Source organism: Lissotriton helveticus, chromosome 12 (genome assembly GCF_964261635.1).
Source record: "Lissotriton helveticus chromosome 12, aLisHel1.1, whole genome shotgun sequence".
Lineage (NCBI taxonomy): Eukaryota > Metazoa > Chordata > Amphibia > Caudata > Salamandridae > Lissotriton > Lissotriton helveticus.
The window spans coordinates 198,849,474-198,921,562 of NC_136073.1; positions in this window are offsets into that span (position 1 = coordinate 198,849,474).

Genomic DNA, 72,089 nt, shown 5'->3' on the forward strand with positions numbered 1-72,089 from the left:
GGTGACGAGACGGAGCAGCCATACTTGCCGAAGCCCAGAGCAGAGCAGACCCCGCTGGCGCAGCCCCGCCTTCCTGACGCACTGAGAACGAGACGCGCTGCTTTCTTCTGCCGAGAAATCCAGCACCGGCGCTTCTGGGTAGCCCTCGCAGGCAGCCTAGAATATCGAGACCAGAGAAGAGAGATACATTCCCTCATTCATCCTAACTTCCAGGTACAGAACTGAATAACCCCTCACAGAGAATTCTTTAGTCAGTCACTTGGCAAAAACAAACTTAACTTAAACTGTAACTTTCTATTCCCGCCCACGTATTAGGCTTAGGTCAGGTACACGGGGTAGGCGTATCTAGAAACACCAGTTGAGTACGTTAGTCAAATGTATATGTGTATGTAATATATTTTATTCATTTTAAACCTTCATATGGCTTAGAAACCATATCAATGTTTTTACAGTATTATTTTATACTTCTGCTTCTAATGTATGCACTTTACTTAACTATAAGTATTGCAATAATATCGATCCATTTCTCTTGTACGAGAAAAGAGACTGATCAATAAATAACATCTTTTATTGAACACGCCCGTCTCTTCCTTTTCTCTACAATCTGATGAGACTAAGAATGCACGTACTGACTGAGTAAAATAAATTGCCTTTTGTTCACACGACTCTCGAGATACACTCTTGATTAGGGGAGAGCAAAGTTGTCATGTTCTATGGTTGTCAGAAACTAAATCCCTTCTTGTCTAATCAGGGAAGTTAATTCCTTCCTGAACATTCGAGAAAGTTTCTAGTGAACTCTGAGCTAGCTGGCAAACCCAAAACTTTAAGTCTAATATCGACAGTAGTAGACCTAGTTAACGTCTGGTCTAGGCCTATACTATTGAAGGTATTATTCCAATGCGCAGAGCCTATTGGGATAATAGGAACTACACTACACAATATCAGAACGTAAGGCCTTGAATGATTTCTTTTTGGATCCTTGATAACATAGAGTGTCTCGTACATTCAAATCAGAATCTAAATGAAGATTTAAATCTCCACATAATATTAACGATGGAGCCCAGTTGGCTAACTCTAAATTTAAAAAGTTCAATATGGATGGATCATCTGAATTTGGAGCATATACGGCACATACAGTCCAAACTTTGTTACTAACTCTAAATTCTGTAATTGCCCATCTACCATATTGATCTGCTTTACTCCGAATCGGAGCTCCCAAGCCACTTCTAGATAAGATTGCCACTCCTTTTGTCGTTGTCCCTTGAGATGTACACACCACTAAGTTCATACCCAGTTCTTTATATAAATGTCTATCATTCCACGTGATATGCGATTCTTGAATACAGAGAATATCAAGTTTCATAGACTGTATAATTTGTGCAGCAATCCCCCTTTTTTTTTTATTATTCAGCCCACAGATGTTCCATGAACAGATTCGTAATTTCGCCATTTAATTAAGGTTATTTTTTCCCCCCTGAAACGAAACCTAAATTGACACAAATGAATAACAAGTAAATCGATACAGGCCCACAATAAATCTTGTACCTCAGCATATCATACATGTTAAGAGAACAAATAATAATAAGAAGAAACTTCTTAAAGGTCAAATCAGGAATTTTTCTGCTTTTGTTTGCAACCCCGTTTTTTTGTCCCCCCAGCCTCCCCGAGCTCAACCCGAGCCCTCCCACCCCCTCCAACCCCCCCAAACGAACGGGGCAGAGGGACTCATTAGTCCCTCGCATTGATGATGTGATAGGCGCTAAATGGTTCCCGTCATACGGCCCTACTTCATAATTATTGTTCCATCCCAAAACATAATCAGTCCAGATCCAGTATCCAATATCCTAATACTAATCAGAAAAATAAATAAATAAATAAATAAATAAATAGATGGCCAACCGGGCAGATCAGTCAGTTACCGATCCTGGTTAAAGCAATAAGCGCAAGTACAAACAGAATGGTTCATATTTTCTACAACCCCTGTAACACAGAGAAGTACTTGCACTATATTGCACTCTCATTGAAAAAAAAAGAAAAAACATTGGAACGTTAAGCTAGAGAACCGCTGTAGTCCATACTTAGTCGGTTTTTTTAAAAATTTTTTTTTTTTTAGGAGAAACAGTACAGTTTCAAAATGAGGCTAGTAGCTCTTTAGCCGCTCCCTCTGAGGTTAGAAAGTAAGAGCGCTCTTTATGAATTATTTTGAGTTTGGCTGGGTTTAAAAGAAATGCCTGCGCTCCCTTAGCCTGAAATAGGGGGATAAGTTGACGAAGCTGCCAGCGTAGTTGGACTGTAACATGACAATAGTCAGGGCGCACAAAGAATTCCACGCCCTTGCCTTTGCATTTTCTATTAGGTCTGGCCAAATCATAGAGGGCTTCTCTAGCCAAGAAGTTGTTTAAGGAGATCAGGATAGCTCGTGGTTTAAGGACAGTGTCTTGTCGATTTCTTTGAAACGGGAATCTATGAGCCCTCTGTACTTCAGTCTCCCATCTCCAATGCTTTAGCTCTGGGAAGGCCTCTGAAAATAGTTCTATCACATATTGTCGTGGATTTGAATCCTCTTTACCCTCCGGCACGCCTATGATTCGAAGATTATTCCGGCGTGATCTATTTTCTAAATCAACAAGTTTTCAGTTGATTTCTTCCTTCAAGCCCTCCATTGATTTTAGTTGTGAGTTCTGCTGAACCATTGAGTCTTCTATTTGTGAGATCCTATTTTCTGCCTCTGTTACTCTCACAACTGTATCATTAGATACTTTCATCACCTTCCTTAAGTTATTTTGAAGTTTCTTTACTGCGCTCTGAGTGCGTAGGTTCTCATCTTTTGTCTCCTCCCTATGGTGCAGCATAACTTGATAGAGAACCTCCAATGTTATCTCTGGTGTTTCAGAAGTTAGTTTAGTCACTTCCGAAATAGTAGGCGCAGAAGGAGAGATTAGTCCATTATGCTTCTGCACGGTAGTATTTTCTTCTTCCCCCCATTCAGGTCTATTAGATGATTCTTCAGGATCCGAGTCTTCCATATTACTAAGATCATCTTGCCCAGGATCAGAGAACGATTTTTCACGGTCTTGCAGAGAGTAAAGAACCCCACCTCGCTCCAGGTCTTCCGTGCTATCTGAATCTAGAGCTTGAGTAAGATCAGTCATGGAATAGAAATTGCCAGCTGAATCTATAGATTCCGTATCGTCGCCTTGACTCACAGATGCTGGTGCTGGTGTTGATTGTTCCATTGATCCAAGGTTTTGTTCATCCATAGTGGTTATATCCTTGTCCAAACGAGCGGAGCGAGCAGTCACATGTAACTGTTTTTCATGAATTATATTTTGGTTGTCTGAGATTTTAGGATTGGTATTAGGGTCAGAAAGATTAGATGGAATAACCGTTTTTTTCATGAACATAACTGGTATTTTTGGTATGGCACCCAGCCTACATCCCCCAGAATTCACCAAATTCAGCTCTTCTATATTGGATGGGACAGAAGCTGTTAAAGGCGGTGCAGGCAGCAAAGTAGTAGAAGAGATATTTTCAGTCACATTCATAGTGTCAGTATCAGTTGGATGTGAAACATCCATATTTGACGAACAGGTTACTGGGTTAGTTGTACTCACAGTATTTGCAGAGGAAACTGCTGTTACCCCCGCCGGCTGAGTCATCTCCTGTGCAGCCGCGGTGACCGCTCTCGTTTTTGGCTTTTGCTGTTTTTGCACTGCTGTCTGGTTTTTCGGTGCCATTATTGCTTGTGATACAATGAGTGTAACCGGCTCCGCTGTGGAACAATTCCTCTGCTCCTATTGAACATGCAAACAGCGCTGACCACCTCGTACAGTCGGCTCCAGCTCCAAGCGTGTATTCCAGTGTCGACTCCGCTGCAGGGCTGGGGCAGTCGGATCAGGTGTGACCCTGAGAGAGGAAGGAGGGGTTGGGCGTAGCCACGCCGAGCAAAGCGAACGGAAGTAACTCTTCCAGAGATCTAGCCGCATAACAACCTCTGACTCTGAAAGACTTGAAATAACTTGCGCTTTTTGGAAGTTCTTATACTCTATCCGTCTCCAAAAGGTATGCTCCTAATACAAAAAAGAGATTGCGGTTCAAATCATATCAGCAGGTATCATAAGCGTTTATGAAGCAGAACCAGACGGGAGCTCCAGGTCAGCGCTTCTCACTCGGACTCTGCGTCCGCCATCTTGCCCCAACCTACTTTTATGTTTTCTTGATAAAGTTTTTTGGAAAGGATTTTTTAGGAGTTCCTCTCAGTATTGGCAATTGTTTTGTTCTATAGTTAATTGACTCAGCCTTACTGAGTCCGAGTCAAGGCCCTTTTTGTTTTCTTTACACTAAAAACCTTGGCATCGTACTCGATTCATCACTCACAATGAACTGACAGGTAAACGTGGTCACCTCCTGCTGCTTTAACACCCTCTGCATCCTCTGCAAGACCTTCAAATGGATCCCCCTGAGTCAAGGAAGACAGTCACCCACTCACTCATCACCAGCAGCCTGGACTATGGAAACACACTCTAAGCCGGCATCAACAAGTACCTACTCTGCAAACTCCAGACAATACAGAACCCCACCACCAGAATCGTTCTTGGCATCCCTCGGCACAAACACATCAGCCAACACCTAAGACTCTACTGGCTCCCCTTGGAGAAAAGAGTCACCGTCAAAATCCTCACTCACACCTACAAATGCCTACACAATAACGGACCCAAATACCTCAACTACAGAATCAACTTCCACGTACCCAAAATAAACCTCCGATCTTCCAACCTCGCACTAGCTGAAACCCTGCGCATCCACAGAGCCAAAGCAGGTGGAAGATCCTTCTCTCACATTGCAGCCAAGACCTGGAACGAGCTAGCGGCAGACATCAGAGGCGCCCTCTCCCTAAACACCTTCAGGAAGACCCTCAAGACCTGGCTCTTCAGCTAAACAGATCTGTGGACCACCGCCCCTCAGCGCCTTGAGACCCTCACGGGTGAGTAGGTGCTAACAATTCCCTGATTGGCTGACTTACCATGGTCGAATTTCATCCCTGTAACACTAAGGGGGCGATTATGATCTTGTTAGGAAGGTTTACGATCAGGGTCTAAAATATATATTATAGGGTATTCATAGTTACAAGCACATATAACTGAAGCACTCCAAGTGGTTATTCAAATAAGTGTTACGTAGTATAAATGTGGAACAGTGACACATTAACAGCAGAGGGAAAGGGTATTGAACAGAGTGAAAGAGTTAAAAAGATAAGAAGGAAAAAGCAGTAAGTAAAGTTTGCCTGCTATAGTTTAAACATAATTTAATTTATTTTCTATGGACTAACTGCTACTAAATAAGGACTTTTCTCCCAAAGCTAAATATTGTTGAGAGCAGAATTAATTATTTTTTAAAATGTACCAGATGGGATGACATTTCAAAAATTAAATGTAAGTTGCATAACGCTAGTAAAAAGTTATTACTGTTCTGTCACCCAGAGCTCAGTTTGTAGTGAATCATGGCGCGGTCACATGTTCGCTACAGGGGCTCAACAACAGGAAAAATCTGTGGGAAAAGGCATCCCATCACAAACCCAACTTCCCCAAAATGAAAACAAGCTCTGCTCAAAGGCCAGACCGGCGTCTCTGGTTTGCTCTTAGCAGTTGAGCTGCGTGCTCCCAGCGTTGAGCAATAGAGCAAGCGTTCCCTCCGCAAGAAGAACATTTAACCACACGGACGCCGTGTTGCTTCAAGAAACGACTTTTAATGTGACATAGCATCTAGCTTGTTTTTGTGGTGCATTACATTGCCTGCGGGGGCAGGGAGATATGTAAGGTGGAAGTCACAGAGCTGAGAGGGCTCCAGAGAGCCTGGTGGGGCTGGGCCTGGGGCTGGGGTTGAGTCAGTGCGAGTCACACTTCAGACTTGACCTTTCCTCATATTGATAATTTCCCTGCGCTACTGCCCTTTTCAGAAGTGCACGGAAACGGTTGCATATCAGCCTGTCAGTGACAACTGGCCCACTGGGGTAGTACTACATTAAGGCTGCAGGAGGGAGGTGCCTTAGTGCTGTTGCCACAACAGGGCACCAGACTGCATTTGATTTTGGTGTGTTCCAAGGGAAGGCAGAGTGCCCAATTAGCAACCTGTCATTTTGCTTTCTGTCCCATCCCGATGAGTGGCTGTCTCTGCCAGCTCTAGTAAGCCACCAGCATCCGAGATATTGACTACTTTGAAGTGATTGACATTGAAGCTCCTGATATTTCTGTAATCTAGGCAGTCTTATTAAAATTAAGTTTAAGGCTTATGATGGGTCCATGGGAAGCAGTGAATGTGGTTCGTGCAGAATAGTTTATACATTCTGGCTGTGCTCAGTACACTGGTAAACATTGATGCTGAACTAATCTTTGGAAGATGGATGAACGATTACACTTAGGGGCCGATTACGATCTCGCTAGGAAAGCCCTCCGTACGACTCGGATCCTGAAGGCTTTCCTAGCGAAATGCACTCCGCGAGTCCGAGCAACCGATTCAGATGCACCCGTATGGCGACGGACTCAGTTCGCTCAGACCCCCATTGAACTCTATGGGATCCTGTATACTGAACGCGTACACAGGTGCCCACAGCAAAAAGGGGTGAGTGGGGAAAGCGTACAACCTGTGGCGGGTACCCCAGGGAAGATTCAGTCGGAAACACAGGCTCCGAATGGGATCTGCTCATTCTAGAACCCATCTGGAGGCCTTCATAACAAGATCATAATCGCCCCCTTGGTGTTACAGGGATGAAATTCGACCATGGTAGTGGTCAGGCAGTTGCCTTTCGTGCAGTGCCTTATTTGAACTGGTGGTTTCCAGTGCTCGGCACCTGCACTTAATTTTCCGCACTTGCACTTAATTGCCGGAACGAGCACTTATGACAGCTGCCACATGGCGGCGCTGTTTGTGTAATTTAAAGATAAGCAGAAATAATTAAAAACAACTAATACCTACCACACAATCCATTCTTAATGCTTTGGCGGCCTTGAACAGTCTTAATTGTCACACTTGTAGCAGTGTGATGGTCAGTAGTGTGTAAGTAAAGTGGCAATATGTGGTGCGAACTGATGCGGCCTCCTGAGGAGGGCCCAGCACTTATCTTTATTTTACAAAGTGAGCACTGCTTTCATGCCTGCAGAAACTTGAAATTAATGGAGATCCATATGTGGTTTCCTCAGAACACCCATGCACCACCAGTGGAATGCCCCCAAATACCTTAGCATACTTTCCAGGTCTACAGGACATACTTGCAGCACCTAAGGTAAAATTAACTAAAGTTCAGTGGAAAGTACAATTAGCTTGCCCTTGCAGGCCCACAGTTTGTCCTCTTGTCAAAAAATTCCCTTATGCTTCCAAACTTTCTCTGTATCTAATCTTAATGCTTATTATAAGCACCTCAGGGTTAGATTGAACAATAATGCTTACACCAGAGACTTCTTTAAAACAGCCATCAAACAGGTGAGTCCTTGCCTGATGCCTAAAGCAATTCTCAACTTGGATCCTCATACATGTTGAGTATAAATTTCCCCATCATTGCTGTGACAGCAAAATAATTTGAATTGTGTCATACATGTTGAGTATAAGTTTCCCCATCATTGCTGTGACAGCAAAATAATTTGAATTGTTTTTAGAGTCAAATATTTAGCACAGTGGAAGTTGCAATGGTGGAGATTTCAGTAAAAAAGAAACAGGGTCATTCCCAGATAATGACTAGTCTTTTTTTTTTTGTCCTCATACGTCATTAGATGTACCCAGAATCTACTTTGCTCTTTCTGCGGCCCTCCATTCGGGTAACCGGCACTGTATAGATTCTGATCTGATCTTAATGGAAGCGCTTTCAACAAAAACCCTCTTGATTAGTCAGTTCAGTTTTTCTCACTTGGTAACCCTTGCAACTGATCCTAGGGATACGTTCTTCTGTGGAAAGGCTTAATCATTGGACAAATAGGTCTCTATTGTCTCAGTTTGTCTAGCCACCTCATACAAGGCAACGAAAAATATTTTTTCCTTTTCCAGTTAACCCTATTGAGATTTGATGTGTATTTAATTGCATTTACCCAATCTAAAAAAGTCGGTGTGGTACTTTTAACCTCATCACTGTGGCATGAATTCTGCCGCAGTGCTGAACATTCCGATCGCGGGCGTGGTCATGACGGCTCCTGGCCGTCAACAGCACACGCCCACTGTGACTCATGACGGCCGGGAGCCATCATGAGCATGGAAGAGGTTAAGCCAACATTTACAAATTTCTCTGCGAGCGAGTACAATTAAAAAAATGGACAATTTACTTACATCTCGAGGTAACAAATCATAATTCGAGAAGATACTAAAAAAACAAAATAATGCTCACCAGAATTTCGAAGCTGAACATAGCTGTCATACCTTCAATAACCGCACCCCAGAATGTGTATATCATTGGGCATCTTAAAAACATATGAATATCATCAGCTTTTTCCTGCTGACACTTCGGGCAGTCCCCTCGAAAATTTAGACAACCTAAGTGGGGACCAGTAAACTCTGTGGAGAGAAAAAAGATAATTTCTCTTTAAATTGTCAGCAGATACTATAGAATGTAGTAAGTCGCAAGATACTTGCCAAATTTCTTCTGGATTCTAGTCTGGCAAGCATTCTCCACAGAGCTCGGACGGTAAGGTGAAGTCTCCGTCAGCCATGTCCATCATCGTCCAGTATAAGTTGGTTATCTCTTTCTTGTTCCACTTTCTCTCATGTAGTGCCCTCTCCTGCTCATTTGAGACACCAACAACTGAACCGATTGCCTGACTCCAGCTTCTTATTTGAAGATATTTAAATTTTGATAATTAGCTTTCTGTGGTATTATTCAACTCATCCCATGGTAACAAGGAGCCCTCCGGCATTAACTGAGTCCAACGTTCTATCCCTACTGAATTCAATGGAATTGCCAATGCATGTTTGGTCCACTCTGGAGATCCTGGAGAATCCCATATAGGGTCCAGGGCACTATAGTAACCGATTTTTAAAAACATTCTGATTTTATACCAGATGGTCGCTATGCCTCTAAGCGACTTTAAGCGGACCATCTTGAAGAAGCGTGGATCACCGAACTTATACATAAAAGCTTGGTCGCCTCCTTCAATGTCCCATAACATTTCTTTAAACATTTTTCCTATGCCTGAATCCTCTGGCTGATTCAAAAGCATCTTCCCTGCACGTAGTAAGAATACCCAAGCATAGAGCTACAAGTCCGGTGCGCATAGACCCCTTTATTTTTCTTCCTTCATAGTTTTTCCATGAAATCCATGTGCCCTTGGAGGCCCAAACGAAAGAACTCATTTTTTCTTAAAACCTCCTCCTTAAATGCTAATGGGATATTCTGAAATGGGAATATAAGTTTAAGTAAAAGCATCATTTTCAATATGTTGTCAAGGGGAGAAACGCCCAGCTTTTTAGGGAGTCTGCTATTTCTTTGTCTATTCTGGATACATTTTTATCGGTGATATGATCAATATTTTGTGTAATTCTGATACCCAGATACCTTATCTCCCTTTTCAATATAGGAAGTTGGACATTTATGTTCCAGGCCATACACTCTGTTTTTGACTGATTGATCTCATAACCAGATATCTGCTCAAATTGGAAGCTATATTATATATTATAGGAATCGCCTCTACTGGGTCGGATGTGTAAATCATCGTGTCGTCCGCATATAAGGATACTTTTTTTTCCCAATTTCGAAATTTGTAGGGAGCTGTGCTAACCTGCTGCCTAAACCTCTCCACCAGAGGCTCGATATAGAGGTTAAAAAGTAAAGGTGACAAGGGACACCCCTGCCTTGTCCCTCTTTTGATAGTTACAGCCGCCGAAAGATTGCCATTTACCAATATTCTGGCTGTAGGCTTTTGATAAATCGATAAAATAGTTCATCAAAAATTTTCACCCAGATTACACCTGACCAATACCTGAGCTAAATAAGCCCAGTTCACACAGTCGAACGCCTTTGTGGCATCTAATGTAATGATGGCCAACGGCAATTTATGCAGTGTTGCTATATCTATGGCGCCAACCAAGTTATGTGTCAAGTACTGAATGGAGCAACTTTCCTAGTACACCATTTAATCTCTCTGCTAGGATCTTGGCGAAGATCTTGTAGTCAAGATTGAGCTGAGAGATCGGCCTGTAAGAATCGCATTGGCTTGGTGACTTAGATGGTTTTAAGATCAGGACCACCGTTGCCTCATTCCATGAGGGGCGCCTTCCCGCTGTTCTCAAAAATATGAGCAAATAACTTTTGCAACACAGGGGCAAGGACTACTGCTAGAGCACTATACAGCTCGGCTGGCAGCCCGTCTGGTCCCGGCGCTTTGCCCTTTTTCCCGGCCTCAATTGCCTTGATTATCTCACTTAAACTAATCATTTTATTTTGGTTGCTGGACTCTTCCTCATCAATTTTATTCAGAGAATATTGGTCAAGCCATTTGGGAATCAAGTTGTCTTGTGGAGTTAGATCTTCCTTATAAACCAGTTCGAAGTGCTTATGAAAAGCTTCTTCGATATCTTTAGGATTCTCCAGTATTTTTCCAGAGGTCTCACATAGGATTTCTTTTATGTTGTTTTTACTCAGATCCTGTTTGGTTTTCCAGGCTAGGAGCTTGCCACTCGATTCTCCATATTCAAAGTGGGCCAGCTTACTAGCCTCCCACCTTTTCCTCAACCTGGTGTCTAGCACCCCCGCTAGTTCTGACTTACATTATGATAAATTCTCCTGAATATGTAAATGTAAATGTAAATGTAGTTGAGCTTATATAGCGCACAGCTACCCGCAGTGGGTTTCCCGGCGCTTGCTTAGGGAACCCTTCCTGGTATTCCCCTGTGAGATATCAGGGTATCCACAAGGTGAAAGTCAGGCATCCCGCCGCGAGGGGCCGTTGTGGAGATTAAGCAAGCTATTGCCCAGAGTCGCAGAGTGTGAACCCGAGAGTCGAGGAGGCACCGGGGCGAGAATTATCGAGTCCATGGAATTTTTAGCCCAAGACCCGCCGAGGCGGCGAATTGAACCCTGGTCCAGGACCGATCTCAGCTTCCGGGTCTGCTGCCTCTAACCCCTGAGCCACACTTCTCCACAATATCACCCTGGAGAGTATGTCTCTGGGCAGAGAGATCTTGTTTTAAGTTCCAAATTCTTGCCTCTATTCCTGCTATCTGAGCCCTGTAATTCCTTTGACTAGCAATTTGTATAGATGTTATCTGGCCCCTCAGGAATGCCTTGTATGCATCCCATACTATTTCAATTGGTGAAATCTCTAAATTAGTCAGGATAAAGCTCTCTGTTTCTACTATCAACTTTTGCACAATTTCATCCTCTGACAAAATAGTTTGATCCAGGGTCCATCTTTTAGTACCATGTATAGTTGGGAGTTTCAATGCTAGCGAGACCGCCGAATGGTCTTATAAGTGACCTCCTAAGTGTTTGGAATCTGTCACCAAACCTAGGAACTCCGTTATAATCGGAAAAAAATCTTATCTAGATTTATGGCGATATTTTTTATTATGGAATGTATACCCCTTTTTGCTCCCCATTCTTCTTCTCCATACATCTACCCATCCCATTTGCTGCATTACACATGTTAAAAAAGATCTCATCTTACAATTATGTGCTAATCTATTCTTGTAGGTTCTATCCAACAGGAGATCTAGCACGAGATTAAAATCTCTGGCCAACACCTCCCGCAGCGGAGCTGGATCATCCAGGTTGGGACCATAATAGCCTGCCACTGTAAATTTATACATATGATACCTGATCTTGGCTATGGCCCACCTGCCCCTCTTGTCGACCTTAACCCCTTCCACTGCTAGAGCTGAGTTGGTTTTGATGAGAATAGCCACTCCCTTTGTGTTCAATTGCTGTGTGGTACATATTACTCCTGGATCCATTTTTTTATTTTACACATATCTCTCATCTCTTTTCCTGTAAGGTGTGTCTCTTAAAGAATGAGAATTTGTTCAGGAGTGTCTGTTAGGTATTGTAGAATTCTCTCCATTTTATATTTTACCCTCAGACCATTCAGGTTCCATGATAAAAACTTCAGGTATGATACCTGATCAATCCTAGCTTGTGCCATTTCTCTCGATATGGGTAATATATTTGTTAGACGACCTATTTTGGCGCTTCGGACTTATTTTTTTGTTTTTTTTACCCCTATGCTCCCCACCCAGTGACCGCACCCCACCCCTCCTCTCTCCCCCCTAGTGCTCCCCTGGGGAACCCCCAATATTCCTCTTGTGGCCCTACTCTGGACTTGAGGCATCCCACCCCGGCTTCTTGGGACGGTTATTAACTGTGTGACAGATGACAGTTAATCTAAAAAACAAAATATATTGTATAATTTAGACAGCAGGGACATAATCTACACAAAAAAAGGAGAAAATCTAAAAGGCCTAACAAATTAGCCGACGGCTACCTCCCTACCCACCCTGGATATTGATTGTAAATAGGATTCTGCTTCTTCCAACCTCTTAAACACCCGCATTTTATTATTATACATTACTTTTAACGTTGCAGGAAATTTTAGCTGAGCTGTTGCACCTAGCTGCCTGAAGGGGTTGAGTAACTTCCCTAGCTCCCACTGTCTAGAGGCAGTTATCGATGAAACATCTGACCTGTTCTGAAACGTTATCCCTTCTGTGATTAGAGTGCTCTTTTTTAATGCTCTGTTTAATATTTCATCCTTCAAGCTGTAAGTTAGGAAATGTACCAGAATCTTCCTAGGTCTAGTTTTGTTTGGGTTTAATCTGAATGGGTCCCTGTGGACTCTCTGTATATCCATCATAAGATCTTGCTCCGTAGAGTCGATTAGGGTCGATTGTTTGATCAATTTGACCACAAATTCTTTAATGTTACCCCCCTCCACTCCTTCCGGGACTTCGAGCAGGCGTAAGTTGTTTCTCCTCTGGGAATTTTCAATGGATTCTATTTTCTCCTGGGGCCCCAGTTCAGGTTCTTTTATTCTATCAACTTCTTTTGAATTTTACGTATTTTGAACTGTCAGTTCTGCAACTGTAGACTCTAGGGCTGCAGCCCTTGTCTTCCAACTTCTCACAAAAAGTCTTAATTTCGCCTTGGTTCTTCTCTGAGACCAAAAAGCTGTTCTTCATCTCCTCACTGAAAGATTGTAGTATTTGCAGGACCGGTTGATGTGTTGAAAAATCCCCATTATTCCCGTTGGAAGAGCATGCAATCCCCACTTCCGTTGCTGAATTCAGATTCGCCTTTGGTGCATTCCCGCCTACAGTGTCAGCATTAGGGTCTTTATCTTCTACTCTTACACTTGCATCAGCCATCATGAAACCTTCCGCTTCAGCCCCTTCTAGCTGCCTCCCCAGTACTTGAAACTTATTTGGACTTAGGACCCCTTCTGGGAAGCTATAAGACTTTTCTATATGTCCACCCGGGGTATCCTGGACACCATTGATTGGTTTCAGTATAAGAGTACTAGGTCAGGTCCTAAAATACTCTTTTAATGAGGGTGTAGGTTTTGCATTGAATTGAGTCGGTTGAGTTGAAAGATTAGGTGAAGTCAGCTTGAGATTTTTGTTGTTTCTCTTTTTTCTTGACTTTATTTTACTTGCAGTTGTGGTACACCTTGCAGAGGTTGTTGCTTTTGTACTCTTGGATGGCTTGTCAGGAAGATTAAATATATCAGCAGTTTTTATATCATGCATCCTATTTGTGCTTCTAAGAGCATATCTGAGTGCTGGGGTCTCTTCTGGAATGCCTCCTGTGCTCTTTTTCCTATATCTCCCTGAGGTAACTTCCTCTATAGCTGCTCTGCCTTCCTGGAGGAGAACACTGTTTAGACCAAAGGCTGAATCTTTCAAGAGCTCACCTTTGCTTGTTTCTTCTGAGCCATTCCTGGGGGATTCTGGGAAACTAAGTCCTGAGCTGCTCCGGCTCCCCCAACCTCTGCCACTATGGGAGAGTCTGACAGCTGCTCTACGCCCGCGCCGGACTTCTAGAGATGCCCATGACCACTGAGAAACCCCTTCGTCCTGTACAACGCGACTCCCCTCCCAGTCTCCACTGACCCCCTCATTCGTGGCCATTCCCACGCCCTGCAGAGTCAGCCCCACCACCCCCAGTGCCTCTCCTGGGAGACAAACCACAGAAGCAAAAATCTTTATGACCCTGTCACTGTGGGGGCGCTGCTGCGGGGCGATTACACCCCTTCAGAGTCCCTTATGCCCCAGCGCTCTCCCGGCGTCCTCCGATCGTCTGGTTGTCAAACCCACACTGTTACTCCTCAGCACGGCGTGCCCTTGTCTTAAGGTACTGATTTCTAACTCCTTTAGTTTAATCCGCTTTGCCGTCTCTGCTTTGTCCGCCTTTACTGAGCCGTTATCTGCCAAAAAAATGGGTCCGTTAGCACTGCAGAAACCGTCCCATAACGCTGGAGCATCCGCGACCAGCTAGCCGCTGGCCACCATGTTTCTCCCAGACTTGACAATGATAATGCCTAATCTTGAGGAAAGCTCAAGAAACACATGTACAACGTATAATAACGGAATCACTGTTGTCTTTGTAGGCCTAGCTAACTGCTGTGGACCTAGTGTCTTGATCATTACACTCCAAAGATTGACTATATTCCTGGTTCTGCTTATCTCAGGGCCATCTGGAGCTAAATAATTAAGAGAAGGAACCTTGAGTGGCTAAGGCAAAGATTAAGAGGAATAGGTGAGTGAGATACTTATGGACGATGGAATGCATAAGGCTAGGGTATTTCATATTAGGAAGCATATTTGAATTTGTAATGCTTTAAAGGTCTAAGTCATAACTGGGGAACTATCATTTTTTCATAACAAACTCATTTTGTGATCTGAGGAAACAACTATAAATTTTATTAACGAAAGTGTTCCATTGAGTATCTATGATTTTATAATATTCTCTCACACCTGCCTAAAGTACTTACTAGGTACTATGTACAACTATGCCTAACAAACACTGTTCACAGTGCATGGACTTCAGCCTTTTCATGCACAGTGTTTTCCTTCCCTCAGTGAAGACCCCTTGTCCAGACTACTGTAGGTCACAGCCTTCGGTCATGGTTAGGGGTCTCTGTGCAGTGGGTGCCGTCTTAGAGCACACCCTGCATCCAGTCCTCTACCATCTCAGAGCCTGCTCAGTAAGTCATTCAGCTATGCTCTAGGCATAAGGCTTAGCTTTAGGCCACACGCTCTGCAGAATTCCTCAGACACAAATTATTGCAGGACTATTTGTATAAATTGTATCCAACATTTAAAAAGTTTATACCCTGTTTTTTAAACACTGCAAAACTTTGTGAAACTTATTTGTGACTCACACCCTGTTAAACCACGGGAATGTTGGGAGTTCCACTGAAGTCAATGATGCAGCTCAGGGCTTATAATGGCTGGTATAAGCCTTCTGCTCCAACATCCGAATGTTTGTCTTCCTGCTTTTCCCTTTTTAATTTAGAACATTCTACCCTCAGTGAGTGGGATGTTCTAATAGCCTTTTAGCCTTTCCGCCTTGGGCTATGCTGGTTGTTAAAGGCCTATGGCTCAGGTAAATACCCCTGGTTCAGGGCCTTTAACCACCAGTATAGCCCTCAGCATCGGGCTATATTAGAGCATTGGACTGTTGAGAGCTCCATTGAAAACAAATATAAATAAATAAACTAGTATAGGCCCGCTGTTCTCACTATTTCAATGTCCTAATGTCCCCTGCCTTTCTCATTACCTTGCCTCTTCAGAATATATGGATTGGGAAGGGGAAACTGAAAGTCAGAGGCCATGCAGCAGGACACACAGCACCCTCACCCTTCCCTCCTTCTGTAGCTCAGTTTCACTGGGGATTTAGAAGGAGGGAAGGGTGCATTCTGCTCATCTCATGGGTCTCCCTAACTTGGATGAATTACAAAAAGCAGTTTATCCATGCCGGGGAGAACCAGGGACTGATTTCCGACAGCCTGCTTTTACAGCTCTTGCTGTGAGCAATCAATAGATAATAGCCATGTCCTTGTGCACAGCTGTTAATAGTTGAACATTTACAGCAAGAGCTGTGTAACAGTGGCTTCGGAGAAGCTGGGGATTTCAACCCCATTGGTCTTTGATGCCTTTACTTTCTCAATTAGGACATTCGCCATCATGGGGTGAAACGTTCTAATAGCTTTCTAGCCCGCAATAGCTGGGCTACACTGGCCATTAAAGGCCCGTTCCCTTGTTAAAGGCCACATCGTTGGTGTGGGCCTTTAATTGCTGGTATAGTCTGTTACAATAGGCTGTAAAGCTATATTATGATGCATTTGATTTACAAAATTTCAATTTTAGTATTTATTTGAGTGCTCCCACTGTCTCTGTGGTAGAAGTGTTCACCTTCAAAAACATGGGATTATCCCAGTAACCCCTGGAAGCATGGGAGATAAAATACAAATAAAGAACAGAGTACTGCCTGAGGGATAGAGTCAGTATCAGAAGCAAAAGAAACTTCATTTGATCTAAATAAATAGATCGTAAAAGTACAATGAAATAAATACTTTAAAATACAACTAATATCCACACATGCCTTTAGTAGTATATGATACAAATGATTCTTAATAAAGCATTATCATGCCTTGACATTACCCAATCCATGACATTTGAATAACGACATTACATATTCGTATTTAGTTGGAAAGGAATGGGAGGAGAACAAAAACCTCAACTAATGGTCTGTTATGTGCTCAATAATTGACATAATTGTCACTTCTGAATGTCCAAGATGTGCTAAATTAGAGAGTTTATTATGGGGACCACTTCACCTGGGTCCACAACCTTATCCCTGCATCTGAGGACATAGAAACAAAAAAGAGGGGCCACAGCCCTGAGATGTGGGAAAGGTTAGAAAGGCAGCAAAAGGTCAACTAACTAAGGTGCTGATAAGGCAATGCAGATATTAAATAAGACGTAAAAACAATCATCAATTGTCAAAGCACAAGTCTAAAGAAATATATACGTGGAGTTCTCTGCATGTCATAGAATTCTCTGCATGTCATGGAATTCTCAGCATGTTGCTAGGTTAGAATGTTATTCTTTGTTAGTTACTGGATTTTATTATGAGCTGTAAAGCTGAGCTGGAGGTACCTGCTGTTGCTCTGCAATAAAGTGTTGTGTTGGTCTTTTCTCCCTTTCCATTACCCTGCCCTGCACGTGCCTTCCCAGCGCGTGATTGGACAGCCCTCAGCTGGAATGTTGACAGCTGGGCTGTGTTTGACAGTTAGTAATTAACGGGGTGTGCTGCATGCCGAGCAGACATGCCCTTGGTGTGTTGTCAACAGTGAATAAAGTAATTGACGACAGCCTGAGTACGGAGTCGTCTTTACAAATTTGGCAACGAGGAGACAGCACGACATCGAACCTGCGTGTAAATATTGAAAAAAAAAAAGCAACTGCGTGACGAGAAGCACGGTGAAGATAAGCATAAGCAGGTGAAAGGGAAGGAAAAGTGGACACTTTAACCCTATCTGAGGTACTGATAAAAACGATAATAAGGAAAAAAAAGCTAATTTGAGTAATAATTTAAGTAAACGTGGAAAGAAATGTGAAATTATAGTGCTAATTGAAAGAAAGAAATATTGGCAAACTGAGCAAATTAAAGCCAGTGAACTTTTAACTAATAGCGAAGGGAAAAGGTTACACTTGCATCCAGAGCCGTGGTCTGACTGACAAGAAAGGAAATGGTAATTGGCAAAACTATCTTCAGGCAGTGTTTGTGAGCGGAACGACGATTTTTTTTTTAGAAGTAGAGCCAAAGTCTAACGGGGCTACGCACTGAAGGAAATAATAATTTTAAAAAAAACGGTGTGACAAGTTAAAAGAGCGAGTGTAACAAGAACATTGTGAGAGGAATAAATAACTACGTGAGTGGAAAATCACGAATTGAACACGGCGTCTACTAACAGTAAACTCACTTTGAAACTGACATCGTGTGAGGTGATAAGCTTTGTGAGGTGAATGCGAGCAACGCTGCAGCGTGTATGACGTCATCGTGCTGGGCGCCATCTTGAGTGCATAAACAACTAGAAAAACACGCTTTATCAAATGCGTGCAACGCGGAAACCATCGATTGAACAGCGGATCACATTGGAAGCTGAAAAACACTGTATCCTTTAAGGTTAAAATAAAATAAAAAAACGGAGAGATAAGTATATTTAATAATAAGTGACTGTCATAATAGCAAGTGCAGGAAAGGACAGAGAACAATATAAAGAAAGGAAAAGAAAATAAATATACACGTAAAAGTATGGCAAGCAGCAATGTGTACAACCTACAGCCACCTGAACCATTTTTGAAAGGAGATGGTACACCCACAATAAAATGGGAGGAATGGAAAGAATATTTTTGCAACTACATAACTACATTTGACAAGGAAGATGAAACTTTAAAACCAGAAGAAAATAAAAATATATTGTTACACAGTTTAGGGGCAGGTGGTCTAAAAGTGAACAATAACATTGCAAAGAACGGCCATGAGGGGGCTGACAGGAATGTGTTTGAGGATGCCATGGAGGATTTGGATACGTATTACAAGCCTGTGGTGTGTGTTTTAGTACACAGGTACAAATTCTACAGGAGGAAGCAGAATAAAGAGGAAAGCGTTGATGAGTACGTGGCAGCATTAAAAAACATAGCACTCACATGTAAATTTGGGGGTTTACACGATGACCTGATTAGGGGCCAAATAGTTATGTGTACAGCTAATCAAAACATACAGGATGCCTTGTGGGCCAAAGGCGAGAAACCCCTACAACAAGTAATAGACATTGTAAAAAAAGCGGAACTCACTGGAAGATGCGCAAAAGAAGTAATCAATGAGAGCAAAGGAAAAACTGAAGAGTCCAGTGTAGTGGCAAAAGTGAGTGCAACAAGGAAAAAAACGACCAATTTAAGTAGCAAGGATAAAGACACTACTAGAAAATACAGTAAAGAGAGAACTTATGGTGACCGTAGATGTTATCGTTGTAACAGTAACAGGCATTTAGCTAATAACTGGAACTGCCCAGCAAGGAACACCAAGTGTAGCAAATGCGGACTAGTAGGACACTTCCAAAAAGCATGCAAAAGAAGTGGAAAAATGAAAGTAAGGTATGCGCAGGAGGAAGAGGAGGAAGAGGAAAACTCATCAGACGAGTCAGAGTATAATTTTTGCATATTAAATATAACAGAGACAACTGAAAACAGTGAAGAAAAGAAAAGTAAAAAGAAGAAACCAGTTTGCAAAGTAGTAATAGGAGGAGTTGAACTAGAAATAATTGCAGACTCAGGGTCACCATGCACCATAGTCAACCACACAGTGTGGGATGAAAAGTTTAAAAAAGTTCTGGGTAAAAAGTTGGAGAAACCAGACATTACATTAAAAACTTTTACTGGGGAAACTATTGGACTTCTGGAATACAGAGAGGTACCTTTCATCTTCAAGGAGAGAGAAATGAACAGTAAACTGTATGTGGCAGCTACTGGTCCGTCAGTATTAGGATGGAGAGATCAGGGAAAGTTGGGCAATACCCTTGACCCCAATCGTTCAGAGCCAGTATTAGTAGTACAACAAGACATAACACGAGACAAGAACATACTAGAAAGATACCCAGGTGAATTAAATGGGCAAATCGGTAAGATAAGAGTGTTCCAACACAAAATTAAACTAAAAGAGAACGCAATTCCCTGCTTACACAAGGAACGACACATAACTATAACGCTAAAGGATGAGGTTAGAGAAGAAATTGACAAACCAACCATCCTTAAAGAGGAGTGGATTCGTAGTAGTCTCAAGGATGAAACACTAAAGAGAGTACACAAACACATTGTAAAAGGATGGCCAAAGAAAAAGTGTTTGGAGGAGGAATTACGAGCATATTGGGAATTGAGAAATGAACTTTCAGCAGAAGACAATCTCATCTTCAGACAGGGAAAAATCATACCACCAAAAAGCCTCAGGAAAAGAGTAATACAAATATGTCATGAAGGGCACTTAGGTGTAAACAAAACGAAACAGAGGATTAAAAGTTGGTATTGGTGGCCAGGATGTGACATAGAGATAGAGAGAGCGGTAAGAGACTGTATGGATTGCGAAAATGCTGACAAAACACAAACTACATTCAGAGCAACATTAAAACCTTTGACGTGCCCTAACATGCCTTGGGAGAGGATCGGAGTGGACATAACAGGTCCTATAAGATGGCAGGATGAACAGGTGTACATAATAGTTATGGTCGACCATCTGTCTAAATGGCCAGAAGTAAAAGTGTGCAAGAAAGTAGACATGTGCGACATAATAACGTTCATGGATGATGTGTTCACCAGGGAAGGTATACCGAAAACTATCATAAGTGACAATGGCAGCCAATTCACCTCGGAGGCCTTCAAGAAGTTTATTACTAGGAATGGTATCACCCACAAAACAACATCAATTTATCATCCAGCAGGAAATGGTGCTGTGGAAAGGTTTAATCGAGCAATAAAAGGAACCGTCCAACTTGCTAACAAAAGTGGGAAATGTTGGAGGAAGGAAGTAAAGGAGATGATATGGGGGTACAGGATAACTCCGGGCGAAAAGACATTAGCAAGCCCGTTTGAAGTAATGAGAGGAAGAACACCCAATTCAAAAGACAATATCGGATGAACATCAAGATGGTCTGTGGAAACCATTAGGGAAAGAATAAAGAACGCTCAAACAATTCTCAAAGAGAAGCATGACACGAGCAGGAACTGCAAAGAAGTGTGCATAAAAGTAGGGGACAAGGTGAGGATTAAAAGAAGTGGACACATAGTCAAAGGGGAAGACAGATATTCCTCGCCCTTGGAGGTGGTAGAAGTGTTTTGTAACTCTGCATTACTCAGTGATGGAAAAGTATGGCATGCTTCAAGGATGGCAATGTGTCACAGAACAGAAGAAATGGAACATAAGGAAAGGAAGCGTAGTTATGAGCTGGACGGACACCTCCTGGACTGGTCGGATGAAGTGGAGGAAGATGAGGACAATAACATAGGTGCGCCCAGGGGAAGAACAGGTACTACGACTCAGCAAAATCGGAAAGGAATAGAATCTATTGGAATGGACGGGACACTCAGCTCCGACTGCTCTGTGGATTCACGGGATAGTGAAACAACAAGTGGCACCGACTCGGAATATGAAACCAGCGACGGTGGAGAGTGATGCCAACTCAAAGGAAACGGGTGACACAGTTAATGCGGAACACACATCCACCAAGGATGATGGTAGTAGGCCTATGGAAGATGTCGGCGAAGCTAGTGAAAATACCAGCAGTTATGGCCGAGTTCGATGCAAACCTAGCAAATATAAAGACTTCAGGTTTGACTGACAATTCTGAATATGTTACTGCTTTGGGGGGGTTCTGTTTTCTAACCCTCTTTTGTTTTTAGGGAAGGAGATGTGTTGTGTTGGTCTTTTCTCCCTTTCAATTACCCTGCCCTGCACGTGCCTTCCCAGCGCGTGATTGGACAGCCCTCAGCTGGAATGTTGACAGCTGGGCTGTGTTTGACAGTTCGTAATTAACGGGCTGTGCTGCATGCCGAGCAGACATGCCCTTGGTGTGTTGTCAACAGTGAATAAAGTAATTGACGACAGCTTGAGTACGGAGTCGTCTTTACATAAAGATACCCTGAAGAGTTGGTCTGCGCAGGGGGCAGATGATCTCCACCCCTGGATGAATATTAAGAACCCATTACAATTACTTCAATGTGAGTACTTTTCCCTCCTCTATTGCCCACTTGCTGTCAACTCTGAAAATTAATTGAACTACAGTTCCAATTACTCCTTCTGGACTGGATTTATAGCGTGTGCTGTGCCTCATTGGAGTTGTGCCTGTGGAATTGTGATTTTTGTGCCACTTTAAGCACAAGCCCGTGAAAATTGCAGATTGGAAAGTTGGAGTGCTGCAGTTCTGTCTTCAAGAATGTATCCAGGATATTTCTCTCTTTCAGTGTTGCCGCTTTTAGTGTGTGTACTGCGCTGACTTACTTTATATGAGCCGTTCCCTATCAACGTTAACTCCTCTGAACAACCTTTCATGTGCCTTTGAGGATTATAAAGATTCATTGCTGCGAGGGATGGAGTTTAGAGTTTGTTAACGGCCTGATTGAAAGTAAACAGCTTCAACTGTAGGGTCCATTGCTACGACGAACGCAGTTGAAAGCCTCCCAATAAACTGACTGAAAGTAAACAACTTAAAAAAAAGCTTACTGCCATTCTTGGCTCGTGGTGCTTTCACGTTCTTCACCAGCACCCCCGCTGCTGTTGTTTTGTCATGGCGTCTCTACACACACTCTATTGTGGGCTATTTCCCTTAAAGAATTGACGTAAACTTCACGTTCTGGTGGCCATTTTGAATTGTTGGTAAGAATTTCCTTATTTTACATTGAGGCCCGTCGTTCTTCCTTCATTCAACGGAGCTGACTGAAAGCACTTCAAAATCTTTGCATTTTATTTCCAGGCAACACGTCAGATGAACACCATTGGATGGAACTAATAAAGCATCGCATTGAATCAACAATGATTTTAATAGGAACTGAACCAAACCTCTTTTCATGCAATCGTCAAAGAACAACTTAGTTTGTTATTTTATAGTTCATATTTGGATTTGTTTTATCTTAGTTTGTTATTTAAAAGGTTAGCTCTTTTTTGCAGGTGGGACTATTCAGTTGGTTTTTAATTGTATTATATTACTTCTATCAGTATTTGACATGGCAGATCAAGGGTTTTCTGCACCACCTACTTTTCTTCCTACTCCAGGTGATCCTGTGGTTCTCTGGAAAGATTGGAAGAAGATATTTTTAACTTACATTCTTGCCACAGGTGCAGATAAGTATAGTGTTGTGCGTAGGCAAGCGATTCTAATTCACCATTTAGGGGTTGAAGGCTGGCACTTATATGAAGATCTTCCTGAAATTTCCTTAGGAATGGGGATGGTCAACCTAACAATGTGTATGAAATGACTATGCAAATGCTAGATTTGAGCTTCACTACCAAAATCAATGTTGCATTGGAAAGACATAAGTTCTTTTGTCGTAAGCAAAAAATTGATGAAGATATTGCAACTTATGTTGCTGCGTTAAATGGTCTTTCACTAACTTGCTGCTTTGAGGGTTTAGCTGATTTCCTCATATGTGACCAAATTGTTAGGTGTACTAATAATAAAAGAGTACAAGAGAAATTGCTTATTAAGGACCCTACTTTAGAAGAAGCAATACAAATAGCTAAGGCTCTGGAGCATACTGATTTATGGATAAAGAAGATGGAAAGTTGTAGCAATTTTACGATCCCGAAAGAGCAAGTTGTCAAAGGTGCGGAAACTGATGCAGGATGTGTAGATGAAACTAAAGTAATAAGGTCATCTATGAAATATATTAGTAAGACCCTTAACAAATTTAGCAATATTACTTGTGCAAACATTGCTACTTACAATAAACCTCCTAACAAGCCTGATGATTCCAGTCAAGCAAACATTGCAGTTCCAGGAACTGGCTGGAGAAGTGTTAAATGTTATCACTGTGGTGTTCCGGGGCACATAGTTTATAGTCCTAGATATATGGGGAGGAACGCTTTGTGTAGGGGTTTTGGGAAGAGGGGACACCTTGCTAATGTGTGTAGGATGAAAACTCAAATACGAGAAGTGGATGATATATGTGAGAATGGTCAGGATCGTATATTATGTGTTGATGGATTATATCTTGGATTAGATCATGATCATGCCTTTTTGGAGTGTGATATAGTTAACCACTTCCATGCTAATGACAAGGTCAGCTCGTCATGCACTGCAGCCGAGCTGACCATGTCATTTCAATGGAAATTAGAGTAACAGCGGGAATTGCCTTAGCACCAAAGGGGTTAAAGAGAGTACATCGGTGTTAAGTAAACCTCGTTGTATCATAAACTTAGATGAACATAACATTACTGTGTTAGTAGATTCAGGTAGTCTATACACAGTGCTGTCTATGGAGATGTATTCAAAGATCTGGGGAAATGAGATTGATATCAAGTCTTGGGACAAACCTGATATTAAAGCTGTGGGATATGGTGGAAAAACAATTGATATTTTAGGATTGAAATGGATGATGATTGCATTTTCTGGGAAATGAGTGTATGGGCGAGTGCATTTGACTAAACTAGGATCCAACTTGCTAGGGTGGCGACGTGAAAAAGATCTTAATATAATTCTTAATCCTAATGCAGAATAACCTGTTATTTCCACAATGATACATGGTGTCGAAGCAACGTATCAGTTGGATCTGATGAAAAGTACCCACAAGTCTTTTCTGAGGAACTAGGAAAACGTAAAAAAAATTCTGACAAGATTATTTTGTAGAAAAATGCAATACCAGTTGTGCATAAAGTGAGGAATTTGCCATATTTGATGAGAGATCCCTTACAAAATGAACTTGAGAAATTGCTTGCACAAAATATCATAGAGCCTATTGAGGCCTCGGAATGGTTGGCCCCCATTGTAGTCGCACCCAAGGATGGAGGGAAGAAAATGTGTTTGTGTGTGGACTTACGCAACTTAAATAAAAAATAATTGGGTAGAGAGGCAACCTCTGCCCAACATCTCTAAGATGCTGACAGCAATGGGTGGTGTTACAGTCTTTAGCATAATGGATATGTCTGCAGCGTATATAAATGCGTATATAGATGTAGCTTTGAGACACTCGTTTGTCACCATGGGTGCATTTCGTTATTGCAGAATGCCTTTCGGCCTGGCATCTGCCTCAGCGGTGTTTCAAAGTGTGATGCAACGAATATTTGGGGACATGAAAAGTGTCTTGTGTTTCCAAGATAATGTCTTAATTGTGGAGAAAGACAATGAACACCATGATTTGGTACTAAATGAAGTTCTCAAAAGAATGCAAACTAATGGGCTTACTATAAAAAAAGAAAAGTGTCAAATAAGAAAAAGTTGTGTAACGTATCTAGGACACGAGAGATGTAAAAAGGCATCAAACCTAAGAAAAGTATTGTTTCAGCTATCAAGGATGTCCCCGCCCCACAGAATGAAGACCAATTAGAGTAATTTTTAGGTCTGGCAGAATACTGCTCTAAATTTTTATAAGGATTCACTGAAATAGTGGAACCCTTAAGAGTGCAAATGAAAAAAGGGATCACATTTGAATGGAATGCTAATTGCGATCATGCATTTCACATGATCAAAAATAGTATTATGAATGCTCCTACTCTTGGACATTTTAATATCAAGGCTAAAACTATTGTTACTACTGATGCAAGTGCAATTGGAATTGATGCAGTTTTAACGCAAATGAGTGATGGTGTGGAGAAAGTTATTGGGTTTGCAACAAGGAGGTTACGTGATGCTGAACTAACATATTCCGTAATAGAGAAGGAGGCCTTAGCGTGTTGTTGGGGTGTAAAGCACTTTAAATATTTTGTGTGGGGATTCCCATTTAAGGTTCGTACAGATCACAAACCCTTAGTCCACTTATTCAAAGGGGGAAGAGGGCTTGAAGGTAGTGTCACTCCAAGAATCTCCAGGTGGATGTTGTCAGTACTCGAATACAACTTTGTTGTCGAATATGTTAAAGCCTTAAAAAATGTAGTGGTAGATTATTTATCAAGGATGCCAATTGATGGAGTTGCCTCAGATGTAGATTATGTAGTTGAGGAAGTGTATAACACTATCTGCAATGGTGTGGAAGCTGCCTTCTCCAAGCAAGAATGGATGGATGCCATGTGTAACAATGAGATTTTGCAGTGTGCAGTTAGGTGTGTCTCCATGGGATGGAGTGAAAATGTCACGCAAGATATTAGTTTTAGAAGTTATCATCATGTAGAAAGTGAATTGAGTGTATGTGATGGAAAATTAATGAGAAGGTGTCATTTTGTACCACCGGTTGGACTGAGGGGGAAAATTGTGAACATCGCCCATGAGGGGCACTTAGGAAGGAACATGACCAAAAGAAGAGTCCAACAAGCATATTGGTGGCCTGTCATGGATAGTGATATTGAGGATGTTGTGAAAGATTGTCATGCATGTGCTCAAGCCGACAAATCTAAAGTTGTTAGACAACCTCCTTTAGCGTGTGTGTCATTTCCCAAGCACCCATGGGAAAGAGTTGCAATTGATTTTTTAGGACCAATATCCAAACTTGGGTCACGTGATACATTTATGATGGTTTTGATTGACTACCATCACAAATGGTTTGTAGTTGAGACCACAGACTATGTGAACACACACAGGGTAATTACGTTTATGGAAAGAGTTTTCTTGAATGAAGGGATTCTGAAGGTTTTGTTGTCTGACAACGGCGTCCAACTAGTATCTAAAGAAATGCAAGTTGGGAGTCTGTCATGAGAGAGTTGCTATGCTCAGGCCCAAGCAATCGGTTTAGTTGAGAGAATCAGCCATTTGATAATTGAAAATATACAGTTGTCACTTTCGAATGGTTTACCATGTGGTGAGGGGCTCAAGAACCTTGTGTGGTCATACAGAGTGACACCGCATTCTATGACTGGTGTTTCGCCCTTTATTTCTCATAAAGGATGGGACCCCGGCATTTAGTAGGTACCTGGGTGGTTGAAAGAAAAGGATTGTGTGTGGGTTGATCATAATGCTGTAGAAAGTGGGGTAGCTCAACGCTAATTAGCCACAGCATAGTATTACAATGTCACGAAGGGAGTGAAATGTCATGATGTGAATATTGGAGATTGGGTGGTTGTGAAACGTGGTGGCATTGTTATTAAGGGAGATAGTAAATTTTCTAAGCCAATGCAAGTGAAATCTGTAAAGAAGATCATTGTCATCCTGGATGATGGGTCTGCTTGGAGCATTGGTACTATGTGTAAATGCCGTGCTCCATTACCTGTATCATATTTAATAATAATGCTATTTTTGCTTGGAAACTGGTAATGTTTGCAAACGTTGTGCTCCTTTAACTTTTCTTGACAATTAAATGTATCATGTTCATTATATTAATATAATATGTGAAGGAGAATATTTTTGTAGTTCTCTGCATGTCGTGGTATTCTCTGCATGTCATGGAATTCTCAGCATGTTGCTAGGTTAGAATGTTATTCTTTGTTAGTTACTGGATTTTCTTATGAGATGTGAAGCTGAGCTGGAGGTAACTGCTGTTGCTCTTCAATAACCCTGTCTTCTCTAATTGCGTGGAAAGTAGATCTTTACAGTATAATATTATAAAGTGTGAATTCAAGATCAGGCCCCCTGTGCAAAACCCTACCGGCAGGCACGGTAATGTGGACGCAAAAAAGAGAGGAAAGTCCACATAGTGAACCAACACGGAGCTCATAATATCATGGGTCGGTGGTCATTGAGGGCCAGGGGTAACTTCCCCACTAATCCCATCGGACCTCCTAATCTTTCTAACCAATCTGAGATAGATATAAATAGTTGTTATTATTTCATCAGAAGCTAAGCATTGAAGGAAATAAAGTGTCTGCATGCAATGACTTAAGGAGAATTTGTTCAAAATAGCTTTAACAGGACACGATCTGGGTTTAGAGTTAAATCTTCAAAAAAGAATAACATGTAAAGGGCTTTGTGGAGAGATCGAGTCACAAGGGTAAGGATCAAGTTTATGCTCCTAATTATTATAGTGAGGAAATGCCACAAGCCGAAACCTCAAAAGGATGAAATTCTGATGGTGATGATCATTAAGTAGCAGAAATGGCTGCTTACCTTCCGAAGGGGCCAGTGAAATGTAAGATATGACAGAGAACAGGTTTCTATCTTTGTCCCAACTTGCTGCCCATACTTTGCTAACACATACTCCTCAATGACCTTTTGCAAAGGGAGAGAAGGGATGAGGATTTCCAAACAGCTCTGGTCTGGACAAGGCCAGAGTCAAGTTCCTAATCTTCCTCAGCCAAGGAATATCAAGGCTCAGGTCCAACCATAGGCTGTCTTCAATGATTGCCTTGTTTAGTACCAGAGCCTCATTGGTCTTAACTAGATAACGCATAAAATAGTGAGTTAATACTATCTCATGACAGAAACAAAAGACTGAAGGTATGCTGGCCCTACCCCACCCTCTCCCCCGGGAGTACAAAATATTACCTATCCCAGCATTTCTCCTGAAATACCAAGCCTCAGATGAAGGCTGGCAAGACCGGGAGGGGTGGAGGGAGGGAAGTGATGAATGGGACGAGGACAATGGGGCCAGGAGTAATGAAGCATACTGGCAAGTAATAGGACATTACCTCCCAGGTCCCTCCTGTCCTTGTTCCATTCATAAAATAGTGAGAATACCCAAGCAATTACCGGCATTCGTCAACAACAAACCACCTGGACAAAATATACTGCAAACCAACTGATTTATTGATAGACACAGGCCGAAGAATTCAGGAGCACAAAGTTGGCAGAACTCCCAAACCAAATTTAGCATCACCCCCCAACAAATTCTGGATCCGATCTTGTCGGTGTGGGTGGGGTGGCAGAGGCTTGGAAGGGGAGTACATTTTCTAAGCCAATGCAAGTGAAATCTGTAAAGAAGATCATTGTCATCCTGGATGATGGGTCTGCTTGGAGCATTGGTACTATGTGTAAATGCCGTGCTCCATTACCTGTATCATATTTAATAATAATGCTATTTTTGCTTGGAAACTGGTAATGTTTGCAAACGTTGTGCTCCTTTAACTTTTCTTGACAATTAAATGTTTTAAATGTATCATGTTTATTATATTAATATAATATGTGAAGGAGGATATTTTTGTAGTTCTCTGCATGTCGTGGAATTCTCTGCATGTCATGGAATTCTCAGCATGTTGCTAGGTTAGAATGTTATTCTTTGTTAGTTACTGGATTTTCTTATGAGATGTGAAGCTGAGCTGGAGGTAACTGCTGTTGCTCTTCAATAACCCTGTCTTCTCTAATTGCGTGGAAAGTAGATCTTTACAGTATAATATTATAAAGTGTGAATTCAAGATCAGGCCCCCTGTGCAAAACCCTACCGGCAGGCACGGTAATGTGGACGCAAAAAAGAGAGGAAAGTCCACATAGTGAACCAACACGGAGCTCATATTTTCATGGGTCGGTGGTCATTGAGGGCCAGGGGTAACTTCCCCACTAATCCCATCGGACCTCCTAATCTTTCTAACCAATCTGAGATAGATATAAATAGTTGTTATTATTTCATCAGAAGCTAAGCATCGAAGGAAATAAAGTGTCTGCATGCAATGACTTAAGGAGAATTTGTTCAAAATAGCTTTAACAGTACACGATCTGGGTTTAGAGTTAAATCTTCAAAAAAGAATAACATGTAAAGGGCTTTGTGGAGAGATCGAGTCACAAGGGTAAGGATCAAGTTTATGCTCCTAATTATTATAGTGAGGAAATGCCACAAGCCGAAACCTCAAAAGGATGAAATTCTGATGGTGATGATTATTAAGTAGCAGAAATGGCTGCTTACCTTCCGAAGGGGCCAGTGAAATGTAAGATATGACAGAGCACAGGTTTCTATCTTTGTCCCAACTTGCTGCCCATACTTTGCTAACACATACTCCTCAATGACCTTTTGCAAAGGGAGAGAAGGGATGAGGATTTCCAAACAGCTCTGGTCTGGACAAGGCCAGAGTCAAGTTCCTAATCTCCCTCAGCCAAGGAATATCAAGGCTCAGGTCCAACCATAGGCTGTCTTCAATGATTGCCTTGTTTAGTACCAGAGCCTCATTGGTCTTAACTAGATGACGCATAAAATAGTGAGTTAATACTATCTCATGACAGAAACAAAAGACTGAAGGAATGCTGGCCCTACCCCGCCCTCTCCCCCGGGAGTACAAAATATTACCTATCCCAGCATTTCTCCTGAAATACCAAGCCTCAGATGAAGGCTGGCAAGACCGGGAGGGGTGGAGGGAGGGAAGTGATGAATGGGACGAGGACAATGGGGCCAGGAGTAATGAAGCATACTGGCAAGTAATAGGACATTACCTCCCAGGTCCCTCCTGTCCTTGTTCCATTCATAAAATAGTGAGAATACCCAAGCAATTACCGGCATTCGTCAACAACAAACCACCTGGACAAAATATACTGCAAACCAACTGATTTATTGATAGACACAGGCCGAAGAATTCAGGAGCACAGAGTTGGCAGAACTCCCAAACCAAATTTAGCATCACCCCCCAACAAATTCTGGATCCGATAATGCCTCACAAAAGTGTTAGAAGAAGCCCAAGTAGCAGCCCGACAGATCTCAGACAGTGACACCCCCGAACCTCTGCCCAGGAAAGCACCACCCCATGGGTAGAACACCCTTGAACACCTGCTGGAGGAGGGGCACCTGAAAGAGAGTAAGCCAGCAAAATGACCTGTTTCAGCCAGCTACCAATGGAAGAAGAAGAAGCCTTCCCCCCACGAGAGGCCATCCCAAAAGGAGACAAACAGGGATCAGGCTTCCAAAAAGAGCTAGTACGATCAAGATAGATATGCAAAGCCCTGCACACATCCAGCAAAGACCAAATATCAGCATCCGCAGACCCCTGAGCAGCATTCAAAGCAGGCAACACCAATTCCTGGGAACAATGGAACTGAGAAGATACTTTGGAATCAAAGGCCGAATCGAAACAAAAGGACCACCCCATCATCCGAAAAAGACAAAAACGTCTCCTGTGCCATCAGAGCCCCCAACTCTCCAAGGCACCGAGCCGAAGTAATGGCCACCAGGAAGACCACCTTCAACGTCAGAAACTTGACATCCACCTCAGACAAAGGCTCAAATGGAGGAGCCACAAAGAGCCAAAAAGGAAAAGATGGATGCACCACAGGGTGGGACAGCAAGAAACTTGGCAGTAAGCGAGAGACAAAATCCTCCACATCCAATAAATGACCCCCAAGGGGAACAAAAAGACTTAATCGCAGACCCTTGAGCCTGGAAAGAAATTGTTTGTGAAGATGGTGGAATGTGGTGGGTTTACACAGAGTCTGACCTCATGTAGCCCTGTCTGGTTACAACATGCAACGTTACCCTAATGAGGGAATCTGAGCTCCAAAAAAGAGACTCAATCCAAAGGTAGACATTTTCACCAGGCAAAGGTGCAAACGGTCTTCTGCTCACTAGGGACATTCTTTGAGCATGACTTCAGATTTCTCCCACTCAGAGCGTGTGCTGTCCTGTGTTTTGACATTATCACTGTTTGTGTACACATTGCCTCTGAGTTACACTTGCCTGCTCTGTGCAATAACTAGCATTGGAGTAAACAAAGGTTAATTTAGTGTCTTTAGCAGATTGTGGTCATCATTTGAGGTTGGTACTCACCCCTCTCAATTAATAACCGATTATATAACACCGCAATTTCTTATAATAAAACACTTGAAAGCTTGATGTACAATGCGACTATCGAGAAAAATTATCAAAATAAACAGACATAAGAAGATTCAGAAAGGAGAAGAGAATCTTTATCACCCAATTTGGTACAGGAAGTGAGTTTCAGAAGTGACAGGACTTTTTTATGGTATCTGCTCTTCAGCTTTGGAGCGCTGAATTCTTTGGATAAATATTTTACAGTGCCCAATAGATATGATATTACATAGTGTATTTTAGAACTAATAATGCATCTGGCTATGGTGTCTCGTGATCCTTTTGATGAATTAATATTTGTTTCTTTTTGCTACTGTTCCCTCTGGCACTTAAACATGTGACTCTGCCCTGACAAACAACACTCTGTGGAAAGGTGCTGTCAAGTGGCAACTCCAGGCTTCAAGCAGTAATCCTCTTGTGATGAACAGCAGTTTCAACACCATTCCTCTTCTATGTGCACCCTTCTCCTGACTTGGGGCTTCTTAGGGTGTCTGGGGTCACAGGATGCTCTTCAGTGCCCCAACTCTCATGTCACCACTGCTGTTGATGAAGTGTTACATACAAGTGGCCCAGTGGGCCAGTCTTAATGGGTGATTTTCTTGTTGCCCATAGTGGCGTGCTTCAGTCAACAGCAGTGTCATTGTAGGGTCTCCAGGCACCCTTGGCACTTCTTCTTCCTCCTAGCAGCAGTGGCCCAATAAGAGTTGAACCTGTCCTCTTGTCCTGGTGATTGGTAATCTCCTGAACTCTTCCTCCTGCAGTAGCACCACGATCATCGGGCAGATCACTCTCCCATCCTGCACCCCCTATCCACCCTGGTTTGTGTCCAGCAATATCCTGGGATACCCCATCCTAGAGCATCTATAGAAAAGGAAAAAACAATAAAAGTCCATTGGGGTCTGTGACCATCCTCTTCTATAGGACCCTCTTCTCAAAGTCTCTTCCCTTAGTCAAGGATTTACAAATGGGGGTGCTCAGTTGTGCAAGATGGACGTCACTAACCAATTCTCTTGAACAGCACTATGAGAACTTTCAAAATAATGGTTTCAATCCAGGTTCAGAAAGACCTCTACTCTGAGTTATATTCCTTTCAGTCAAAACTGGCCTCTTCCTTACAAGACTGCCAATTAGCCATATCCTTACAGTAACTTTCTTTACTATTTGAGCATCCTGCTAATCCATTCTTTTCAGAGAAAGGCAGCATATGACTTATTGAATTTCTCCCTTACCCTCCAAATGGGACTATTGTTCATGGGCAGGATTTAATCTGATACCTAATAATGAGGTCTACCCTGAAGAGTACTTTATAACCCGAAAATCCTTAAGTCTGGCTCAGGGAAATGTGTCCAATTTTAAAATACAAAATGATCACTCAAAGGAAACAAGTGTTTCTTAATGCTGCCAGGCAGAATCTCAAATATAGGAATAGACTTTCCTATATTGTACCAATCAAAATTTGCAATGTTAACACATTTAACCCAAAGTGTATAAACAGTTATGCCACTACAGATTCTACACTTTTGCCTTGAGCAAAGGGGGCATTTTGTTTTGGTTCCACACTCGAATTATAAGGCCTTAGCATACAATAAACAATTTATTCTGCATCCCATCTGTGACAATGCTACCTGTGGTCAAATACTGGGCTGAATAAATACAGTAGTCCCACTCTTAGCCTCTCTCCACATTTGCAACTGCAAATGAACTCATGTTGTGTGCAACCAACTCAGAGTCTTTATCCCAACTATACAAAGTAGTTTACCTCACATTAAAAGGTATTCACTGCCAGTTGCAGCTTTAGTCCATTTTAAGTAAAGCTTTGTAGTGGGTGTGCTCTATTGGAGAGATCTCGGATGATCCAAAAGCAAAAAAATGAATTTTGTTTAATGTGTCAAAACCCACTTCCTCACAATAAGTTCTACTAAAATTAAATCATACTTGTATAAAGATGTTCCTCAATTGTAAGGAAGTTTAATATTTGACTGTATTAAAGTTCTATGTATATTGCATAGATTATGTAAATTCTTTGTTGTACTTCTTAAAACAACATATGTGTTGCAGTTTTCTTTTGAGTACAGTCAGGATTTGTACGACTCCTAATTATTATCATGTTAAATGTCACCTTCACTCCTGATAATACATAGACTATCTACAAAGATATGTATATGGTGAATATTTATTTAACACGCTGTGCTGCAGAAACGATTTGTGGCAGAAATTGGCAGCACAGCGATTTCAGCAGTTATGCAACATGAATAAATATGGCAACCTACCAGAACATAGGTGTTACAAGACTGGAGATATACAAACAATAAAAGATGGTCTGCTTTTGAATGTCGGAAACATTTATATGTACGTTTATTGAGTTTTATTTAACAATGTTAATACCCAAACATATATGTCCACATACGTCCTATTAGATGATTGTTTGCCTAAGATGAAATGACACATAGCTTGATCTAGTCCATGGGTCTCATAACTTTTCTTTAGTGATAAATAGAAATGTAAGATAGACTGGGGATAAATAACTGTCTCTGGAAATATAATTTTTTTTCAAGATTATAAACTTTGACATAGGCAGCTGATGTTCCACCTGTAGTGTCTTGGAATAAAAGAATGTTGGATTCCACTGTACACCTTAGGCCTGTGACGTAAGTGTTAGTGGGATGAGTTGAAGGTAGGCTTAGAATGGTGAGTTCTGACTTAAGCGCAGTGGAATAAAGATGTGTAAAATTGCTCTCCATGTGTGTCTTCCTTATTGGCTAGTGCCTAGGTTTGGCAGGATGCTACATGGGATCCAAAGCATGTACACTGAAAGAGAGCTTGCCGTGGTACAGTTAACTTTTCGTGTGTGCCGTAATCAAAGTGCAAACATCAACACTGGCACAGGGGGGTCTCTGTACAGCACCAACCTGTATAAAATGCTTGAGGATAAAGAAAGCGATATTGAAAGTCTACATGTCGGTGGCCAGGAACTGAATGTAACGTCTATAAATAAAATTGCACCATTACGCAAAATAATACCATAGACTTTATGGAGTAAGAATGCTAAAGGCAAATGCAACCAGCTTACAAAAGCAGCCCATAGCAATACATCAGTACAAATCAAATTGAAATTCAGCAATTACTTAGGGTTTTGGTGGTGACTGTGTAGGGAGAAAGGCAAGATGGTGACCACGTAGGAGTACTGCAGCTGAGCTCCCACTCCTGGCTCTCCTCTCCTCCCTGTCACCTTACCTTGCTGATCGCCGAAGGTCTGCATGTCTCGTGGGGCTGCTGTGTGCATCAGCTTGATGCTGGTTTCAACCCCCAGTGTGGCATTGTTGTGGAGCGAGGAGCTACTCACATTGCAGAATCCTCAAAGGAACATGCCGGCATGTCAGATGGGACCCTGGATCAGCGGCATCGCGCTCAGTAGGTGGGCGGGCCTTGCCAGAAAAATCTCCAGGGCAGTCTCCCACTGCGGATTACATACTTTTTGGCTGTGAATAGCCTACAATATAGTCCCAAAAGCTGCCAAAATGACAAAGGAGAAGAGAGACGCACTATTCATCAAAGCGCGAGCTGCTGCACTGGCACTGGGGACAAGACATCAGTCTCCTCAGGATCATGAAGGTAATGGTGCAGGTAAGTCGATAGACTCTCGCTTTGCTAAAAATCGGCCTGAAAATTTGGGTGTAGGGAGAAGGAGGAACTTGCCAGATCATTCATTAACCGCTGAGATCCAAGCTAGAGAGTATCTGTGTGGATTATCGGCAGATAAAAATAATGTTTAACTCATTAGGGGTCTCTCTGTAAAGTGATAAATTCTGTTACTTATTGATGTTTTGGGCCCATACAGGAATAACCGGTTATTTGTGGAGAAATAGGCCCTCAGAAAGTTTAAAGATTGCCTGGTGGATGAGCAAAAGCCTTTGTTGCCTTTTCTTCTCCCTCCCTTTTTTCTCATTTTTTTCTTAGCTTTACTTTATCTTGCCGGTGTGGGTGGGGTGGCAGAGGGTGGGCTTGGAAGGGGAGCTCGCGGTGTCCGATACCAGTCTTCATCACACAGATTCTTGTGGATCTTGCTATCTCCAGTGGTGCTGGGAGGAAGGGGGAGGGTTTTTGGGGGGAATTTGGGTAGGGGTTGGGTGGGGAAATTATTGATGGTTGACATGGTGTTGAAAAAGAAGCGAAGTTTGTCTAAGTTTGATTGTTCATTTTGTGGCACGAAGGGAAAGATGGTGGTGCAATTGCAAATCCGCCCAGATCAACGCTATATCTGGTTTTGACAGACAGGACTCTTTAAGACTTGTTCAAGTTGAACTTGTGGGGTGGGGGTTCATATTTGGGAACTGTTATAATTTGGTGGGTAATGTATATGGTTAGGACAACATCTGTGGGGGATGACTAAGCTCCATATTGCTACTATCAATAGTTGTGGGCTACAAAATAAGCTTATAAGGAGACAGGTTCAAGAGGACCTTACATTTTAAGAGCAAATGTGTACTGCCTGCAAGAGACCCATATCACCCGGTGTTATAGTATATTGTTGAACTTTTAGGGTTCAATGTAGTTTGTCGCACAACTCAGAACACCAAGACTAAGGGGGGTTGCCATTTTAGTCAAAGGAAATACTGTTGTTCCTGGTTGGAAGGCAGCAGACAGATTTGTGAGATGGGCAATAATAGAGTGTAAAGTTGGCAGTGGCTCTTTTTCACTGTGCTTAATATATGCCCCAGTCATAGATGACCCTGCATTGCTTAATTTTTAGCAACTGAATTACCATCCTGGCCCGCCCGTATATAATTTGTGGGAACTTCAACTTAAATGGCTCAAGAGGAGGACTTGGGGGTAGTGAAGCTTGCCATACTGGGTGTCAACTGCAATTATTTAGATCTTTCAGGAATCTTTTGACTGACATTGGCCTAATTAGCCTGAGCCTGGATATACTTTTTATTCAGCCCCCGCTGAAAATTTGCTAGGCTAGATTATTTTTTGGTCTCACCCGTATTCATCAGAGGGGCTCAAGTAGAACTTTTTCCAAAATGAATGCCTGACCATAATCCAATTGTCTTGGAACTCCTTCTTGATGGACTGGGAAGTGTGTCTAGAAGATGGAACTATGAGAGTGCTCTTCTGTTGGACACAGAATATGTAAGCCATATGAAGGGCTGGAATCCCGGGTATTTCGAACTTAACAAAGGTAGCTCCTCTCCTGAGATGGAATGGGATGCTTTCAAGGATCATGTAAGAGGGGATACCCTATTGCCAAACAGAAGCTGGGACAGGGACAGATTAAAGAACTTTATCAAAAGCTTAGTGTCTTTAAAGCAGAATTGGTCGGTGCTGTGGCCTCTGGGCTAGACCTTACCCCTGTGCCGAACTTGATATCTATAACTAAGGCACGCTTGAACGAATTTACGGCTGAATGATCACAGGGAAATTCATCGCTAAATATCAGGAGTGGTATGAATACAATGAACGTGTGGGGAGGCACCTTGCAGTCAGGTCAAGGCAAAAGCAGGCAGCGGGGATATTCGTAATATGCAAGGCAGCATGGTAACAGACCCCGCTGAAGTTAGAGAAGCATCCTGGGAATTTTACGCAAATCTTTATTAAGCCTCCCCGTATGATGTCCTAAGGATTTAGAGGCATATCTCGACCCAGTGCTGAGGAGAGCTCTCTTTTAGGGGCAGATGTTTTACCAGATGAATTTAAAGCGGCACTCTAGGCTCTCCCATCAGGGAAGGGGTTAGGAACGGATTCTATAACGTTTTTTTCTGTAGAACTTCTTCAGGAAAAGCGGGAGCTTTTTAGGCAAGTTAGACATGGAACATTCCCCCCAGGGTCCTGGGGTACTGCAAATGTATTTTTTTAAAGGTAAGGAACCTAAAGCCTTGGGCTCTTATAGACCAATCACATTGCTAAATAGTGACGTTAAGTTCTACTCTAAAATGTTTGCCTGCCGGCTGGGTAGTCTAATAAATCGACTAGTTTTGGTTCAGCAGCAAGGGTTTATTCCAGGAAGAGGGACCTCGGATCATATATGGTGAGTAATAACATTGTTTGATTCCACTGAGGTCCTAGCGGAACCCATGGGGGTTGCCCTTTTGGATGCCTAGAAGGCTTTTGACAGGGTGTCGTGGGAATAGCCCTGGCACGTTATAGAGGCCAATGGCCTGAGTCAGCCCTTTATTCATGCAATACTGATGATGTATCTAAGTCCCATAGCTCGATTGAAAATATGGGAGGTGAGTTGGATTCCTTTCCGATAGAAAGGGGATCAAGGCAGGGATGCCCGCCTCTCCTCTGTTATTTGCAGTATACATTGATCCCCTTCTCAGAGGGTGGGAAGCCTCTCAGGGTATCTTCCCTGTCAGTCTGCAGGGTTAGAATACTAAAATATTGGCCTACGCCATTGAAGTGGCGATAGTTACCAGCCATCCAGATAGGGCTGTCCACTATGTGGAAAAAATAACAGAATAATTCTGGACTCTTTCAGGGTTTTTCTCAAATAAAGCAAAAACTCAGGTGGTGATAAATAGACATAGATTTGCTCCCAATAGCTGGGTAGTAGAGGAAGCTACCTATTTGGGAGTCATTATTACAGCGAAAGTGGAGCACCTATTAGATATACATCTTAATCCCAATTATTAAAAAGACTAAGAAGGATTTTAGCCGTTAGTATAACTTGAAACTCTCAATAATGGGGAGATGCAATCTCATCAAAATGATATTTCTTCCAAAATTATTGTATGTTTCCCAGACTATTCTATGGGAGTTTGACAATGTATGGGTCAACGTAATTGAAAGAATGGTGGCTAGATTAATCTGGGCTTATGGGAAGACTAGGAGGGCTAATCAATTCTTGTTTTTACCTAGAGACGGGGGCTGGGGGATTCTCAACTTTAAACTATATTATCCAGCAGCAGCTCTTCAATGTTATGGCCCCTTATTTAATAATAAAGCAACTGAAGTGGACAATGCAGGTTTTTTTCCTTCGATTTATGAGTTACTGATCAGGGCTGTCTGCTGAAGATTTTTGGGCCGAGTTATTTTAAAAGAACATGGTTTAAGACTCCGATTGCTGCATTCCAGAACTGGATGGGATTTCCAAAAAACTGGAGGTTGGTAGGTGTAGCTGGGATACCCCCTGCTTAGAAATAATCAACGTCCTGGAATATTCCATGATGGGAACAAGGGTTCTTTGGTAGGATTGGGGATATACACACAGGGAACCATATTGCACCATTCAAAGAGGTTAGTGGCAGATTTAATATCAGGCCTCTGGAATTTTTTTAATATTTACAATTGAAGGATTTCCTATTGAGAAAGGCTGGGAGTATTTTAAGGTTTTGCTTGGATCCCCTGATGGAGATGTTAACAAAAGGCAATAGCACCTCCATCTTACAATTATACTGGTGCCAGCGGGAAGGGGTCCCAAATGATTGGAAAAACACGATGAAAAATGTCGGGCTTGGTCAGGTTTTTTAGGCAAAGTCCCCAAAGTGAATATATTCCCATCACCTCAGCTTATACTGTTGGATGAATTAAATATAGGGCTGAGTTAATTTTTAAAAGCTATGGCAATTTTTAGGCTCTGTTTGGCCTCTGCTTTGGCTTCAACTTTCACCCCGACCTTTCAGCAATGGGAGGGGCGCTTTCAATATCTTTACAATTTAGAAAAAGCACTTTATGAACGAAAAGGCAAGAGAGCTCAAATTAAAGGGAGGAGGATGTGGGGGCTGTTTTTGATCCGGGTATCTTTGTTCAAATAAATAATAGTTGCTGGTTGTATGTCCAAGTGGCACTGTCTTAAATGCGCGTAATATATTATTAAGCCGCACCGATCTCCTGTTGATGAATTCTATTTATGATCAAATTGATTTAAGTTGCACTTATTTGATATATTTATATAACATTGCTTTTGCAGTTTTGCTAATAAAACCACCTTTTTTAATGAAATTTATGTGCTATGAAACAAAGACTAGGCAGGTGTTTGTGAAGAAACATTTAAGCACAAAACGGAAAAATATCATAAGGTTATATGGTTTTATGGACTATTAGTATATAAGGTTAATCTACGGACCGCAATTACTAACAACTCATCTTGCAACGATGCACTGTGTAGTGGCCCCAAGAAGAGGGTCAGGGGTTGTGCGTGTGAAATTGTCCCCAGACAAAGCGATCCACCACCAAATCTCCTACACAGGGGATCAGAACAACTCCCCAGTCAGCCATCAAGTAGACACCTCCAATAAAGAGCCAGGGCAAGAAACAGGATTCACAAGTTGTTAAGGCTGACTCTGAAGTCAGCACGTCACAAGGTGCTAGATAATCTCTGACTAATAAAGTTCCTCAAGAAGCGCCCAAGAAACCATTACTATCCACCAATATATATACAGCTGCTGCATTCTTAAAACCACCAACTGCATTTGATGGTGCCAAAAACACAATATTGGCAATAAATGAATGGCATGGATAGAGACTTTTGAAGATTACATAGATGCAATAGATGAAAAAGATGATGAAAAGATTATAAAGTATCTGAGGAACAAGGCTGGGAAAGGAGTGAACGAAGCCATGAAAAAGATTCCACAAGAAGATGACGTAACATACAAATGAATCAAAACAGCCTTGAATGTCAAGTTTAATCCAGTGCTAAATGTGGATTATGAAAGATACATATTCAGTAAAGAGTGCCAGAGACCTGGTGAGACAATTGACAAGTTTTTGGAGAGACTGGGTTTTCTGGTGAAGTAATGTATATTCAATTAATTCAATGATGAGGAAACTACCTGCCTCCGAGTTATCAATGGATATATGTCAGATTCCTTTAGTTGAAGAATGCTAAAGGAAACTCTGAGTTTATAACAAGTCCTCAAAGCTGCACACGATGAAGAGTGTCCTGAATGTCAAGCGACTGACATGGAGGCCAGAAGCACCCATAGTGCATCCGTCATAAGCATGAAAAGAAAGCCAAGGCACAAGGCTGAGGGACACAAGGCGATGTCTCCACAGAAAAAGAGAACATATTACAGATGTGGATTGTCATTTCCACATACAAGGTATATTTCCGCCATTGGACAAATGTGCCTCGGCTGTGGTAAAGTGAACCATTTTGTGACGATTTGTAGAGTGAAGAGAAAAGTGCATTTATCACAGCATGAAAACAAAATGGCCGACTGAAAGCTACCTCAGCGTCGTTCGACGTGTTCCCACAAGGCCAAGCGGTCAAACCAACTGAGGCAAATTGACACCAAATGAAGTTGATCATCATCTAAATCATCAACAAAGAGTTCCTCAGTTTCAGCTTCCAGTGAAAATGGCAATAATAATTATGTAAAGTCGATGTTTACCTCAGAAAGGCATGCACGTGTGGGATTGATCAAATGTGAGAAAAAACTCAAAGTGAAGAAAAAAATTGATATGAAGAAGCACCAAACACATTTAAACATTGTCCGAAGATAACTCTAAAAATAAATGGGTACAATACCATTCATAATTGGCAGTCATGCATCAATAAATAAATATCATGCCTGAGGAGAAGTATCAAGAACTGTTGTCGTTATCACTCATTACTGAGTCAAAAACAAAAATATACACATGGGCTGCATTGACGCTCTTAAAGTGTCAAGGATCCTTTCTTGCCATGATGAAATACGAGAAAAATGTAGTTTAAGCACCTATTCTTGTACTTCAGTGAACAGATTCAAATGCTAGTTAGCTGAGCTTTAATTCATGTGCTGATATGGGGCTGATATCAGTGAATTACAATAGGAATGCTCATCTTGAAACTGTAAGTCAATTTCCTTCATTATTTCATGGAATAAGAAAACTTAAAAAATGAAAGTAAAGTTACAGATAAATGAGGATGTTCTTCCTAGTGCTTAAAGACACAGACACATTGTCTGTCACCTGTAAGACACTGTTGAAAAGGAACTAGGGGCATATTATCAAAGAACCGGGTTACAATTATCGCTGCTTTAGCGGCAGAAAACTTCCGCTAAAGCGGTGATAACTGGCTTGATAATACACCCTTGAGAATTCCAATAGAAGCCCATGTTCTGCTGTGAACATGGGCTTCTATTGGAATTCTCAAGGGCGTATTATCAAGCCCATTGTCGCCGCTTTAGCGGCAGTTTTCTGATGGCATATGAAACCTGATCCAGCAAAAGTGCAGGCATTCCCAGCTGTAAATCCCCCACAAGACATTTCTATGTTACAATCCTTTCTTTGACTGGCCAGTTACTGTTCGAGATACAAACAAGACTTTGCTACGGTTAGTACACCGTTATGAAAACTTACAAAAAAGAACGTATCTTTTTATTCATCCCATGAGTGTGAGAAGAGCACAGCTGACAGCCAAATGCCTGGACACATATTGTGGCATACGTCAGTAAGAACCTGTCACAAACAGAAAATGCTTACTTGCAACCTGAGAAAGCAAGGGGCATATTATTAAGAATGGGCGTTACATCATCGCCGCTTTTATTGGCAGGAAACTGCCGATAAAGCGGCGATAATGGGCTTGATAATATGCTCTATGAATTCCAATCGAAGCCCATGTTAGATGTCTTCACATCTAACATGAGCTTCGATAGGAATTCATAGAGCATATTATCAAGCCCATTATTGCCGCTTTATCTGCAGTTTCCTGCTGATAAAAGCAGCGATAATGTAATGTCCATTCTTGATAATATGCCCCCAAGTTTGGCAGTGGCCTGGGCTCTTATACAGAAAGCATTTCACTGAAGTGACTGATCATCAAGCACTGTTGACAATATTTGCAACTGCCGAAGCCAAAATGCCTCCCCGATTTGAGGTTACAAGAATACACCTTTATGATTCTTCATCGTACAGGGAAAGAGCAAAATCCGGCTGATTATTTTTCAAGAGTGCCATTACAATGCCCTGGTACCCCATCTAAGATAGTAGAGGCCTGCATCAATTTTACTGTGAAATTGAGCACACCAGCAGCCATGTCTTCAGAACAGATTGTCACTGCCATGAGCCAAGACAGTGACATGTTAGGACTAAAAGACATTAGTGCTCACCAATCCTGGAACCAGAACGCCTTAGTTTTCACAAATGACAATTAATATTTGGAGTTCAAAAATGAAAGAAATGCACTTTCCGTGTTTCAAGAAGGCCTCATTCTGCCAGGTACACAAATTGTTATTCCTTAAAGTCTACAATAACAAATAATTGATGTCGCCCATGAGGGACATCGTGGAATAGTTACCACCTAGTGAGCTCTCCCTGGCCGAGTCTGGTTTCCGAATCTCGATGAAAGGGTCAAAAAGGAAATATAGACTTTTTAAATATGCAACTGTCTTTGATTTCAAGTCATTCAGCACCCTTTGAACATGTCAGACTTGCCACATCATGCTTGGTGGAGAAGTTCTATTAATTTCTTTGGCCCTCTTGAGAATGGACAACATCTTCTGGTCATTGCTGATGAATACTCCCGTTTTCCATTGGTGGAAGATCTTCCATCCACTATATATGAAAATGTAATTGAAAAACTAGATGGCATCTTTGCGACATGGGGTGTACCTGCGGTATTAAAGTCTGACAATGGCCCACCTTTCATAGTTAAAAATGTAAAGACTTTCTAAATCACCTCAATATAAAGCATAAAAAAGTACTCCTCTTTGGCTCTAGGCCAATGGCCTGGTAGAACCACTCGTGAATATGTAAGGAAAACCGTTTAGCATGCTGCATTCAAGAAGCTCGACCTCAAAGCTATTTTATATATTACTCTTTGAGCTTACTGTTCAACCCCTCACTCAGTGATAGGGAAAATCCCTGCAACTCTCATGTTTGGAAGAGCCCTAATGACCAAGCTGTCACAATAAACCAACCTCATATCTAAGAATGAGGAAGACATTCACACTATGGACTTCAGTCGCAAACAGAAGACAAAAATATATGTTGACCGACAATGTCATAACAAGGACATCATGTTTCCTAGAGGAGATCGAGTGCTTGCTAGACAATACAGAAGAAGGAAATCTGATGTTCCTTTTGAGGGTAAATCCTTTACTATCACTAACACTAAAGAACACATGGTGACTGCCCCGCGTCCTGGGATGTCCCTTACAAGAGACTCCTCTAATTTTTGATATGTGGCCCTTCACTCACCATACATCAATGTCAATGTAGGGATTGGGTCTAGGCAGACTGTTGATGACTCTGTATCTGCTGATGATTCCACCTCACCTGTGCAGATCACTGACACTTCCACCGCCAATTCCTGGTTTCCAGTTACCCGATCAGGATGTATGACTCAGGCACCACAAAGCTTATTTGAAGAATTATAATTGCCTGTGTATCTTTGTATTTAATCATGTATTTATTTGTATATTTATTTATGCATTCATCTATGTTTGAAAGTTGCGACTTTTTTTTAACAAAGCGGGAGATGTAGTATCTTGTAATAAAATAATGCTGGAGCTCTTTCGGTTCCCACTGTATGCTGTAGACCTTTGACATAAGGGTTGGAGGGTTGAGTTAAAAAGCAGGCTTAGAATGTTGAGTTATGACTTACACACAGCATAACAAAGCTGTGTACAATTACTCTCCTTCTGTGGCGTATGTATTCGGGAGTGCCCAGGTCGGCAGGACGCTACACTACCCACTTAGAGAAAAATTGATGAGTATTTGCGTACTAAGGAAACGTTTATGAATCATATAATTAACTTACCTCAAGGATGATTAAAAATATGTTCTTTCTGTAATTGTGTAGCTGAATTGTTGCTATTTATACACATTAGAACTGACTAATGATCAATTTTTAGGCCAGTAATGAAATTAGTTCAACTTTTTTTGTGAAAGTTTTTTAAGTAGTCAAATTGTTCTATTGACTGAGTTGCTAAGAACACACAGTAAGAAATTCAGCAAAATAGGTATATATATATATATATATAAAAAAAAACAATGTGTCAGCTAGTGAAATAGATGTTAATGACAATACTAAAAAAAAGCACTTCCAGTTGCTTTTAATCACTAAATAATTCAATTTATTGAACAATCGAGGATGGCAACTATGGTAACATACCGTGTGTGAGAAAAAATGCCCTTAATGATTAAAAATCATTTTAACACTTTAAAAACTTGATTGAGGTCTTCCTCAGTACAGGTCGTTTGATAAATTAAGAAGCTGTAATACTGATATGGTGTTATCAATACAAGGTGTATAGGTATTTGAAATCATCTGTTGATCCACATTGGGTCATACAGAGTGGGGAATAACTTGCTGATGTCTGCGTAACTCTACCCATTTGCAATTTCTGACAGTTTCTGGCACTATCTAGGGTATGTAGAGATGTACCTGGAAATCCACGTTTGTGCCTCCACACTCATGAGTACAGGATGTGGTACCATCACACCACTTGTAATTCCATTTTGACTGTCTTCAGCCAAAACATGTTATTGGGTCAATCAATCAATATAATTATAATATCTAAAATGGAACATGTATATAGATTAAATATTTACAGAAAGGGCTGACCCAAGAGACATGCAGACAAATGTTGTAATGTATTACATGTGCAAGAGAAGAACTGGCTTGTACTATACCTTAACCAAACACAGATATAAAATATGTGTGTCAGTGCACTATTGAAAATAGACTAGGAAGTTACTTATTTCTTATTCCGAGGGGAATAGTATCATGAAATGTGACACTGTTGAAGAATACTCTACCTTTTCAAAGTAGTCTTGAAGTGATTCAAAAAGTATGTAGACACACCTTATCTAATACATCTAGCTTATTGCTAAATTCCAAGAATAAGCCAGTAGTTACCCAGGAATACTGCTGGCTTACTTCTGAAATGCAGGAGTATTACAAGAGTAAACCACACCTGCTCTCTCTCCAGTCTTTTGAGTCAAGCCCTCACGATTTACTAGGATAAGAAATGCATAGGAGTAGCTGTGCTTACATTTTCTGCTCTTTCAGTAAATTGAGGCAAACAGCAAAGGTTGCAAAAAGCTGGAGTTTCTGTAGCAAGAGAGCAAAAAAGATGTAAAAGTGTATTCAGTGAGAAATGTAACAACCATACTAAGATATAAGTTTGAAATATAAATGTGAAATAGTGTTAGTTTTTTAACTGCAACATTTATGTTTGGATCTATTAGGTGAATTTTGTCGGAAAAGGCTAAGCTAAGAGTAAAAGATCCGGTATAATAATATTTTATATTCTGGCAATTATATTCATGATGGACACTTAGGGTCGTATTAAGAGTTTGGAGGATGGAATATGTCATCAAAATGTGGTGTGTATCCTATCTAGTATTAGAAGTGTCATACTTAATTTTGTTCAAAGAACCAGGAAAGTAATATTCTCAGAAAAATGGTGGTGACATATCCAAAAGAACAAATTATTTGAATTTTTTCAATATGTCCTTAGCTTTGTTCATTATTTATATGAGTATAAACAACCCCTGGATTCTCGATAGCTAAATATATTTTGTGGAGAAGAATTTAAATCAATGTTTTAGGTTCTAACAATTGTTAGTGTTCCAAGCTGCTTTTTAAATTTGGTATTGGACCTCTTTCAGAGATCAGTGGTTCGCCTTATTTGACCATTAGCAGGGGGTACTGCCTGATTCAGGGTTGAGAAAGCTGTGGTGTTTCACCCAGAGACTTATTTGACTGATACAGGTGGAGTCACTGATGAAAAACAGGGGCTCGAACTAATGATTCTGATGGTAATTACCCATTTCCCACTTGTAATCTCCAGTTAGTATGCACACTGGAGTTACCAATAACCTGGGGGTGCAGGTACGACACTTTACTCAGTGCAATTCATAATGGTCACAATAGTCTTTTATTATGAGGGTTTAACAGCCTGCTATGCACCAGTCGCTTAAGTCTGATGCCCACTCTACACATGTGACTTTCTCAGGGAGCTCCTCTGTGACCACTGGCAGTCTCCTCCATCTGAAAGTTAGCACATGTCTAATGTGAACTATACAGGGGAAGTCTTCTCTCCGCATCAACTTCTCCACACCAATACACCTGAGGTTCTCAGGCTGCTCAGCTTCACCACTTCCTGAGTTTCCGAATGACTGCTATTGACTTCTACCTTTTATATGCAGAACACATTCAGAGTATAAAGGTCATATGCATTTTGATATTTCATCTGCTTAGCCACAGACACTTTTCAGACTAATATATCAGTGTGTAAAAGGTGATGGCGTACATTGGGCAAATGAAGAAATAATATCCCATCCTCAATATGCACAATACAAAACAAAATCTTGATCAGAGAACAAACAGGAAAGCATTGCAAAATATTTCAAGCCCTAAAAATGTTTTTCATCTGTAACAGAAAATAGGGTCCAATTTATACTTTGGTGGTTGGATCATCCTCCATTAGGGCAATTAAGTATTTTATTCCATCCCCCTGGTGGAGGTCCCGACTGCCAAATTTATGAATGTTTGTCAGGGGGTCAGAAATGTAATGCATTGACGGGGATCGCTGTCAAGATGCATTGTATCAATGTATTGTAATTTTGCCTTACGGCTTCATCACAGAAAGAACTATTTGTCAAAGTTACAATTTAAAAAAACATATATAGATTTTCATACACAAAACCCCAAAGCAGGATTTTGATTATGAAAATGTTAAAATCAATGGCCTCCTTCACTGTGGGAGGTATATCCCATGGGAAGGTGGGAATTTTTCAGTTTTTCCTGCCCTTTACCGCAAAGGTTCTCCTGGCGGTGATGGGCAGTGAAAACTGACTTGTATGTCTTCCCATCTAAACTAAATGAGCAGACATACAGGTCAACCAGTGACATCCCTTACTCCAGCGGGCCATTGGAGGGATCTAACCACAGTGGAGACGGAATAGTCTCCACCGTGCTAGCTCCACAGGTCCACCCACTTTTAAATCTGGTGTGGGGACCATTATGTTAGTGGGCAGGGTTTCTCAGTTGCTCCCCTAACATCCATAATATTTAAGAGATTGCAATGTATTGTAATTTTGCCTTACGGCTTCATCACAGAAAGAACTATTTTTCAAAGTTACAATTTAAAAAACATATATATAGATTTTCATACACAAACCCCAAAGCAGGATTTTGATTATGATTTTTTTTAAATCAATGCCCTCCTTCACTGTGGGAGGTATATCCCATGGAAAGGTGGGAATTTTTCAGTTTTTCCTGCCCTTTACCGCAAAGGTTCTCCTGGTGGTGATGGGCAGTGAAAACTGACTTGTATGTCTTCCCATCTAAACTAGATGAGCAGACATACAGGTCAACCTGTGACGTCCCTTACTCCAGCGGGCCATTGGCGGGATCTAACCACAGTGGAGACGAAATAGTTTCCACCGTGGTTGCTCCACAGGTCCACTCACTGTTAAATCTGGTGTGGGGACCATTATGTCAATGGACAGGGTACTCTGTCGCTGTTGCTCCCCTTAATATCCATAATATTTAAGAGATTGCAATATGTAGATGCAAATTTATATATTATGGATTCGTTGTGGTGTATTAAGTAGTCAATTATAAGAATTTGCACCCTTTATGAAAAGCTGGGAGCTGGCCAGCTACTTAATGTGCTCTCTAGTGGGCTGCAGCTATGAATATTGGGCTGCTTAGGAGCATTCCTTGCTTACAAGCTCTGAGGTTCCAGCTATGAGACTTAGACTAAAGAGGGCCATCCTTGCCTCTCCATTTAAAAAGAAGCCTATTATATTTTTTTGTCTAAAGATCCTTCCCTTATCTGTATATGTGTATCCAACCCTACTCCTTCCAATCAGAGTTCATCTGTTTGTCATCCTAATGTGGCATGTGTGGATGGATGAGACTATTGCATCTGAGCAAGTGTATTTTCTTTTTGTTCTTTCATTTAAAGCACAATAATATATTGGCTGTGTAATGCTTTCCTTGTTACTACGTATTCATATTTTATATTTCTCTACAAAAAGGTGGCCATTTATCACCTGGCAAATGTGCAATGATTCCTGTTCCTGAGGAAAGCAAAGACTGAGGCCATTACATATGACTGAGGAAAGCTCATGACTGATGGGAGTATGTAGACGAATACAAATGGGACATATTCATGCCCCAGCCAAATGCACAGCATTACGCCGCCCTTGCGGCATCTAAAACTATAACCATTGTCCTCTGAATCTTCATATTTAATCAATACTTATTTCTCCACTTTTACTAAAGTCTTCATGCTCCATATTTTTGAAATCCACGTCTGGAGTGTTTTTTGGCTTTTTTTCAAGTTTCTTATATTCATTCAGTGCCCATCCGGACCTCTTCAATAAATACGATTAATGCCAGGCTCATCTCAGGCAGTGTTTATTTCATAAAAACCCAATGCATTTCGGGCGCCACAGCGCCCTTCTTCGGGGGTCACTAAAAAAATGGTGAAACATTTACCAATTAATCATCATTCACGGAAGTGCATTTTACATCAAGTGAAATCAACAAAGTATGTAAGCATTAAAAAGTTGTACCCTCTGAAAGACCTTTACTATGAACTCTATACATGGTAAATATCTTTCTGCTGCTACCTTACTAGTTTTCACATTCGCTGCATTTCTATTTCCAAAATAGTGTTTAATCCGACTAATGTACAGCTTTAGACCTGTGTAAGGGCATCTGGTTTCTGGCCTGGGCTTAATTTACTAAACTCTGGCACTCAACTGGATCTTTCTAATAAAACATTGTAGTTGTATGTTTTCTGCCTGTTGGACCTCACCATTTTTGCGGAGGCTGGCCCAGATTTATGCCTTCAGTTGCCGAACCTGTTTTTGTTGGCATTAGTACTCAGTGGTGACTCCTCCGTTAAGGCGGAGGAGCGTCACCCCACTGCTTTTTTGCAGTGAAACAAAGGGAAAATAAAAGGAGAATAACGAGTTATTATCATTTTATTTTTTCCTTCTTTGGCAACTTTGCGTAAGGGGGCAGGGGAGGAGTGGTAGCACCCTCCTAAGTGCGCAATGAATGCTTGGCCGGCCCTCTTGGGACCCCAAAACAGTCTTGCACACTTCACATGTTCTCCATGCAGGCTGCATTACAGCCTGCTTGAAGAACATGCCCAGGCTCACAGTCAGCATCTGAGTGCCGATACACAGTGCTCAGACCAATTACAACGCTGCTAAGGCCGCGTTGTGATTGGCTGACTGAGAGCCTAGGTGTGCTTCCTGTTGAGGCCGAGAGAGGGAGGACTGCGGAGGAGAGAAGCGGCGAGGAAGCGGCGAGAATGTATGTTTTTATTTTTTATTTTATTTTGTATACCTGCTTCCCCCTGTGCCCTCCCCCTTCCTGCTCCAGCCCACCTACCTCCGATCTGTGCAGGCCATCACTGTTAGGACTTTGTGCACTTTACCACTGCTAACCAGTGCTAAAATGGTTGTGCTCTTTTTCTAAACATGTTACAATTGTATTATACCTGATTGGAATATTGTATCTACTTTTAAATCTCTATTTTATGGTACTACATGTGGTCAGGGCCTGTAAATTAAATGTTTCTAGTGGGTCTGCAGCAATCATTGTGCCACCAACTTAAGTAGCACTTTAAAACATATCTCAGGCCGGCCATTACAGCCTATAGTGCAGATTTAACCCATTCCATGCTGGTGACGAACCCCAGCCGTCACGCTCCACGGTGCTCGTGTGCTGATGACGGCTGGGGTTCATCACGGCCCCGCCATGTTCGTTTGTTTACCGCACAGCGGCGGAAACGGACCAGCATGGAAGAGGTTAAACTGCCATTTTGACCTGGCAACATAAACCTTTTACCAGGCCTATACCTTTCATTTTAATAATTATAGATAACCTCTAAGGTAGGCACTAAAGGTTCATCTACCAGGATGCATTTTATCTAAAAAGTAGGACATGTGTGCTTAAGTTTTACATGACCTGATAGTGAAAAACTCCTAAAGTTTGTTTTCACTGTTGTACGACCTCTTTCTCCCATGTCTAAGACTTGGTTGACTGATTATATTTATTAACCCCTTAAGTGTGGATGTTGACACACTACCTCCCCAGTAGGTGTGTTGGCCATGGACTGACACTCTGGGGGTTAAAAGAAGGCCCCTCCCGTGCTCTGCACTAGAGGTATTCCTTTATTTCATTCTGCACTCAGGCTACTTGGGAAGAGCTTCCTGAGCAGCCTAAGTGTTTTTTTCTTTTACTGTAATGACGATCGGCACGCAGGGTGCGCTAACCTCATTACAGTAAAGTTAAGGTAAAACAAGATAATGGGCTCATTTTACTTTCATGGCATCGATGCTCGGGGAATATCTCAGTCCCCAAAGGGCAGATTTGGGGTGGGAGAGGTATCGTTGGAAAGTGGAGCAACTCCCCTTTCTAATGCTACCTCTTCCCAGTGGAACCATGCCTAGGGATCATCACAGAAGAGCGATCCCCAAGCAGAGATCCACCCTATAGGCACCAGGGATTGGGGGAACACCCTTTAGGCAAGGGATTATGCTCCCCAGCATATTTAAATATATCAGTCTTTCTGATTCCCCCTGGGGCAGATGGGGTACTTACCCCTGATCTGCCCCCGGGGGGACATAAACTCCAGTAAAAGCAGTGGAAAAAGAATAAAAGCCCACTAGACAAGAAGAAAACTATATATTTTTAATATAGCGGTGGGGTCTGCCCTAGGCACCTGGCCCAGCCACGCAAGTGGCACACTGTTTTTATCAACACATGTAGAGGTAATGCTAGGTGGTGGCAATTTTGTGGACTCCTGCGGATTCCAGTAGTTTCCATCACAAAAATGTAAGGCAAATGTGTGCTATCAGGCAAGTGTTTGAGGTTTGCGAAGCACTGTGGATAAGAACACCTTATGGGATCCACACAAGGCACACCACCCTGGATTTCCCCGGGTTGTCTGGTTTCTAACAATGTCTCTGGTTCGTAGATTTGCACGGGAGGTGCCACAGCATGGCCCCAAATACCACAGCTCCCCCTATTGTTATCTATCAACTTAGCACTTTAGGGCCTTTTGTGCCATGGTCTCTTGGTCTACCCACACAAGAGGGTACAGTTCTTATCAAAGGACATGTGGGAACTCAGTGTGGAAGGAAATTCCCCACAGATTCCAAAACTTTCCATCATAGAAATGTGAGGAAAATGTCTGTTTTTAATCAAGGTTTGCGGTTTGCAAGGGACTCTGGATAAAAAAACCTTGTGGGCGCCATGCATGTCACCCCATCCTGGATTCTCCCAAGTGTCTAGGTTTCAAAAATATTCAAGTTTGCTAGCTTTCTCTAGGTGCCGGCCTAACTAGGGCACAAAATCAACAGCTACCCACTTTGAAGAAACAAAAGGGTCCGTTTTTAGATGAAAAATGTTATGTATCCACATTGCATTTTGGGCTGTTTCCTATAGCATGCACTAGGCTTACCCACACAAGTGAGATACCATTTTTATTGGGAGATTTGGGGGAGTAGTGGGTGGAAAGAAGTTTGTGGTTCCCAACATATTCCAGAACGTTGTGTTACAGAAATTTGAAGAAAATGTTTTTTTTTTAGTTAAAGCTTGAGGTTTCCAATGGAATCTGGGTTAAAAACAAAACCCAGTGAGAGCCACACAGTCACCCCACCTTGAATTTCCCTAGGTGTCTAGTTTTAAAAAATGTTAGGTTTCCTTAGGTGCCAGCTGAGCTAGGGCCCAATATCCGCAGCTTCCAACAGTAGAATAAAGGGACAATTTTCAGAGAAAAATGTCCACATTGTGTTTTGGGCAGTTTCCTGACGCAGGTACACACGTAAGGTACTCGTTTTTTTGGAAGGCGTGTGGGAGCCAAAAATAGTAGGACATTTGTTATTAACAATTGGATATCACCACACTTGTGCCTTCCAATATAAGCCAGTGTATGAAATAATATGCTAGTATGCGTACCCACAAATTCAGAGATGTACAAATAACCACTGACTGTTCCTAAACTGTACAAATAACCACTGACTGTTCTAAAAACCTATACTTTGTGCCTATTTCAGAAATACATAGGTTTTGTTGATACCCACTTTTCAATCTACATATTTACCCCTATGAATACATCTATACTTAGTACACAATCAAAAACCATTGTGCAGTGCAACTTAGTTGTTGACTCTTAGTACCTTGAATTCTTGGAGAACCTGAAAAACGCTATTTTTCCCCACAACCAAAAGGGTCGAGCAGACATAATGGCATATTGTTTTTGTAACTAGTCTATCGTGAAGAAAAGTTACAGATGAAAATGTTGTCACAAATGGCTGTTTTTTCCTACTCATTTTCAATATATCTGTATCTCAACAGTTAGTTTCCTTTGGAAAAATGTGAAGGAGATATACATATGGGCCCTTGATGAATTCAGGACTGCCATGGGTTTCACACTTGTTTCCACCACAAACTGTAAGTAGGTTGAGAGCACAACAAATAGGAATAATGGGCTATCTCTTTGAAAAGACCGGAAACAAGCTTCCGAGGACCGCATTCTGTCATTACAGCCGTCTTCAGCCCGGCTTACTTGAATCCAGTGGCAAAGTGAGCAAGGGACTCACGTCTGAGCATACCCTGCCACACTTATGGCAGCCAAAGCGGTACAAAAAGGGGGTGGTGATGGACGGAGCATCTGAACCAATCAGACACTCACACCCAGTCAAAAGATCTGGGTTTTGCTCACTTTGCTACTGGATTCAAGCAAGCCGGGCTGAAGACGGCTGTAATGCCAGAAACCGATCCTCGGAAGCTTGTTTCCGGACCAGGGAAGGCATGGCTTGGCAGTTCGGGCTGGACTGTTCCCATGAGGCACAGGGTCAGAATGATTTGCATATAGCCATGTCTGAACTGGGGTGGCAGAGTGGGCTAAAGAACGGTGATGGATCAAACCCAGATCTTTTGACTGGGTGTGAGTGTTTGATTGGTTCAGATGCTCCGTCCATCACCACCCCCTTTTGTAAGACAGTGGTTTGGTGGCACAATTCATCAACATTATTAACAACATTTTCTGTGAATGTGCCGGGATATATTTACCATTTCACTATGGCTGATGTGGATTTACTCGGCAACGCATAAAGGGTAGACTCTGCACGCTCATTGGCTACCTTGACACCGGTACTTGAGGAGCATCAGTCATAAGGGTCATGTTTGTGATATTCATGGGTCTGCGCGCATGGCTGGGGATCAGGATACATATAAGGAATTTGCCACAGAGCCGACCGTATATATGCTAACTATTAGAGATGTGCACCAACATAAATGAGTGGGGGAACTAATTTTGCTCCCGCTCATCAAGAACTAGTGGCGTGGGCAAGGAGTGAGTAATTCAACTCTAGGAAACTCTACCATAGTGCTAAAGTATTCTGTTTTTAGGGGAAACTATTGCTATTGCATTTAACCACTAAACAAGCTCCAGTGAGGGTGCGTGTACACATTGTCCATTATGCATTGTTTCTTTTGCTCCTTGTCTGTGGGGTACTGCACCAGTACCTGTAGATGAACGACTGTGCAACGTGATGAAGACTTTTGGGGACTGGCCGTTCATGGAGAACTGCATGTGTACCCCTGAAAATGTAAGTGCCACAGAACCCTGCAGGCCAACTATTGGAGGTAGTTTCTGATTACGATCGAGCTGAGAAAACGAGGTTGAAAGCGATGAAGATGTTGTTCGGGTGAGCAGCTCACTGGTGTCCGAGGACACATTGTTGTTTGTCGTAGTCTGTCATTTGCTTATGCAATGCATTTTGGGAGTTGTAGGCTAGGATTAACGGAACGGACATGCCTGGTGGCATGAGTTGGAAAAGCAAAGTCATAGACTGCACGCAAGGTGCCCTCAATGTCTTCTCTGATCCCAAATGTGAACTTTTGGGTGTCTGTTTTCTTTTACCCCTCACTCGTGCATTCAGTAGGCTGAGTCAGAGATCATGGGCGCTTTTCATTCAATAAAAATCAAACATTGATTTTTTTAATTCATTGGCATTCATAAAGATAGTTAAAGTAAGTTATTGAAAATGTAAGTATGCAGTTAAGCCTCTTCTGATGCTCCTGGTACTGTTTGTAAGTAGGGTAACTGGGTCAGGTGTCTTGTCTTGGATATATTCAGAGTAAGTGTGATGCTATAATGGTCCAAGGCCTCTTCATTAATACACGGGCAGTCTTCTCACAGAGGTTTAATGCCACTTCTGCCCCACTTTGTTCTTGTTTCACTCCTTGCAGTGGGTTAGTTAATGATTATAATAAAACACGATGTGGCTGTAAACTGTTGCTCAATCGCTGTTTGTAACCCAGCCCACTTTACATTCCCATTTACTTCCTGGGGGTTGTAATAACCATTGTATCTCACCGGGCAGTTCCACGGTGGGCTGGAGCCCTTGGCGACTGGTTTGAAAGTCCAGGGCAGCTCCTGGTGCCTCTGCCCCAACTCCCAAGGTTAATTGCAACAGGAAAGGGGAGGCTTCAAGAGTAAGAGAGTGGGAGGTAGACAGTGGTTTAAATGGAAATATAGAAGTGCTCGCACTCACTCTGCAGTGTACCGGCTTGCTCCTGAGAAGTGTTGGTACTCTCCCATTAAGTGTAATGCAGCAGTGCTGAGAAGTGCAGATACGGTCCCTTTCAAATTAAAGAAGTGCAGGTACTCAGGACAGTACCTGCCCATTTAAAGCCCTGGAGGTAGAGAGAAGGTGATTGTAATGGAAGAAGAGTGAGAAAGAGGTAGATGATGGATGGGAGGATAGAAAGAGATTGCCAAGGAGAAAAAGGAGCGGGCTGGTTTGAGTATTTTTGCCAGTGCTGCTTATCATTCCACAGTCCGACTCTGGTGCCGTCCACTGCGTGTGCTGCCTTTTCAAACCCCTCCCATTCCACCTCTTTCTTTGACATAGGTCTTGTGCTGGCCTCATTGTTAGGTCGAGCCTACAGCACTTGCGCTGCAGGATGATCTATTGTATGTACTTCGTGGGGTTTGACTTCTCCCATCGCTGCTGTTTGGTTAAGGAGAGCGTCACTCACAAAAGCTTGCTTTCAGTGCTTTAATTTGCTTCTATGCCCCACCGTCTAGTGTCTTGCTCCTCCCCTGGAGTTTATTCCATACACAAAGGTAAAAGACATTGCCATTTACAACCTCAATAGCTCTACCTCAAAAAGATATGTGACACCTATTTCATTTCTAATGCTTCTTTATACTTGTAATTCACCCCTAAGGTAGACCTGAAAGGCTCATAGGGCAGGGCGCATGGCATTTAAAAGGTAGGACATGTAGGTTCAAGTTTTTCATGTTCTGGCAGTGGAATACTCCTAAAGTTGTTTTTCACAGTTCTAAGGCAATCTCTTCCATATATCAACAATAGATTACCTTATTACATTTAGTAAATGCGAACTTCAGATTGGGAGCCAATAGTAAAATAATGTTTATATTCAAATGAATTGTAATTTAACATCCTCTTTGATAGTAAGGTCAGATTTTTAGTTCAAATTTTTGAAAATGTTACTTCAAGAAAGTTATTATTTTCTTGCCTGTGTCCAGGATCACATGACTGTGAATGGCTCTCATGTTGTGGGTTGTATATTCCTTTCAGGCATTGATACAAAGGAAGCAGCCCTCATCCGGCTCGACCTGTGCATGGCATTCAACACAGTCTCGCACAAGTCACCCATCAGAAGACTCCATGAGCTTGGCACCCAAGGATCTGCACTGAACTGGATCTGCTCCTTCCCTGCAGAAAGAACATAAAAAGTCAGACTACCACCCTTCACATCGGAGACCCAAAGCCTGATCTGTGTAGTCCCTCAGGGATTGACAGTCCTACCCTGTTAAATGACTACATGAGTCTGGTCACCAACTTCACCTGATTGCAAGGTATCACCTTCATCTCCTACCCTACATTGATTACACCAAACTCATCCTGTCTCTGACGGACAAGACAACCACCATTTGAGCCAACTCCACTAATCCATGAGCATAGTAGAAGAATGGATGAGAACCCACTGCTTGAAACGCAACTTCGACAAGGTGGAAGTACTGGTCTTTGGAAATAGGACTTCCCAGTGGGACACCAACTGGTGGCAGACAAAGCTTGGACCAACACCTTCTGACCATGCCAAAAATCTGGGGATCATCCTGGACAACAAGCTCAACATGACAGCACAAGTCAACGCAATAAGTGCAGCCTGCTTCCACATCCTACCTATACTGTGAAATATCTTCATGAGGCTGCCACAGAACACCAGATGCACCATCACTCGAGCTCTCACCACAAGCAAACTCGACTATGGCAATGCACTCCACACCAGAATCTCCAAGCAGCTCCTACACAGACTTCAGAATCTGCAAAACTCTTACTCAACCTCCCACAGTGCACCCACATCTCACCTCACCTGAAAGAGGTCCACTGGCTCCTCATTCACAAACTCAGCCAATTCAGACTCCTCATGCGCATACAATATCTTGCACGACTCGGGCCATCATACCTTAACAGCTGCATACATTTTCACCAGCCTGCTAGAAACAAATGATCAGCCTCGATCTCGTTCGCAAAATTTCCTGCATTCACAAAAGCAGTGCAGGAGGTCGCTGGATCTCCTACACTGCATTCAAAACACTATGTCCCACAACCCATCAGAGCCCCCTTCTCACTTCTGGAGTTCTGCATGTATGTCATGACCTGGATTTTCTAATAACTTTACAAGGTCCACATGCCTACACACCTACATTAGTGTTTGGATAACCTCATGGGTGATTGGTGTGCTGCACAAATCATCATAACATAACATAGCAAGCCTAGGTATGAGATGAGAGGGTTTTCCGGACATGGTGGTTAGGGAGAAGTTGTATCCTGCCATGATTATATTTGAAAGGGTCCTGCCTGCAACACACACAAAGGAAACTGGCACTAGGCCTGTTATTGCCTTTGTCACCATAGGCAGTTTAGATCAAAGACCAGGGGAATTAAAGGAAGTGACCAGTACCAGTTTTAGGAGTAGGTAAAAGAATTCCTGCACACTGGGGCTGCCAGCAGTTATAAAATAGGGGCCTTCAGAAACTGTTATCAGCACACTCCAGGAGCTGTGGAATTATCAGAAAATGACTACCCTGCTGTCTGAGGAAGAGGGACTGCCTTACTGACTGATGAAGTATGATTGGACCTGTTTTATTTGAACCAAGGCTGCCCATAGTGACTGCATGGATTGTTTGGCTGACTCCAGTGTGAGCCTCTACTGGAGTGAGTTCTGATCCTCAAAAGGTAAGCTCCAGGTCCAGGAGCCTTGGTTGGCATCAGTGTGATGTCCTACTGAAGAAAAGGTGAAGAGAAAGATGTTTTGGGATCCTCACAACTGTGAAATGACCTCTTTGTGCCAAGAATCTACCACCTTCAGTGACCACCAGAGTGAAGCTCCAGCGAGACGTGCTTGTTGCACTGACAGTGACTGTCCACAATGACCGGCAATGCAAGATATGCACTTTGTGTTGACAGCGACAGCCCACAATGTCATCACTGTGAAGCACCAATGACAAAAGGTTTTTCATGCAACAGCAATGACTATCCACAACGCTTGACATGCTCCTCGTACCGATAGTGACCTCCTCTCAGCCACTGCCAACATGAACAGAACTCTTTGTGCAGACAGTGAGAAGGTAACTCTGCAGTGGGCCTAACATGGTGTCTGTATCCGATCCATTCTTCATCATGGACAGCTTTAGCTTATCACCTTTCCATGGTCCTCTCCAACCAGATAATCAGGAGTAGAACTTTGTGCTTTTTGACACCATTTTCACCTAAAACTTTACAAATTCATACTGCTGGTTATACTGATTAGATTTTTATTGATTTGGTGTTATTTTACTTATTACATTGTACTCCATTTTTCTAGATTCTTGTAGGATTTTGTTTGTGTTGTGTTTATTCTTATTACTATTTGAGTGCTGTATAAATAAGTTGTACATTGCCTCCAACTTATGCCTGGCTGCTTTTGTGCCAAGCTACCAGAGGGTTAAGAACATTTTTATTTAATGACTTTTTTTGGTTCACCCTGACAAGGACTGTGTTTATTATCAGAGTGGAGTTCCACCCTTTCTTACATCAAGTATCACTGAAATCCCCAACAACTAACTGACATACAAGAGTTGAGTGTCTGAAATTCTAGAGGTATATGCTGCACCAAGAAAAGGTAGCAGACCGATCAGTGTAGCAGTCCTTTGGGTTGAAGACAGCTTGCAGGATCTTGGACTGCCTCTGGTGACTGTTAAGGAAATTAAATGATGCTCCCTATGGTAGAATGCCTAAAGTACCACATATATGCAATCAATGTCACAAAATACCAGAGGAAAGTAAACAATAGAATAATATTCCTAAGCCACTAATTGCCTTTTCACTAGTGACGAGTGACTATAACATGAGATATATGCTTGCTGATGCATATTTTCAGTACTCTTTTTTCTTTTTTATAGCTTTTATATCACGCAAACTCGACTTGAACGTATTGGAGTGATTTACATAGGTACCAGTTAAATTACACCAGAACACATTCATTGGTGCAGGCACTGTGATTGACTTGTCTATAAGATACCCATCATGTCCCCAATGACCCTCTACACAGATCCAGTGGCCAGGAAGAGACATGAAGCCAATATTTTGACAAGGGATGGCCTGGATTCAGGATGTAGGTGAAGTGAGCTGGTGCTCGAAGTCTGTACCCATGTTAAGGATCACCTCAGAAGAGAAGCAGTATCTTGCCAGTTCTGTGTCTCTAGAAAAAACAAAGATGTTGATCTTCAGCCTGTAGATCTCATGTCTCCTCCTCAATTAATTGTTTCTCAAAATGTGGAGCAAGAAGACAAATATATTTACCGATATGGTGAAAAAAATGTTTTGGTTGTAGCATGTTTGATTATTTGGACAGTCCTTTTGTGTCTGGTCAATGGTATATAGACTTTTGCCTGGGGATGAGTGTCGGGGAATCATGTCTGATAAGTCTCCTAAGGGGGTAATAGCCTTCTTGGTTCATGGATCATCTACTGTTTCTGCATATGTTTACTGTTGCATGTTCATGTTTTTCTATAAACATTTAAATATGTTGAAATGATTTTTAGGTCTCGCGACCTATCGATGCGCGCATGCGCATCGAGCGGAGCGAGAATTCAAGCGGCGAAAACATCATGAAACCACCAGCTTTTTGCTGGCGTTTTCATGGCGTTTTCATGCAGTTCATGTGAACCACGTGTTCAAACACGAACGCGCATCAGCCTCCCTCCCATTTGCCGCACAGCACATCAAAGGGCTTCGCCCAGCGTGCGCTCTGCGGCTTCTCGGCTTCTCCTCCCCTAATTAGTCATTTTCGCATTTCTCCTCCCCCTCCCCTTCTCTGCCTTCCTTTCCCGGCGCACGCATTAACATGACCTTTTTTGCCGTTTACATTCTTTCCCGTCTCTGCCTCTTCCTCTTTCACGCAAGTTCCTCCCTCTTCTTTCTCCTCTGAGGTCTCATGATGTTTGAATTTATTTCCATGTTGCATGTATTCGTCGCTACTGAAAGGCAGAGGTGTGACAGGCCCCTTACATGTGCCATTGTTCAAAGTGTGTAATTGCACCCTCTTCGTTTTCAGATTTCAGCCATCTTATTTCAGCGTCGTATACGAGGGACACCACACACCTCTGTAGTCTTAATCGAAACTTGGCGCATATTAAATTTTTGGCACCTGAGTGAAATTCACGGCGGGCGTGATACTCTGATATTTTCAGAATGTGCCACGGTTTACTTTGAACATCAGGGTGTCATTCGACAGAGGGACTTGCATATAATCCACATTGTTTAAGTCTATTTTTGTGATTGTGTTGATTTTGTGGACCTTTTACAACTCTCAAAAAACAATCGTGTTCTGTGCTAGTAACACCTGCTGGCTCACAGGTCTCAGGCTGAAACACTGATCCAATTTACCCGAGTCCCGCCGGCTGTGCAGAGGGGTGTACACTGGCCGTGCACCTCCGGGGTTCCAAACCCGTGGGATACATTTAAGACTTCAGTTCCACGGAGCACAACGGTATATACGCCCGTCAACCGACCTAAATTATTTTAATGTTGACAATGGCTGGCGCTGCCTTGCTAAAGGCTTTAAATAGCAGACGAGGCTATTACCAGGTTTAATTATACGCGTGGGAACTGTGGAAAGGTACCTGCAGGTTTAATTGGCGCGCAAACCGTTTGTAGACTCGAACTGCAACAATAAAATCGCACTAGGCAATTTTGGGTCGTGACCAGCATCAGTTACCTAACCCTCTTCTCGGGGTAGACTCGGAGGGAGGATTGTCATTCTTCTAGTGCTGGCAAAATTCAGTGTCCGCCCACGTTGTCTTTATTAATACATTTTATTGCACGTTTTTGCTACATGCTCAAAATCCGCGGAACTCGGTTAATTAATTCCCCTGGCGTTGTTGGACAAATTACAACAGAATGCACAGAGGCTTCATCTTTTAAATGCATCAAATGCGACCGGGTAGATGTAATCCACGCTAACTCCATAAACGCTTCTCTTTAGTTGGCAGTTGATCCTTTTCGTGTTATATTTCAGACATTTGAATATTTCTTCGTATTTTCTGTTAGTTTTGTCTTCGGTATTAGTCGTATCCCTTCGGGTAATTGAATATGTGAACATTAGTAATGTTCTTCTTAATAAAATGTAGTAAAATATCCAACAATCCTCTATATAGCTGCGTTTGTCGGTAGTTCCAGAAAAAAAAACAAGCATTGGCATTGCCAATAGGTCCCGCTTGTGGGACCTTATAAGTATTTAGTTTTGCAGCACAATATCCTTGTTGCATAATCGGCCATAATGCCAATGCTTGTTTTTATTTTCCTTTTTTTATTCTTTAATATATAAATGTTTTTCCCTTTTTAGGTCTCGCGACCTATCGATGCGCGCATGCGCATCGAGCGGAGCGAGAATTCACGCGGCGAAAACATCATGAAACCACCAGCTTTTTGCTGGCGTTTTCATGGCGTTTTCATGCAGTTCATGTGAACCATGTGTTCAAAAATGAATGCGCATCAGCCTCCCTCCATTTGCCGCACAGCACATCAAAGGGCTTCGCATTTCTCCTCCCTCCTCCCCCTCTACAAGACATGCACGTCACAGAGAAACACGTGCATGCACAAAAGCACACTTTTAGTTCATTGGCAACATTTTTCGTCCGCCCGCTTGCACTTGTTGTGTTTCTCTTTCATCAGGCCATGCACTTTGGGACCTTTAACAATATCTACGCAGCCTGCGGCCAGCTGACGTTCACTACTGAACTCTCGGAATTTTGAACCAACGAATCAATGAGCAGTCAGTAGCTCTCGCACCAAGACTAAACCACTTTATGAACATAATTTTTTATAAATTAAAATCGCTAAACGCCGGCAGCCCATTTCCACACTCTGCCGTCTCACGCCTGAGAGCACTGCTTGGCTTTGCCTAGTCATCCTTCCCACCCCCTCACAGCACAGCGCAGTCTACAAGCACCCGAGATTCTCCATTCGAGCGCAGCGCCCCACCCACCAAGACGCATGTTTACATTTAACGAATACCCCAACCAGTGAAGTGTCACGGCTCAACACGGGCGGCATTGCGATACGTGCAGTTACACCAAGAAGCAAAAAAAAGGCAACAAAACACAGCCACCAAAAGGCTACACATGTTTCTGCATGCGATGTATGTGAAAGCCACGGTATCCTAAAACAGACTAACTGCTTAACAAGTGTAGGCATTAAACAACAAGCATTGGCATAGCCAATAGGTCTCGCTTGTGGGACCTTATAAGTATTTTGTTTTGCAGCACAATATCCTTGTAACTAAATACTTATAAGGTCCTACAAGCGAGACCTATTGGCTATGCCAATGCTTGTTCCTATTTTTCCCTGATAGTGTTATTCCATGCCTGTATTGCTTTTTATGGGATTCCCTTGAAGTCCTTGTGAATGACCATGTGTGCAATCTGACTTACTTGGAGTAGATTTGAGTCTGTTTGGTCTGCAGTGCTACTACTACTACTACTACTGTAGATACAGATCAAACTGTGGTGCTTAGATTTGTCTTATCCATTTATTGGTAAGATTTTGTATTTGCATGTGTGTCCTTGTGACCAGCCTTATTTTTCCCTTTATTCCTCCCATTTAGCAGTAGATATATACCAGTTTCCAACATCCCCACTGTCCCTTCCACATTTTCACCTAAAATGTAGATGTATGCCTTACAGGGTTCTCCATATTTCTGGCAGAGAATTTTGCAAATAAAAGATACGAGAGCTATAGGCGGACATCTCCTTATTGCACCTGGTAAATGACGATACCACAGGATTAGTTATTTATCAGGTGTGATAAATAGCATCTATTACGGGTTTCTAGCGAATAACATGCGGATATTGTTGCTTAACGCACCAAAATCATTATGATATGGTAATATGTAGGATTTATCCCAGTTAAAGTTCGAATGTTAGATGTTGAAATCTGAAGAAGGCTGAGGTATTTAACGCATCTGATAATCATTGGATGCATTAAAATATTCTCAGCTCTCAATTCCGACCCATGTGTAAACAGAGGTTTACGAATGGGTCGGAAAAAAACGTCTGTCTCATTATCAGGCACTTAGTATTCAGGATTACTATTTTCAATACTCAAAAATGCTTTTGTGAATACTCCAAATCAATTGAATTTTCAGATTGTTACTTTATGTAATAATATAAAGTAAATTATCTTTGTGCAGTATATTTGCATCTAGACCCTTAGGATATATAACTCTCCTACTTTTGGGTCCACACTGATATAAGAAGTTTGATATTTAGTTCTATTGAAATCCAAAGAATTCTTGATGATCCTCAATACATAATTCAGTTTAAATTTCTATGAAACAAAGAAAAACACCAGCCTGTGGGCAGGAAACTGAAACTCTGGTTTTTCCTGTAAATCAAACTACAGAACTGGCTCTGTGGTTTCAAGAAGATTTAACCTTTCACTAACTTCCTTAAAGTTTGGGTTAATCTTTATTTTTTTTGGCTGACAACATTTTAAAATGTCAATTGAAACAAGTCTTTGCCATTTGACACGTAACAAATTCTGTATGGTTCATGGTGCTTTCCCTCAGAAAGATAATAAATGAAAAATTATTTTAAAAAAAGTATCTTTTATATAGCTCGAATATCATGCCAAATATTCTGATATACCTAAGGTGCTTAAACCACGGCATATGTACCAGTGTTTTGGAAACAAGTGAAAAATATGCAAGTTATCATAGGATACGTATTAGGGGACGTTGTTTAGATCTTTATTTTTTTTCAGCTATTTTTAAACATATTTCCATAGCCAGATTATCGTGTTCACAGCTAAGAATTATTTTTCAATTTGCATTTCAATTATTCAGGATAACATTTTCAAACGTGTCATTAAAACCAACATCTGTAGAGCATATTCCACAGGCACACATAAATAATACTTTACTGGTAGTTTGTTCCGGAATTTGAAACAATTCATTGAATTAAACATTGGATCCAACAGTAACTAAATAGAGGAAATTTCCTCTATCAAGTTCAGTGGGATATGGTGAAAACCTATATTTAAGCCGAATACTATTTGTTAAACATAATATGAGTTAGACACATTAAAACGTATAAATGAAACTTTTCTAACTCTTCATAATTGAATTCTTTACAGCATTAATGCACTACTGTTGATAACAATGTCTTTATTAAGAACTTTTAATCAAGACAAAAGTAAGATTGTTTAAAGTCAAACTCTTCCAATTTTAAGAATTATGCTGAAACTATTACATTCGTTACTGAGAATATGTGGTGGGGCAAATGTTTGGAAGGTCAACTATAGATCTGCTTTAAAATACAGAAAATCTGGTTTTAAGTCTTGTAGTGAACACTGTTACAAAAAGCAGTCAGAAGAATAAAAAAAAATATGTTCTGAGGGCTAATATGGAATTGGATGCATTTATCGATAAAAGTTGCATCTCGCCCGTTTTTATAAAATCGCCCATTGTGAACTCTACATCAACTTTGACTCACAAATATGCAGTCAAGCAGGCCCTCAGATTGCTGATTGATAGGTTACAGGTGGGAGGGTGCACAGCTGGCAGGCTAAAGCTCAGGCAGGAAACACTTGATCAGTACCACAGAGGCACAGGGATATTACAAAGGGACAAGGGAGATTGTCCCAATAAAGCACATATGTCTGGACGTTCCTAAAAACACAATAAAATTCAGATGCCACATGAGTTAGGAACACATAGCCAATCAGGGCCCAGCACAAGTACTGATCACATGCTTCCATTACCGGACATCCGGACATGTATCCACTGGCCAACATTGTGACCACGTGAGGTAGAAGACCCACAAGTGGTAACCAATAAACAATTAAGTTATGACTCCAAAGACAGCAACCAACATTCCTCACCATATATGGTACACCAGAATAGTTTATAACAGTTAAAATTTTGTATCAAAGAAAGACATATACTAAATGCAAATTGAGACAGCCCTCAGACCGTGCTGGTGCCTGTTACTGTTCTCCCAGATGTAACGTTTAATTAAACAAGCTGTTCCTGTTTTGCTAAGTGTCTCTTGCCTTCTGTTCTTTAAGGGATCTCAAATTAAAGAAACTCGAGTATTGCAGTAGCTGATTGAAGCCAGAAATGTTGGTTGGGAAAATATTACTGCCTAATTTTACAACCCCAGATACAATGTCAAAATACATCCTTTGCTAGCACGAGTTGATGGTAAAAATTCAACCACTGTTCACAATCCACAGATATGGAAATACATCACATTTAATAATACTTGGTGTTGTAGAAGTTGGAAGTTTTACCTGCATTTCTGAGATTTTATGGAAGGAGAAGGCATAGTTCAATGAGTTCAATACTTGCCCCGTTAGCCAAGAAGCAATCAGCAGGCCATGAATTCAAATCCTGAAGTAGAGAACCATAGACTGGGTAAAAGTAACATCATCTACTTGCTGATGGCACAAGTGCAATATCGATATATGAAAGAGCAAATTGCTATTATGACTACTTCAACATGGTATAACCAAAATTTAAAACAATGTGCATTACATTTTTGCAATTTTGCAAAGGACCCAGAATTTCAAAAACGACTCCCAAATTGGAAAAACCCAACATTTGTCTGTTCCATTGGTTTTTTCAAAAGCATGTGAAAAGTTCTGTGCTTTGTGGAATTTTCTGAATTGTGTGCAGATATTTCATATACGAATAGCAACATGATAGCCTTCAGGGCTGCTCTTCCTCCTTTCCCACCAAGCCAAAGTTTCTCTCAACTGAGAAAAAACAATATATTGATGCTTTAAGAGCATGAAAAATGTCAACTGTGATTAAACTTGAGTCGTGCCTGACTCTATCTATACCAGTTACAGTGCCTCACTACCTCAGTCACCCAGGGAAACAGCGTGACAAAACAACTTTATTTACAGCACATTGGCACAGTTTCACACACAATAGCTCACCCAAGGGCCAATTCCCAATCAGGCATTGCCCACATCCCCAGGGAAACCCTTCTTGGGTAGCTGTTGTGCCTTAAATAAATAAATAAATAAATAAATACCACCCTGCCAGATTCCGGGTTTTATCAGGACCAGAAAAACACTCTGTTAAGTCAAATGTGCATGGAAACCTCCTACAGAAAACAATTCAAATTGCAATCAGTAATTCTAGAATCCCTTACATTTTCCCCAAATCTGGGACCAAAAACTTGTGATGCTTGGAAACTGTGGGAGGGCACATTCTGGAATTGATAACTATGGAACTAGTAATCTCCCCTTAATGACCACGCACATCATAATGAGGTCCATAGGAAGGAACATGATTTGGGGTTACAAACTGTAGGGTGGGGCAGCTAAATCACGCCCGGCCTGCAGGAGGCACCCTAGTCCTCCCTTCTTTTTAATATATTCTGGCTTCACTGTCGCCCTGATAGGAGGAGAAAGTTAAATTCTTCCTAAATTGGCCTTCTGGACTGTGGGCACTATTCACTGGTTTTCTTTACTAGAGTTTTCTTTTGTTGTCACAATTTTAATAAACAATATCTGAACCTGAACAAAGTAACCATGTGTCCTTAATATCGAACATTTTTCATGTAGAGAGCTAAATTCTTCTAGCTATAAATTCTTTGCTGCTTGTTCACTTTTTGCTTTATAGCATTGATTGTCATGTTTGGCAATTCTCCTGGTCTCTGTCTCTCAGGCATTCCTTTGCAAACTGGCTTTTGGTGACAACAGTGAGGCTAACAGGGTCCTGCAGACTGACAGCAGAAAGTCCCCACCCTTGCTCTCCCGCACTGTCTGGTGGCTTCTAGTATGAATAACATACGGATTCCACCGCCCTTCACTTAACACTGCTACCTTAAAGGGCCCTTCCCATGTTCTGTAACCACAGACCAGTTTCATCTCTAACATGCAAACGTGTGAAATGAAGAGTGGCCGTTTGACGCTAATTTCAGCTGAGGTTCCTCCGACGAGCCATGGACTCAAGGCGGTTTTGTGGAGTGGGTGTAGAGGCAATAGTGCTGGAAGAATTTGTGACTTTTGTTACTCTGAGTTCTTATATAAACCTTGTCTGCTTGATGACTCAAAATAGGGCAAGAGTTTCCTCACATCGACAGTCACTGAGTTTCCTGTAGAGTTTTCACGACTTTTTATTCATTCAGTGCGTTTCAGAGGATTATTGTGTTTAAATCTGATTTTAAAATTTGTTAGCAACTTAGACTTAAGGCTGTTTTTATTGCAATTAAATTGCTTAAGTGTCACTGTTTACACATTACACTACCTTGCTTTTCTTTACTTTTCAGGAAAATGGAAATGGATAATCGATGTTCTGGTGTTTTATGAGTTATTATGTTATTTTTCTTGTCAAGGGAAGATAGCATTGTCTCGAATTCCAGGTGTATAGTAGTAATAATATTCTGCCTAATGTGTGTGCATTAAACTAATAAGAAGAGGGGTTTACAACCTACAATTGCTTCTTTATTCCATTACTTTTTGCATTGTTCACGAAATCGCACAAATGAGTGGAAACATCACACGAAGAAGCGTTCATTCTGTATTGTGGTATGGCGCTCATTCTATGTAGGTGCTATTGTTTCTAAAACAGGTTATTATTGTCCTGAGAAAACGTCAAAGGGGCAGAAAACGAAAGAACAAGCACATAAAAGAACAAACAATTTAATAGCAGGCAGAGATGTTACATAATTACAGTATAGATTAAAGTATTCTAAATATTTCGTCGTTCATACCAGATCTTGTTAATGGCTACACAACTAGCACAATTTATCGGGCAGGTACAGTTACAAAAGTATGGAAAAAATCAAACCAACACGGGATGAATTTTAAACATTAAAGTTGGCAAGAAATACATCGCTAACATTTTTAGATAGTTTCCCTGAAAGAAGTCTGCCTGAGGTTAAAATCCATGCTCTGCTATGACGTCAATCCGAGAATGATGGTATTACTGCTAATAAATGTTAATAGGAATAGCTCACATTAAACCTGCCTAGTGCATAAGACTATGCAATATTAAAGCATGTGTTTAAACCAGATGTGTAGAGAGGAGCATTGTGCTCACGCATTAATCTGATTGCTCTATGGGTTTCAATAACTGATGATACATGTCAACAAGGAATAAGTGAAGGTCCCATGCTTGAGGGGCTATAGAAGAGATACTTACTTCAATGGAAACCTCTACTCCTTTCTCTGATGTGGAGAGTGGCCCGTATTAAAATGGTGCCCTTATCTCAAAACTTTTATATTTTACAGAATTATTCAAACATGATTACTGGTCTGTCCTCAAGTGTCTCACCTCCCTTTAGGGGCACTCCTGTGCGAAGGATGGTGTGCACAGGGTGTCCATAGGCAAAAGTTACATATCAAAGAACAATACAAAATCCTGGGGTCTATGAAAGTAGTAAAAAAAGTGTGGAAAACCACTACTAAGAGATTACAAATACAGTGTGTCAAATATGGAACGAAACCAGTGACTACGGCCAACAGACATATCTTTGGGCATTTCCCTTTTTAGGAAGAAATCCCTCACTCACCATAGGGGACATGCTTCATCATTTGGGATTCTCCTTCCAGAGGAAAAACCTAGTTCCTCTGGGGGCTACAACACCCTCTCTGACAGGGAGGAGCTCAGGGATGTTTTGAATGTTATCTACAATGTACTAAATCCACAAATGAAGAGCTAATAGTGTGAGTGAGGGCGCAGCGCAAACAAGAATATGTGTGAAAACTGTGAGGAAATGAGATAAAACTAGCACAAGGACGTCCAAAAAATCTTTATTGTAGGACGTACTCCGCTAGGATTAAAAATGCGGTGCACCAGCGGTCTGGATTCGAAACCGCGGTGATGTAAACAAGACTACTTGGTCAACATGTTTCAGCCATAAAGCCTAAATGTGGGCTAGGTTTCATCAGGACCTATGATGCTGCTGTGAAGAGTGCACGTGATATAATATAAAAGGATAGAGACACAAAACGTGTGGCTTTGAATCGTTTATTGTTATAGTAAAGGTTACATATCAACATATAATGGAGATACAGGCATGGCTGACTTCATCTCATATTACTGTGCCTTGAACCCTGTTGTCATAAATGACTGGTTGTAGGCACCCTCCTTACTTAATCTGTACAGAGGACGGCCACCACAAGTACTCTCCTGGTAAATAGTGTTCCTTACAATCGGAATAAAATCCTGTCACACCTAGACCTGCAGGGGAAATTCACTAAGGAAAGTCCACAATGGTTGGGCATTTGGCTCCCCAGGTATCTTCTCTTCATGGGAGACATCCTTAACAATGCAGCCCTAAGCACTCATGCCATTTCACTGCAAGCTGAACAACGCTTGCCTTAACCACGCATATGCCTTTAACCACACATATGCGTGGTTAAGGCAGTCGGCAATCTAGCTAGCTGTCTCAGCGAACAGGAGATGAACCGGAAGGCATGCAGCAGGAAGGACAGACTGGGACACGGCTGGGTAAGTTGGGCAGGGCCGGGGGAAGTGGGGTAGTTTTTAGGGCTTAGGGAGGGGGGCTGGGAGCGCAGTAGTTTTTTCGGAGTCTGATTTGTAGGGCTCAGGGCAGGCGGTAGGAAAGGGGCAGTTTTCAGGCCTAGGGGGCCGTTGGTCTGGGGCTTGGGGAGGTGAGGTGAGGGAAGATTTTAACTGGTGGGGGTTGGTTTTGGGGCTCAAGGAACGGAGCAGGAAATGGGAATGGGAATTTGTAAGGACTATGGGGCAGTTCTAAGGGTTCAGGTCAGAGTTCTAGGGTCGGAGAAGTTTTTTGGGGCTAGGGAGTTGGATTTTAAGGCTCAGGGTAGGTAGTTTATAGGCCTGAGGTGGTTAGAATATACCATAGGAGGGTCGAATTTTAGGGCTAGAGGCAGAGGGGCAAGGTGTGATCTTTACGACACTTGTCCCTTTACTAAATACTAGCAGCCCGTCCCGACGTTGTCCGGGTATGAAATAGAATGTGTGTAATGTGTGTATTTGGCAAGGGCAATTTATTTTAAAATCTCGCGGTAGACAACATTTTTTGTTTCAATAGAATAGGGACGGAGAAGGCCCAGCTGCAGCCCTGGTTGATGTTAGCAGGCGCATGTAATTGGTGTAGTGATCCGCCGCCTGAGCCCGGCTACAGCCCTGGTTGATGTTAGCAGGCGCATGTAATGTCGTTGAATGAGAGAGTTATCAGCCCCGGGTAAATCCGTTTAATGAGAGAGTTGAGTGACAGCGAGTAGGAGAGGCTGCAGCAATTGTCCCCGCAGACACGCTCATTTGCATGTTCCCCCACTTGAGGCCGAGATGCAGGCCTGTTTGATGTTAGCAGGCGCGTGCTCCCCCGCTTGAGGCCCAGCTGCAGCCCTGGTTGATGTTATCAGGCGTGTGTAATTAGTGTACTGATCCGCCGCCTGAGCCCGGCTAGAGCCCTGGTTGATAGTAGCAGGCGCGTGTAATTTCGCTGAATGAGAGAGTTCAGTAACAGCGTGCAGGAGAAGCTGCAGTAACGTTACTTACCAGGCCGCCAGGTGAACAAATTTGTCACGCCCCCAGCACACAGCCAATGCAGACGATCTTCTGATTAATATACGACCCACATGGCATGAAGGGTGGAACATAGCACACGCCCCCAGCGTTTCTCATGCCCCAGCGTGCCCCTTGATGTGGCGCAATTGCGTTCACATGGCATGAAGGCCGGACACACGCCCCCAGCGTTTCTCACGCCCCCAGCGTGTCACGCCCCCAGCGTGCCCCTTGATGCTGCGCAGCAACGCAATTAGTGCTTGTATGTACGACTCACATGGCATGAAGGGCAGACACACGCCCCCGGCGTTTGTCACACCCCCAGCTTTTGTCACGCCCCCAGCACACGCCCAGAGCCCACGATGTGATGGCCGTACCACATGCCCCCAGCATTAGTCACGCCCCCAACCCACGCCCACAGCACAACGCAGACACGCCCACAAGGGACTACTTTGCTGGCACGGTTCTTTTACCTTTTAAATGTATAGAGGAGTTGGCCTAACGGCTAAGGCTCTCGACCTCGGACCTGGGGATCTGGGTTCGAGTCTTGGTAACAACGCCAAACATCCTGTGATTCTGGGCAAATCGCTTAATTTCCCTGTGCCTAACAAAAATAAATGTATGTCCTCATGTAACGTAACTGGTGCTATGTAAAGCGCTCTGATACGTGATGCAGTTCGGGTCAAGTTCGCGCTATATAAAACTCCGCAAAAAAAAAAACATATGGTGGCCGTCTGCATAGCTTATGTCCTTCTGCTGCAACTGCCCTTTCCAACGCTGTATTGGGTGTTGTGATTGGTGCGGTGGTTACTGAGATTACCCACCTCAAAGGTTTGGGCTCTCTCTTTATAATATTAGTATGGATGTCTTAACCAGAAAATTGTGTGGTAAAGACAGGTGTGATCAATGCATGCATGGTAAAGACATGGTTCAGGCATGCTTTGTTGAGGCATGAGTTGTTCCCATCACACAATCTCTCTACGTGCATCTGAGGGCTAAGACATACTGAGGTTTCAACACTTGGGTTGCGGTGATCCTGAATGTCATGAAGTCCTCTAGAGATCTATGTGAGTAGTTCAGACACCAACAAACATCATTTTATTAACACAACTACAGCTTACGGCCTTATCTTAACAACAAAGACACCCTCCCTGACTTCAAACTTCTTGAAAGGAAACTCAGCCGTCCTGTACTTTCAGGGCAAAATAAAATATTTCTATGATAGTAAATACACCAGACAGACACCTTCCAAGTACTTCAACAAGTTTAGGAGCTGAACACCGGTGTCTAATCCAAAATAATAGGATTACACAATAAGCAGACCAAAGAGTGAAGAGAAGCATCAGGTTTATTCCATGCACCTCAGCCACAGCATACCAACTACCAGTTCAGAAGCACACAGGCTCCTCACTCTACATTCTAGAACGCCGTGACCGCAAGGTTCCACTGCTCTAGTCTCTTCTACAATATTCTGGTATCTTCTCCAGTGCAAGTGATTTTGTGATGGACAGATACCACAACTGGCCCTTTCAAAGTTGAGATATAGCAGTTTACCTTGATGGCCCCTTGGGAATCTGCAATATTGTTCAGATACAGACGTATTCCATTTAAATACTTGAATCACAATTACATCAGGAGGCTATTGCATAGGCACAGGGATTTCACAACACGTCTCTAGTGTCATATAGAGACTGGTAACTTCTTCAACACTGGTAACTTTTTCCACACAGTATTGTCATGCAGGGTCACTGGGTCTTTT